Genomic DNA, 72089 nt, shown 5'->3' on the forward strand with positions numbered 1-72089 from the left:
TTACATTTCAAGATAGAGTGAAATAATACTTATGCTATAAGAAGTGATAGACTGAAGGAATCCAACACTCCTCCATCACTTTCCCATTCAACACCTTCAACAGCTGTCAATTACTATGGAATAAAGCTCAACTCCTCACCATGACATTTACCATTCTCCCTGTTTTGTCTCCATCTGAGTATTCTAATATTATCCCAACTAGAATTTTTCACGTACCCAGCACACCACCTAAATGGAAATATTTGACATTTCCCAAAACATCTCTGTATCTTCAGGGCATGTCTTTATAAACAAGCCCAGCTGTGCGCCTGCTTTCATGGAACTAACTTTTCATCTCCCAGATACACAAAGCAGGTCTTGCAAGGCTTTACCAATCTGTGCATATCAAAGGGACCACACTGGTAGTAGTAATAATCATATCACCCATCCCTGAGCTAGCAGACTATTGCCATCCATTCAAAATCTCCCTCAGTTCTATCTGAGGAGTTCCAGAAGGTTCTCACTTGAACTCACAAACTGACATCTTTGCTATCACATGGCATGGACCATATTCTGTTTTGGCATCTGTTGTTGACTCTTCTAAAGTTTTAAATCATTCATATGCCAAAACAGCAATGTATTCCCCCAAATCCTCCATGGCTCAGACAGAAACAAGATAATGTTGCTATTCCTCTGTGTCACACTTTTCCACCTCGGCATGAAAGTACGTGGCTTGCAAACACACATCTCATAGAATCCTTCATAAAATACAGCTTCTTCCTTTCCCCCATAGCTCCTGTCTCCATATAGCTGAAGTGATTATCTTTTAATAGTAAGTGATGAAGATATTTCCACAAGAAACATACATTTCTGATTCTTTTTGGACAAGATTAGACAGAGACATTTTCCTTAAAGTTATCCTATGCTTTGGCTACAAGTGGTCTGTATGTTCATATGTCAGGGAAATTATTTCATTTTTCTTAACTAATTTGAGAACAGTTGTGGGAGAAGGAAAACCACAAAGACTTCCTTAGTATAAAGAGGATTTAGTAGAAAATGGATGAAGTTATGTGAATACAGTAGGCTCTTAATAAAGTAAAATGGTCACTTACTAGATTTTTTTTAAAGTCCGTGGGGCCAACCTTGGAGACTAGCCTTTGGAATGGAGTCCAAGCTGCTCTTCCTGGCCCCATCCTCCTCCATGTCCACCTAATACAGTGTAAGCGCCTGCATCGGCTCCTTCCTGTCCCTTCGGCCCCAACCCCTCACATCAAGTGATGCCAATTAAGTTCTGTTGATTGATTCTGACTGTCCAAGGGAGTCCAAAATGCAGCAGTAGGCAGAGGGTTGACCAGAGCTGGGACCCTTATTTCAGTTTTTTACATACGTAACTTTTCATCCTTTCTTGTTTTAGATTCTTTAGAAGAAAGAGTTAGGTTTTGCTCATCCCTGTAACTCCTAGGATTCCTTACCCATAGTATACACTTGAAAATTGATTGTTGAACTGTTTCCTTTTGGCCATATTATACTCACTAAATCCAATTATCCTAAATTAAACATTACCATATATATTTTATATCTAACCTCAAATCACTTAGAAAGGTATATAAACTCATAAATAATCCCCAAACATAAAACTGATTATTTTTTGTTTTAAAGTGATTTTCCCACTCTTCAGTCAAATGTATGATGTTGTATAGACACTGCCTTGAAAGCAGCTCCTGAAAGCACTAGGATTATGTTACAAGGCCATCTGATAGAAAAACAATTATATTACTGTAACTTGCATGATATCGGACAAGGAATGATTAAACCATCAGTTCCCTGGAGCCACTTCTGAGGCACTGTTGCATGAGGGATACAAAGGAAATAGAACCGTGACTGTGTTTTGTACAATGGGGGTATTCATTTTTGGTGGAAACTCTTCCAAGCAAATTAGGTTTAAAATAGCATTCCCATCAGAAATAATAAACCTAAAATGTAGGCAGCAAAGGAAGCAGACTCAGAATTCTCAGAGAAACAGGCAACTGAAGCCTCACAGGCTTTGCAAGATTTTGCAGAATGTATTGGAAGGGAGCAAAGCTTCCAGCAGAAATCAAAACATACAACTTTTGCACTTAAAGTTGGTGCTTTGAGACTAAGCATAAAAAAGAATTAGGCTAAGGAAGAGATATCCTGAATCAACAAGTAGGCATCCCAAGAAAGATGTAAGTTGGGACCGAGTAAGCTTCTTTTCACAGGAAAATTCTCCCAACTTAAAAGAAAATATTTGTAGCCACTCTGGTCACATTACTTACTAAAGAGGGAATGGAGAATGGTCTCAGAAAATAAAGCATGTATTTTAGAGTATTCCATATTGTAAGCTACGTACATTCCCTATTATAGTGTGCAAGTTTATTTTTCTTAACGAGTGCTTTTATTGCCTGTGTAAAGCTCTAAGTGGATAAACACCTCTGGTTATTATTACAAATTGGATGGAACTATGGAGACTTCTGGAACACTAGCATGGGTGAAGTTAAACAGTGCCCCTTAAAGAATTCTGTCTGAATGAGGCTTCTTTCTTTCTGAACGTGACATATTTTAAATGAATATAGGTCAGGAAACATTGTTTTGCAAAGTCTGAAGAAACAGCAAATGTAGAATTATTCCATACAGCCGAAAGGAAAAGAGTTATATAAGACGTAACCCAGAGGCAGTATGCTGTGGAGGAAGAAAGTCTGAGAAGGAGGCAAAAAATGAGTTCTCATCTTAGCTCTTCTCCAATCAATTCTTTGACCTTGGTTAAATCGCTAAACCCAGACTGAATCTTGATTTTCCCCTTCTAGATCAGAACAGACACTATTGTGAGCCTGTAAAGGCCACTTTTCACCTTAAAAGCCATACTGCAGCTCTTTCTTGCCTGTCATTGGTGCCGGGGGACCAAGTCTTCCCGATTCTCTGCGCTCTGGAGGGGGTGTATATGATCCACACGCTGTTGTAAGAACTGAACTAATTCTCTAAGCAGCTCTTGACTAATACTACCCTACCTGCAGCCCCCACTGAGCGCCACCCCACACGAAGTTAAACCAGGTAAGAGGCACCTTTAAGAATAAAACAAAAAAAAATGTTGTCTTTACACAGCAACTCTGAGCCTTTGGCTGGTCTCCTGTTGCTTGATTTCAACTTGTTCAAAAACGTTTCAGATAGAAACAGTCTAGCGACACTTTGAAAATTTCAATTGTTGAAATGATGATTCATAATTCTAAGAATATGAGATTAGTAGTAGTTCCAAAATGGATAAACAAGTATTATCTAAAAAAGATTTTTTGCTTGCACATTAAAATGTATTCATCTGTGGACTATGTAAAAAAACAATTTTCGTTTCTAAAATAAGGCCTCCCTTTTTTTCCAAAAGTAGACCCTGGATACCAACACATCTGGATATTTTATCTATAAAACTAAAGTTACGCATCTGGATATTTAAAAATATCTGTGAATATTAAAATGTGGGGGATTTCAATAAAAAAATTAAAAGCTTTTGACCTAGAATTATAGAATGAATGGCATATCTGAGGAAGATGGGGCTAAAAGATGATCTGGTCCAGACATTTGATATTATAGATGATGTTATAGATAAGAGAACACAGGTCCAGAAAAAAAAATCCTAATGTCTTCCCTGAAGGATTTTTTTTACCCTAAATACTTCAAAGGTATTGGGCTCTTGACTTACCAAACATTAAAAAAAAAGCCTTTTAACATAATAATAGCATTTATTTCAAAAAACATTTGTTGTGTAACCTCAACTAATTGGTGCAGAATTGAGAATCAGTAATTTAAAAACCTGCAGTCAAAAGGCACAAACTTCCAGTTATAAACAGATAAGTCCCTGGGTGTAATGTAGAGCATAGAGACTATAGTTAACAATACTGTATTGTATATTTGAACGTTGCTAAAAGAGTAGATACTAAAAGTTCTCATCCCCCCAAAAAAATTGTTACTATGTATGGTGATGGATCTTAGCTAGACTTATTGTGGTCATCACTTTGAAATATATAAAAATATCAAATCACTATGTTGTACACCTGAAACTCATATACTTGTATGTCAATTATAACTCATTAAAAAATGTAGCGCAAAGGATCCTTAATGAGCCAAAATTAGCTCATTAAATTTTGCACTAAAGCCTCTTCACTTTATCCATAGTGATCCCTCAGTTCCTCCCTCAAGAAATATTTACAGTTGTTTCAGGTCCAGTTACAATAATCTTACCTCTCATGTTTTGCAAATCATATATATTCAAAACAACAAATACAAGATGATTAATTAAGCGCATACTATGAGACAGGCACGTGGTGAGCATGCAGAGGTGATAAAAACAGAGATTACTCCTGCTTCCGTGGAGCTTACAGCCTGGGAGAGGAATAGAGAGCACTTGAAGGAGCAAGCACACTGACAGGAAGAAGAGTAGCTGCAGAGTGATAGGAAGAAGGAGAACAGAAAGTGTAGAAAAGTAGACACAAGATCTCACACAGCGTCGTTTCCTGGGCTCTTTTAGCTTGAGGTCACACTGCCTTGTACATGTCAGAAGTTCCTGAACGCATCTTTCTAATGCAGTATTTTGTAGTATTTGATATTCTAAATGATGGACCTGGCCATCAAGAAAATACTCAATAAACTCTATCTGAAAAAGAGGGAAAAGGTGGGCACGTTGTAGATATCTCTGCCAGGGATCTCATCTTGAGGCCGGTCCATGTCTAATGATGGAGATTCAAGTTTACTTGGTTACGTCTGGGGAATATTTGAGGGACCTCACAATGTCAACTCACTAGAAGGGATCTCATGGAAGGGAGCTCAAAACAAAGAGAGATGTAGCCAGGTACAACAAATTGACCCAGTAATAAGCCTCATCTGGCAACCCAGCTACCAACTCTCATATCACTTCTGTATATATTCCATTGCTTAAAGCAAGTCACATCACCACGTCTAACTTCAAAGTGGGGGAAAGTACAACACTATCTTATTCCCAGAAAGAGGACAATCAAAATGTTGGTGAACATCAGTGCTTTGCCAGAAAATTGTAAGTGTTAGTATTGTGTGGATATGGATAGAAATCCTTGTGTAGTGGTCGGAATGTAGACAGGTGTTGTTATTCTTCGGGGCATCCTGAACACGCATAGTTAAGAGAGGTGTGTGTATACTCTATCACTCAGCAATTCTTCTAGGTATGTACTTCAAATAAGTCCACACACAGGACCATATAGGGACAGGATCCCTCCTGTAAATTGCAGCATTACTTGAGTTGATGATGAGTTGTCTACAATTTGGGTGTTCATCACTGGAAGTAGATGGGCAAAATGCCATGGTTACACATGCAACAGTCGGAAACAACAGAGTACGGACTGGCCTGGTTGCATAGTGGTTAAGTTCGTGCACTCTGCTTTGGTGGCCCAAGGTTCACCAGTTCAGATCCAGGGCGTGGACATATGCACCACTCATCAAGCCATGTCATAGCAGCATCCCACATAGAAATACTAGGACTTACAACTAGGATATATAACTATGTACTGGGGCTTTGGGGAGAAAGAAAGAAAAGAAACAACAGACTAGGTGTACTTACAGCAAACCTGAAAGCTTAGTGACAAGATGAAAAAATAGTTGTAATATGTGGCACAATATAAAATTCATTCAAAATAACAATATACATTTTAACAGCATAGTTACAAGATCAAAAGGATATGCATTAAGCACATGAGACTTATTGACTATGAAGAAAAAGGGAAATGGAAGTGAGTAATAGAGATAAAGGAGTATATAGAGAAATGAATAAATTCGAGAGGGACTTTGTGCAGATCAGTGATAAAAATCATTAAATCAGTGACCTGGGCCTAAGATCCCACAAAACAAAACAAACAAATAGAACTCGAGGGAGTTGTTTCAACTGAACCGTAAACAGATGTTAACCCAAACGTTATTGTTTTAGGGTTCCAGTCTCTGTGGTAGGCTACCCTGTGGCTTTAGCACAATGAATATGCAGGCAGCCATCAATGAGCCGCCCCCGGAAGAGCAACAGTAAAGATTTTAACACTCAAAAGAGCAGTTTGGGATCCCAATGGGACCCCCAGAACCTAGTGGAGTGGCAGCATCTGGTAGGAGCTGGAGCTAAGGAGAGAGGGGAAGGCAAAGTTCATTTTGTGTGGTAGGAGCAATGGAATAGCAGTGTTGCCATCTGGCAAAAACGTTGGAGCCCAGTGGGGCAGGGTCAGAGGCCATGCACCCTGTGGGGAAGCAGCTCCAGGGTCAGGAGACAACTAGACTTCCCAAAGAAGTCAAGGGAGAATGCAGTGTCCACTGGAGCAGTGTGAATATGATATCCTCCCTGATATCAGTCCCCCTACATTGAACCCAGCATATATGGGGTTAAAACCAAAAACGCTCATCCCCTACCCCTGCTGCTCTAAGTTACACTCACATGAAAATATCAGTTTTTTTTTTAAAAACCTTTGTATTTCTGAACTTCACAAAGGAAATAGAAGTTAAAAATTGTTAGAGTCCAGGTGGCCTCATGCTAATATTTTGGCTAGTTATGGGTCCTTTAAAGTTTTATTACAGGGAAACTAATATCCAGAGAATATTATGAAGCTTCCTAGAGGCCAACTCCTCAACTTCCTGGCACTGGAATCCATCATCCACCCAGAGGCAGACAAGCAGAGATAGCCAACTGCGGATTCCCTTACCTCACCACCCTCCTCCCTGAAAGCAGTGTCACAAGGCCAAACGCAGGCTAGTGGGAAAGTGCCGACCAGCAGGCCACATCTCCCCTGCTGCAATCTAAAACCCCAAATAAAACCCTTTCTTGTAGCTTTTCGAGGAGTTTGGGATTATAGTGTTAGCTGCCTGTTCTCCTTGCTCAGTGCTTTGCAATAGAATTCCTACTTTCTTCCACTACACCTGGTATCAATGATTGGAACACGGTGCAATGAGTGAGAGAACTCACTTCAGGTCCAATATCAAATACTGTGTCAAATCCTTCTGGAGATACTTAGAAATAATTGGCAAAAGCTACAGGAGTGGAGGTAGGACATGAGCAGAGGGGAATAAAGGAGTCTGTAAAACTCAGCTATCTCTAGCCTCACTGGCTTGGAGACATTTGGGTAACAAATTAAAAAAAAAAAATCGATGTATAAAGGAATATACTTCAGGTAACCAGAAAATCCCCTTATGTAAAATTCCTAATCTTATGAGGATGTTCTGAGTATAAATGCAACTGAGTAAATGTTTTAATTAATTCATCCTGATCTTTTCAATGAGATGTGTGGCCCTTACAAGAGAAACCCTAGCAGTCAGTTTGTTGGAGATTACAACAGTGGGAAAGGAAGGGTTGAGTCTTTTCCTGAGAATGTAAATATATGCGAACTGGGTGTCTCTCTCCAGATCAGCACTTCAGAAGGGAAAGAGGGAGAGACACTATCAAGCAGCACTGCAAGAAAAAAATGATTGGATTCATCCATTCTGTATGTCAAAAGGAATTAAGAAGGGATCTCAAATCACAATGAGGCTGAAATCTTCAGTGACAGGAAGAATAGGTCCATCACTAACACTAAGATGGAAACAAAGAAGAGAGGATGCTTAGAGAAAAATATAATTTGAGTTTTTGAAAAAAAGAGCACCATTATCTGAGTCTCAGAACATCCATACGTTGAGGAGATAATTGAAAACACAAGGGAGGGATGTCAAAAGGGAAAAGTATTACTTTGAAATGATGAGCTCCATTCTTGGGATACTCTCTGCTGCCACAGATTCTGATATTAGAAAGTTGCAGAAAAACGTCTCCAATTTGCCAAACCTTTACAAATTCAACAGGCTGTAATTTATATAGAGAGTAGTGATAGTGAAGTAACAAAAGGAGAATGAGACATGGAACAGAAGACATAGATTTTACCATGGGCCAACCATTGAATGTCCTTTGGCAAAGAACTTTGCTTCTGTCCTTCAATTTTCTGGGCTATAAAATGGAAATAACAATACTCACTGTATCTCCCAGAGTTGTTAACTACTCAAAATCATGTATCTTAAAATGCTTTCTCAGTGGAAATGTGCTATAAAACATTACTTATTGATATTATTATAAAATGTTCTTATAGTATTTCTCTTTCTATTAACTGTATTTATTGAGACAGGCAAATCCTCGGAATATCCACTGCATAGCCCAGAGAACACTCAAGAAGCCAAATCTTAGATAATATGCTATAATAGATGTTTCCCATAAACATTACAAAAATTGTTCCTGTTAAAGAGATCAGTGGAAAGAAAAGAAAGGTGAAGTTAGGAAAAATGTTTACACCAGGCATCCACAGACAAATAAAAGATGAAATGTCCTCATTCTTGAGCCAAAATATAATCATAAAAGGGAGCTATAAAAATTGTTTTACAAAATCTGAGAAGTATTTACTTTTGGACTTTTTACACTGAACTTTAAAATCATGTTGACACTTAAAGTTGACATTTACATTTCGATAGATTTTTGTATATTCTTGACATGGAGGAAAGCATCATATTTTAAAAATGCATATGTTTGCTAAAGTTGCACATTTTGTTTTTAACCAAACCATATGTTAGGTAATTGCTATGTCCCAGGATGAAAATCAGTAAAACAAGTGGTTTTGACAACCTCAAATGACAGAATTAACTACATGGCCAATCTGGCAGATTATATGGAAAATAATAATAATAACAGCAATTTAATTAAAGCTAGTCGAATTGGTTAGTATATTAATTACACATTTCAAGGAAAACAAGATGTGTTGAAACACCTTGACCCACTGCATTAACCCATTGCGTTCCACCTACGTAAAATTCTCATTATGACCCACAAGATTCCATTGGGTCTCATCTTTGTACTTTCCCAATTCTCATCATACATCAATATCACATTTTCTCTTTTAACTCCAACAGTAATGGCCTTCACTCAGTCTTCTTTGTACACTGTACTCTTTTTTGCTTTCTAGAGGCTTCCAGCACATTCTGTCTGCCATGTTCTTCCTTTTGTGCCTTCCCTCACTAACTCTAACTTATTCTCCTTATCTTCTCTCAAGATGACATTTTTTTTTGGTGAGGGAGATTAGCCCCAAGCTAACATCTGTGCCGGTCCTCTTCTATCCTGTGTATGGGACTTCTCCATGGCATGGCTGATGAGTGGAGTATGTCGGCACCCAGGATTGGAACACTCAGATCTGGGCTGCGTAAGCGGAGCATGTGCAACTTTAACCGCTTGACCATGGGCCGGCCCCTCAAGGTGACTTCTTCACTGAAGTTATTCCTAGCTCTCCAAATTTGGCTGGATTCTCTTATTCTCTCATGGTGTTCCATATTTCTCTTCCTGGTACTTATTTTTAGGCTTATTAATGTTTGCCTTTCCTTCAAAATAATAAATTCCTTAAGAGTAGAGACCATATATATTTTCCTCATTATTTTATTCCAAATACCTATCAAAGAGCTGGCATATAATAGACAATCTATACATATTTGTTAAATGAAGGACTAACTATTTAACCTCTAAATGGCAGAGATGTCACATGATTCTCAACTCACAAATAAATTCATTCAACCACTCCCTTTAGTAAACCCAAATGCTAAAAAGCATTATGTAATATTTATTTTGTTGGCCATGTTGAACTAGTTAAATGAAATCAATAACAGAAGGGACATGACAAAGTTTACGTTCAAGGTTACATTTTAACTCAATTTGTAGAGCACATAGGGACAGGCTGCTCTGTTCTCTGTTCGTATTCACTCCCGTCTTTGCTACCTGTGGTGGGTGAGTATTCATACATAAGCTGAAGACAAAGTTGTCCAAGTAAGTGTTTAAGCTTTGTGTGTGTGTGTGTGTGTGTGTGTGTGTGAGAGAGAGAGAGAGATATTTGATAAATAAATAACGAACAAATCATCTATATAAAGCTCTTGCAACACTTTCCAAAAACAATTTGTACTTTCATTTGTGTGAAACTCAAAAATTCCCATAGCAGTCAGCACGTAAGAACTAATCGATATCTGGCTTCTCTTCCAAGATCTGCCCCTGAGTTTTATTTCTCTGTGAAGTTGCTGGGATCAGAGTGAAGTAAGATACCCAATTTATGAGTCGGCTCGAGTGTTCAGGCCACACCAGCCACGCTGGTACAAGATCTCCTTCACAGAGAAGAGTGATGATAACACAGCTCCCGCACCATGTTTAAATGTGATTAATCATTAAGAATCTTTGTAGACTTAAGGAGTTTTTTTAAATGTTGTATATGATGCGAACTTGAGAAACACTTCAACTGAGCCCTGTCCCTTATGTTTTGAAAATAAATAAGGGAAGGCAGAATGGAGAAGAAGGATTTACTTAGAGTTGCAAGATCTAATTAAATCCCAATGCCCACTTCATAACATCACCATGACTTGAAGTGCATTTTTGACCTCTCTGAGATTTACTTACCTTTATGAGTTAAATGGGGAATATAGAAATGACCTCACTGGGTTCTACTTTTTGAAAAAATGCTTAATAATACCTACCATTTGTTGAATCCTGTGCCAGATACATTTACTTGTAGATTTCATCTAAACTTTATATGAAGAGGCATTAACAGCCCCAGCTTACAGTGAGGCTCAAAGAGGTCAAAGTCACACAACTAATAACTATCAGAGTGAACGATGTTGAATGACATCTTTAGGGGCCTCTATCGAAACTATGAGACCCTGTTTGGCTGTTGCCACAGCTGTTGAAGCTTCAGACCAAATCCCAGCATCCCTGGACCAAGAAATGATTCTCAATAGTCTCTGACCTTGGGCAACAACGTTGCTTGCTTTAATTTATGCACCACCGTGGTTGTTTGTCATGGAAAGCTCCCCACTGATTCTTTACCCACCAATTCCAAGTTCAGCTTCTCCAAGCACAAAGTAAATTGAGTCGGGAATCTCTCTGAATATGGACATCATAATAGTCTTCATTATTGCCCTTCTACCTATAGGTTGTCACATTGGAGAAATTGCAGAGTTGATTTTTTAAAAACATTTTTACATAAAAGGCATGTATGTCCTTTGATTTTGAGATGGTGAGCTCATCATATCCAAAAGTGCTTGGGGCAGGCCCCATGACCTAGTGAGTAAGGTTCGCATACTACCCTTTGGAGGCCTGGCTTTGGTTCCCAGGGCACAGACCTACACCACTAGTTGGCTGCCATGCTGTGGTGGTTACCCACATATAAAATAGACGAGGATTGGCACAGATGTTAGCTCAGGGCAAATTCTCTTCAACAAAAGAAAAAAACAACAGTGCTTGATGTTCAGTCATGCCCTCTTCATAATGCCTGCTCACTTGCATAATCACTCTGTCTAGCCTAGCAGAGACAACATGTATGACAGGAGTGGCACAAAGTGGGAAACAAGAAGTTAAATTCCCTCTGTGGGAAAACAAAAACTTATTGTAAAAGTCTGAAACCCAAAGCTTTCACGTAGGAAATATTCAGACACACACCAGGCATTTAGGTAATATTTTTAGGGGGAAAGCAGGGCTTTACGGGGAGAAAGATCTGGCCTGGGTATTAAAACACCGGGCTGTAAATCTTGATTCTACCACTTACTGGCTGTGTCATTTCATCCAGAGTCACAAAACATTGGCTTGCTTTCTTGCTGTGAAATGGTCATAACTATACCTTCCTAGCCCCCTTCCAGAGTGTAGTAAAGTTCAAACAAAATAGCACGAGAGAGTGGGGCAAGAGTATGACTCCTATATTATTGTTTTGATTTTACGTAGTAAACTCTTTTATTATAGGTAATATTTCCCAAAACATTTTCTGCAGAATACAAGTTTTGTAAGAAAAGTAATGGAAGCCATTTTTGTAAGAGCTTTTGTGTTGAAATATGTTCAGAAAATTCTGGGTTAAACAAAGTTAACCCCTTACCTTAAGACTTCTCAGAGCCTCCAATGGGCTAAAGCAAATCTTCAGAAAGGGAGAATTTGATTCAATACTTTGCCAAATTTATTTAACCTCATACATTTTATCTTCTAAGATTAGTATTATGCAGAACACGTTATGGGAAACTTACGTCTTTGGCGAATGAATAATCCTGTGTTGAGTTTTGGATTCTCAGATATAACTTATTCTATTCATTACAATAATGGCTGTCACATATTTCGTACGTGCCAAGAACTGAGCTAAATGTTTTAACACTCTGACATGATTTAAATCATTCAAGAATCATTTGGATTGCATGCCTTATTGTCATTTTACAAGTGAGGGAAATGAAGCTTAGAGAGGTTAAGTAACTTAACCAAACTTGAGAATCACAGGGTCAAGATTCAAATCCAAACCAAGGTCACACCCTTGTTCACTGTTGAGCATTGAATGACTCGGTGAATGAGTCGTGTGATCATATGTGAGACGTATTTTTTCCCAGTTTTATTGAGATATAATTGACATACATCACTGTGTAAGTTTAAGGTATACGGCGTGAAGGTTTGGCTTACAAGTATTGTGAAATGATTAGCGCAATAAGTTTAGTTAGCATCTATCATCTCGCATAGATACAATAAAAAAGAAAAAGTAAAAAAAAATAAGAACAAATTTTTTCTTTGTGATGAGAACTCTTAGGATCTACTTTCTTAACAAGTTTCCTATGTATCAAACAGCAGTGTTGGATATAGTCGTCATGATGTCCATTACATCTCTGGTACTTATTCATCTTGTAGCTGGAAGTTTGTACCTTTTGATCACTTTCCTTCATTTCCTGAGATGTATTTTAAACAGTAATTCTGTGAAAATTGACAGATCCTCTCTCTTTCACTGGCAGTCCAGCTCCTCTGAGCTTCTACTAAGAGAAGAGAAGCTGTCCAGCTCATTGATCAGACAGTGATCAATCATGGACAACGCCTGAGCCCATTCAGGACCACTTCTGTCACATTTTCTTCTCTAGACCCAGGATTGGACCAGTCTGGTCCTCAGGCCAGACCTGGCTTTCCTCTTCTCCCTATTGCTTTGCTTGTTAACGAAATAAGCAGGCTGGAGCAGAGCCTGCCTCCTTAAGGTAGGCCTGTCTCGGTCTTTCTCTTTCTGGTCCATCTTTTATACACTTGTAACCAGGGTGGGCAGGTAGGCTGCTGTCTGTACCCACAGAGGGTCCACGCAAAGGACAGGAGAAGCGCAGAGAAACCTCAAGCCTATGCCAAGTGTTCCAATACACTTCTCACCAGAGTTCAGAATTGTAGAACTATGTTTGCTTTTCAATTTCAACATTCGTCTTCAGCACAAAATTCCATGCAAAACAGTCAAAAGTAGGACCCTGTTTGGTGTGTAACTGCGACATCATCAAAGTGCAATGAAAAACAGCAGAACTTCGAAAAGAGAATATTGAGATAAAGATTAATCTTTAAAGAATATATATGTAACTCAACTCAACAGCGGCTTAATACAGAATTTTAGGATTTCAGCATTTTTGGACCTATTTTTTTAATATATATAAAGTGATCTAATTTTATTTCATCCAAACCAATTTGATTATTTCTACAGTAAATTGTTTAAGGAAATTGGTGTGACCTATAAAACAAGATGAGTTAATATTTCAAACTTCCTAAAACATGCCAAACTTACCTATCTTTGATCTAGTCATGAAATCAAAAGTTTATAATTCAGTTATGTAAGAAAGACATTGAGTACAGAATTATTCCAGTACCAGGTTGATCCACTCCTGTCAAATAGCTTTGATCAGCAGTTTTCATATTTTTAAAAATGAAAAATACTTCCTTCAAATAATATTTTACAAAGAGCTCAATATGTTAAGCAGAAAGAACCAGAACTTGCCTGTGAGAAGTCAGAGAAGAAGTCTGGTAAAGCTATCTGCTAAGAACTTTCCTTTACCAACTTGTGTAGATCCCGGGCTTTGAGAAGAATCCCTAAGAATTTATAGAGCACTGCCTATGAAGCGTTGGTCCAGATAATGCTTCAGACAAAAATTGGGGAAAGGTGATTTTTCTGTTATTTAAGTTGACTGGTAATACTAAGCACACGCATAATGCCATGAAATATAGAAGGAAGAAATAAATTTATATCTGGAAGGGACCTTGATAATCATAAGTCCAATGTCCACCAATTTTAAGAATGAGGAAACAGGCCCAGAGAATTTAACCAACTTGGCCAATATCGTGCAGCTAACTGGTGGCAGAGTCAGGAATAAATTTCCTGCCTCCTGACACAGTCTGGTGTTCTCCTAATGCACTCCATGGACCTGCAAAAGTCATTTGGAGGTAGCATATTTTTTCTAAAATGCTTTAGCATGAGAGAGAAAGCATTTTATATGCTAAGAATTTGTCAGACAGTCCCTTCAATTTGAGATATAAGGATAAAGTCTTCCGTGAAGCAACGCAATTGTCAATGTATGTTTGTGTATCTTGAAGTCTTCTTCTGGTGCTCTGCACAGAAAAGCACCCAAAGGTTGTCTACATGTTCACCTTGCCTCTACTCTAGTGGGGAAGCCACTGCCAACCTGAACACTTTTGTCACGAGTCCTTTCACCATCCATAGCCCTGACGCTGAATAACAAATGCCCAGCAGACGATCTTTAAGCAGTTCCAAAAGTTAGCGGTTTTTATAACCAAAGTATTCCAAAAATCAAGGAGCATAACAATTTAGTATTTTGAGCTTATTCTGGAGTGTTCCAAGTAATTAGAAAATGTTTCTGACAATATTGGCCTTTTTAATGAGAATATTTCCCCTTTCGTATACCATATTTTTAAGATATTCAAATTAATATGATCATAAATGTGTCCCTTCACATTGTCTCTACTACTTCTGGTCCAGGAACACTTTGTTACAGCAGTCCCAGGAAACTAAAATGATGACCCTGTCAAGACATGTCTGATTAGGGGGATCCGTGTTAAATTATCAGTTTTAGAATCAAACGTAGTCAAAAAATGGCATGGCAGTTTCATATGGTTAGGCTTTACATGGTAGCTACGTAGTGGCGATTTCAATGGCTTGTATCTGCAAAAGAGGTTTCACAGCTCAGGGAGAGAGAAATTAGCAAACTTTACCTCACGCCACCATAGTTCTTTCTATATGAGGGCAAGCTGAGAATATAAAAACATGCTCTTCTCCATTGCTATCTACTTTATTGGTTTTCTAAGAATCTGACATGTCCAGCACCATAGAAATGCTTCTGTAACTCTGCATTATTTACAGATTTATTTCTAACTACTTGCCTTGACCACTGCCATGCAAAGGAAATGGTCTTTTCCCCTTTTTTCTGGATTTGACCTCATGATTCATCTTTCTGATCAGTGATCTCCTTCCTTCACCCACTGAATCTGAAATTCTTCAGTTTTTTTAAAATCTGAAAAGATCTTCATTTATGGATATCTGGTATTCTGAGTTGACTATTTAGAACTTTGTAGTATACAAAATAATATCATGCAGTACATTGAATGGTAGACATGTAAATTGTTAAGAATTAAGCTCTCAAGATGTAGCTACCATAGAAGAATTTCTATGGAAGAGTATTGGCAATCCAAGATCAATTGTGACTTTCAAAGGTAGAATGAGCAAGATTTATATCGATCATATTGTTACAGTTCTAGACATGTAACTGCTCCCAGTAGTGGCAGTAGTGATGTAGTGACAACTTGTAATATTCAAGTTAGCCAGCTGCAGATGAAACTCGACTTTGAATAAAGGAAAAAGAAATTGGGGCATTTGTTCATTAATATTTATTATTCCCTGATAAAAATGAGAAATGTCTAGGTCATTTGCTTAAGATTTGCTGGAACACTTCTAAAAAAAGTGATACATTCTTTAAAACCTATTACAAAGACTAACCGAACTTAATGTTAAGGATGCTTTCTTTGCCTCATCTAATTCCCCCCAGCTGCAATTTCAGCTTCTTCTAGGCAGTCTGTTCTTTCTCATTTGCTAATTGGTGTTCACAAAAGATGTTCTTAACATGGATTAGCAAGGGGCCAAAGCTCCACTGAAGAAAGTTTGGAGGCCTGTGCGTTAAAGAAGAACCCCAAAGGAAGATTGAAAACAGCAAAATTGTGTTTGTGTAACAAGGTAGTAAGAAAGAACAGATAGCAAATGGTCACAAACATCTGAGGAGAGAATCATAATATTCCTTACGATCTTTGCGTGAAATGGTTTCTATTTTTTACATAGGCTTTCTCCATGATAGCTTAGCAAAGGGAACAATTTTAAATCTTGTGTTTATGGACAACATTTGAAAAATGCTAAGCTTCCAAATACAATCTAAAGAGTTTGTGTTTTAAAGGCTGCTTGAAAGCAGAAGTGAGTGAGATTCCCCAACTTGCCAGGAAGAAGTTACCTTTGTGATGCCTTCAACACTTTCTAAAAATTTTTTTGTATGTCTCATATTTTACTTCCTAAATCTAGGCGGAACCTAGCCAAGTACTAAAATCGTCAGAGACGAAGGAAGTAGTTTAAAAGGACAGAAATTAAGGTTTTTGACCAAAAAACAGGGAAAATTAAGGTTTCTGGAAAAAAGTGGAACTTCTGCTATCTTTAAGATGGGTTCAAGAATTGGAATTTCTGAAGAACAAATACTTCTGTAGTTTTTGGCTGTGGGGTAGTAAACAAATTCTCCCTGAGGAAGTCTTTCTCAACGTTTTATTATGAAAACTGATGCTCTTATTACCTCACAAAGATAGTCTCATATACAAAACACCTATTTTGAATATTTATCATACCCAAGAAACATATACATGGATTTTTAAATTTTGCCATTCTAACAACTCTGAGAAGCAGATATTCTCTTAATCATTTAAAGGATGAGAAATTACATGACCATACAAATTAAGTAATTTGACCGTGGTCACAAAGGCAATAAGTGACCAAACCACAATTCCAATCCCAGTGGCTTTGTCTTATTCTCATTCTCTGAGAGCAAACATACTTGCATTAAATTAGGTCTCCAGAAATAAAGACTCTTCTGATAGTATATAAACATATTTAAAATAATTAGTCTGTGCGTACAAATGCCTCGTCCCTTTAAATCTTTATTATTAAGGGGATCTGTTTTGCAATGAATGAGAGCATTTTCACTGTCAATATTCTAAAACTTTAATTTAATTCTCATTATACTAATTTAAATAGTAATTTTATTCCAGTTCTTATTTTGCTTAATTTCGCAAGAAAATTCTAGTATTAGTGAAATTTACATTAGAACTCACTAAGAATACAGCTCACCATATTGATGGCCTAAGGCATCCGTTGATATGTTAAAGTATAGCTTTAAACAAATATTTGATATAAAGTCTAGGATATGCATTATAATGAAGGATGGTAAGAAGCTTTACTTATTATAGGAAAGTTCAGTTGTGTTGGTGAGACTAAATATTAGGAAGGAAAACAAGAGTGTTGCACTAGCTTGAATAAATAAGCTCTAAAAATGATCCTTACAAGCATGTGTGTATGTGTATATAAAATGATAACAGTTGTCTCTGGTAAGGGAATAGTAAGATGAGCATTTTAAATACTGTCAGTGAGAATATAAATTGCTTCAGTGTCAATGAGAATATAAGTCGCTTTACTATATACACTCAGACACTTAAAATTGGCCAATAGTCAAAATATTTAAATTTTTTACCACAAATTGATTTTCTAGAAATCTCTTAGAATAAAAATAAGAGATGCAGACAGAACAATGTACAATGCTTGATCGTGGTGTTAGTTTATATAGCAAAATGTTGGAAACAATTTTATGTTCCCCAATAGGGTAATGGCTAAAAATTATGCTAGGTTCGTATCACAGATAATTGTACAGCAATTGAAACTTGTATTTTCACAAACGTTTGATGGTTTGATAAAGAGTAGATTATAAAATTATCCATAGTAGGAACTAAGTTATATATGCACATATGCTCATAGAGAAAATATCAACATTTTAATAGTAGTCATCTCAAATAGTTTTTCGTTTTTATTTTTGTAACTATGTGTTGTTGTTTTTTATTTTTTTGGTGAGGAAGACTTGCTCTGAGCTAACATCCATTGCCAATCTTTTTCTTTTTTCTCTTGAGGAAGACTAGCCCTGAGCTAACATCTGTGCCAATCTTCCTCTATTTTGTATGTAGGTTGCCATCTCAGCATGGCTGATGAGTGATGTACATCCATGCCTGGCATCTGAACCTGAGAACCTGGGCCACTGAAGTGGAGCGCATGGAACTTAACCACTGCACACCATGGGGCTGACCCTTATGTGTTATATTTTTAACAAAAATAAATCATCTTTAGAAATAGAGAAGTTTTTGTGAGGTGATGCCCTTAGAAGTTAGAGTGGAGTCCTCATCACCTCACTAGGATTATTCCAAGGAAAGCAGTACCCCCATGAGTGCACATCCCCACGTGGATGTAGCTGCTCACATCCACATTCAATCACATTGCTCTATGCCAGTCAGATAGTGCTTGAGCACTTTCCACAAGCCTCTGTTTGAGGGACTTCTATAGGAAATCATGCTGTCGACGGTGAGATGATTATTTCCTTCCTTATTTATCTCATAACAATTTTAGATGCAAGTATTGTGATCTAAGTACAGCTAATGAACTGGGAAGAGTAGTTCTAAAAGAACTTTTCTGAGTTTCTAGTTTGAGATAAATATCTCACATTATCTCTTTTAACCTGCATAATAACCCATTTTATGGATCAGAACGCTGAAGGTCTTGGCAATTATGTGATTTGCCTACCTAACTATGATGAGTCAGAGGCAGAATTAGAAAGCTATACTCTTTCTACTACATGTACCAGGGTACCACCTTGGCAGAAACTTCCATAGCATTTAAGTTCTATTTGTAGGTGGTGTCAGAAATATTATAATTATCTTGGTGTATAACTTTTGAGAGAAGCTGAACTGATAAAGACCCATCTGTAACGTAAAATTGGGCCAACCTATGCTCTCCTGTGATAGTCCTCATACTCTAGACAGAGTGTAGAATGTGGTGTTGAAGTTAAGTGTACAGTGGAAAGAATTCTGAACTAAATCCTATGCTTGAATGAATGAAGGAAGCCTCAGTCATTGCATCTTCTTTTGTGTTATCCACACAAATAAAAGTAAAATATATTTAGACTTAAATTAGTAGTTACTTAAACCCACTGCATTTAACCTCTATAAATCCAGACAGGCCTTAGTGTAAAAGTATATACAGATATTGCTTACATTTATTTGTTTATGCCCACAAATTTATGATAGAAATACAGATAAATTGTAAACCGCTACATTCAAATAAGAGAAATGAAGCACAAGACTGACAGCAAGGGGGAAGATTATATTCCATTGGTTAGAAAGACACTTGCGAGAAATCTATTTTTCTGTACACAGTAGGGCTCGTCCCAGGTAGCAGTTCAAAGCTGTATTTATCATTTTAGAAAAATCACAAAAAAAATCCCTGCTTGCTGATTTTTTATTGTTGAAAAATCAGTCCTGTATTTTTTTATTTGTACCAAATAAATGAATATAAAGCCCTTTAAAGAGACGCTAGGTCTAAATCCACCATTTTAATCAACCCTGAATAGCAGCGCTGGGCTGAGTCCAAGGAGACTCATTGTTATAGTCAACAACCTTCTCCAACCACTCCAGAATGTTATTTTAAAGGCCTCAGGAATTAAAATTAAAACAAATGCCTTAAGCCTTTTCAAAACTCTGTCCCAGAAAATAAAAGCCAAGTGCCTGCTCTCCAGAGTATTATAGAGAAATGCATTTGGCTGAGTTTGAAAATCTCTCTTTAATGTGAGCAACTGGAAAAACTATGGTTGAACAATGCTAAGTAACCCTCCTCTGAAGATTAAAAAGCAAATTTAGGGTTATTTAATCAGCAATACCCGTTCTAAAACAAAATGATCTTTATACTTTTAAAACCGTTATGCATTGCTTTTAAAAAGAAATTTGGCACAAACAGCATTATGAATAAGTAAAATTAAGTCTCTAGTTCTCCTTTAATACTCTTTTAATAGAACAAAACGAAGCGAAACATGACCCATCTCGACCAACTATGATTTTCATTAGCTTCTTTTCAAGGATGATAGTTTAGAAAAGGAAAGCTGTAGAAAGCCTGTCTTCCTTTGATAGAACCCTCGATATCTGGGTAAGTATAACTGGTGATTTTTTTTTGAATTAAAAGACTAACATAATTGAAATTTAAAATGCTCATGTATGTCAAAGATGAGTTAGGATGCTCAGGTTTTTTTCCCTATCTAGTACTTTAATATGAATTTTTTAAGAATTAGTTTTGAAATATGTACATTTGAGAACTGTCTGTAAAGTCCTGAATAATTGTGCTAAACTTTCCCACATTGGTGGCAATGATTTGGACAAGGAAGTCCAAATGGATTAGCCTAGTCTAACCTGATACTTTAGAGATGGGTAAACTGAGATCTCATTAGTGGCAAACCTGACAATCTAGTACTCTTCCCCGCCCCGCCATGTTGACCTCCACCTCTACAATAAATACTAAGAAGGAATGCTTTAGTTAAATTGAGTTCCATTTTTCCAAGTAAATGCTCTAAAATTTCAAAAGGGTAAGCTTTTTGTTTGTTTCCTTAATACCTCCTGCCTTGACCAATACGTATGACTGAAAAGAAAATTTCATAATGCTTGTTCATTAGAAAGGCATGCTATAGACCAAAGCCAGTACGATATGCAGTTTTCTTCCAGACTTTGAGTTCAAGACAAAAGTCAAAAAGACACCAACCTGCTTTTTATTCTTTATTCATTAAATGGCATACTGAAATAATAGAGGTCAAAACGATAACACTTCCAGAAGGTGCTCCTCAATGGAGTGTATTAAACTGATATTTCAAGACTAGTAAAATATGAAGGTGTTCTTGTTCATATGAGGAACTAGAATATTTCCACAATGTTTTAAAGAAACTGTAAATAGGATATAAATCAAAGTGACCATATCACTAGAGGACCTAGAAAATTACTTAGTGGCCTTGACTATTCAATTGTAATTAGTGAGACTTTTCTATCACAATTAGACATTAGTCAGTGTTTAATGTGCCAGTACAAATATTACCCCATCTCCACTGCTCTAGTCACCAATTCGATCAAGTTACAACGGCTTATCCAGCTCCACATGCAAAGCTTTCAGAAAGAGGGATCTGGCATATTACTCGCTTGCTTTTATATTTCAATTTCAAAGAGTGAAATGGAAAATTAACTTTGTATTTTTGTTTGGAGAGGACTAAGGAGAATGACTGGAGCTCTAAGCACAGGAAGCTCCATTTGGCTCTTTTATTTTCCTTAAATTTTTTCATGAGATGAGGATAATTGTAGGAAGTTGGAAATAATGGCACAGAACTTCAGAGATTTCTGATTTTTAAGTATATTTTAAACCATAGAACTTTTTCTCAAGGAAAATCTTAAACAAAGCTCCAATATATAGCAAAGGTAGGTGTCGAGCTTTTATCTCTGAGGTGGATTTGAAGAGCTCAGAGTCCACGGAAATCCTACCCCTCATCTCTGTCCTGTATTGGCATCTCTACAGAATCCCAGGGCTCTGCAGAATGCAACTTTAAAAATACGGTTGCGAATGATACCAAAGAGTAAGAGAATGAGTGAAGGAGTTGCTCTTCGAAGTGTCATTACTTTGCAAAGTTAATAGAGATTGTTCGTGATAGATAAAGGAGTGTGCAAGAAGTCTGATGCACAGAGATAGAAATTTAAGCTCAAATGGCTAAAAACATTTAACTAAACTTGGAACTGAAAATGAATTCACGAGAAACATTCTAAATGAAGTATATACAGATCATGGTTAAATTAAGGTTAGAAAGAAAGAATAATGAGAATAGGAATCATTAGCTACTTTGTTGGTCAGTAAGTCTCTTCTAGTAATCAAATAATATGTCTTTTTTAAAAAATTAATTATATATTTGGAAATTTCTGTGTTTGGAAATAATTGGACACACAAAAAAAAGCCTAAGGTCTTAATATTTGCAAATACTTTGTAGGCTAATAAAAGACCAAGCTATAAAACTAAAAATAGTATGTGTTGATGAAGAATCAATCTTAATATTCATTTTAAATAAATAGTAATATGAAGTCCTTCCTCATTAAAAAGAGAAAGTCTTTTCCATACTAGAAATGAATTATATTAAGGAAATTATTAATATACTTAGTAGATTTTATCAAGGTATTTGTATATTAGTTTATTTATTTGAATCTTAAGATAACCTTCATTATGGTTTTTGTTCTCTGAAAAAAGTGGCGGAAGAGAAACTGTGTCCCCCAGTATGCATTCTTCTTTTTTCTGAGATGAATTTGGTGGCCAGAGCACTTGGCCATTTAGCTAGAGACTGCATTTCCTATTCTCCCAGGCAGTCAGGGCCTATGTTTCAGCCAGTGAAGCACTGCCGAAATGTGTGCAACTTCTAGATTATTTCTTGAAAGATAAAGTTGCTGTCCCAGTGTAGCCTTGTTTCTCTCATTCTTGGCCAAGAACAGCAGCCCTAGCAGATCTAAGACTCAAAGATGAAAGCCACATGTTGAAGATGATATGGCCAACTGGCCAATCACAGTTCTTGGGGATCACACACTTATCATAAGAGAGAAATATTCTTCTATCTAATTCCAGGCCTTCTATTTTAAAGTTTCATTGTAATAAATCTTTAGCCTATGCTTTAGCTAATAAAGAACTCGGTGTCCTAAGAGGTGTGATGCTATTAAAAATATGTGACATTGTCTTAGTGGTTTAATTGTAGACTACAAGGACACACGTATTGCAGGCTGGAAGGCCAACGACCTTTGTTACGGCTTGGCAAAATATTTAGTAAAACTGTCAACTGTAAAGAAAGGTGGATCATACCTATGACTATTGTTTCTCTAAGGAATATCATTAGGAAAAGACTAAATACGTGTCTATGTTATCTGCTCCTTGACACTTTTAGCCAAGTAAAAGACAGAAAGCTTGAGTAAGGATTGCCCATGTATAACTAGAGATAAAAAGGAATAGACCTTGCTCAGAGAGTCTATCTCTGACAGTAGTCTAAACATTAACTTGATCAAATATTGGTGCCTCTTATGAAAGGGGAAATCCTTTGCTTGTATGTCCCAACTACAGATGATAATACTTCGCTGAATGTTTGTGTCCCCACAAGATTTATATTTTGAAACCTAATCGCCAAAGTGATGGTATTAGGAGGTGGTGCCTTTGGGAAATCTTTAGATCATGAGGGTGGAGCCCTCATGAATGGGGTCGGCACCCTTATAAAAGACCTCGGAGAGCTCCCTTGCCCCTTCCACCATGTGAAGACACAATGAGAAGACAGACGTCTATGAACCAGGAAGTGGGTCCTCACTAGACAACAAATCTGCCAGTGTCTTGATCTTGAACTCTCAACCTCCAGAAATGTGAGAATTAGATGTGTGTTGTTTAAGCCATCCAGTCTATGGTATTTTTGTTATGGTAGCCTGAACAGACTAAGACTTGCTCAGAGCCTTTCTCAAAAGCCTCCCATTTGTGCCTTTCAGTCAGACAATGGGAGCTCGGCCTGGTTACAAAGATCATCTAAAACCATGTTAACTTCTCAGCACAACCTCTGGTCTCAGAGAGATGGCTGTAGAACAGAAACCAGAATCTCCAGATCTGAGAACTGTTAGGAGAGATCATCAAGTATGATAATTTTTACACAGAATCTGATTGGAAAGCAAATAGACAGAAGCTTCACTCAATTCTTAAGGGCATTAATATTGCTAAAAAAAAGAAAAAGAAAAAAGAAAGCCAGCCACAAGTCTGGTCTACAAGCAAGACCTTACGTTCCCAAATGTGTATCAGCAGGCAGTGAAAATTATACAGCCCCCAAGAGAGCATACCCTCCCAAACTCACTTTGGATTTGGCTACAATGTATAAAATCCAAGGGAAAACTTCCAGAGGGCTCCAGACGTCATGAAAAATGGTGACTGAGAGAATGCTCCAAGGGAGCAAAATCAGAGTGAGGTAAGCAGGAATGGGATTTCACAGTTCCTACACATCGAGACCTAAATGCTGTGCACCGCTTAGTTCTCTCTGTTTTCTATTTTTATCTCTATGAATGGATTATTTTTCTACCCCATCGCTGTCTATTGGGTGGTAGGGCTGGATGGGGTGGATAACTTCTCTCGTAGTTTATACGTGAGGGATCCCAAGAAGGGGATGGCACACTAGTAGACTGTGGACTTCCAACTAGATGCAGAAAACGCATGCGCCATGGGTGGCTCCACCGGGATGACAGATATGCTTTGTTTGTGCAGAAAAGGATACGCAAAGGGGCAGACTTCTGTCAACAACCCTCCAATATGTATTCTGCTTTTATCTCTTTTAGTAGTTCATATATGTTTAGGGAACAAGAGTGGGCGCAAGAATACCCAGGAAGAGATCACAATTGCTAGCATTGCTGGCAACTAGGGTGGCCATATGATAAAGCTTGGGCCTGTGGAATGTGAGCGAGCGTTATATGTAAGTGAACGAATGAACATTGAAAACTATCCCTAATTATAGGGTTAAAAATGCTAAAACTAAAAAAGAAAAGTTTACGATTTAAAATTATGATAGAATGGGAAGAATCAGAGTTCCTCAACTGAGTTAAATTCTACTATAAAATTCTCTCCAAAATGTCATTAAATTTCCACAGTAAACTAACGATCAGTTCATAATTTAGACTGGTTCACGAAATTTGAGTTATTCCTTATTTCTAACTTTAATCCAATTAGAAGGAAAAGTATTTGATTCGAAATTAAACACTTGTATTCTTTTTTGTTTCCTCATGCATCACAAATTAGAAAAAAGGCATGCCAACAATTAATAGCTGACTCTAATTAGTTTTTACTAGTTCCAATTTTTGAACACCTACTCTAGATATTAAATTCTTTATTTTTGCTGATTTTCAGAATTTATCAATACTCTTTCTCATTCTATTTGACGTGGCTGATTGAATTATATGTTTCTGCATTTTAAATTGCAAGACTTGCTCAGTATATTCTTTTTAAATTTCATAGAAAACCGCAGGTACAGATGGTCCATTAATAGCAATAAAAAGGCAAATTAAAATTATGCAAAACCCTTTGGAAAGCAATTCGTTCCACAGCTATCTCAAGGAAAGAGTCTGTGCTTAAAATCTAATGTGATAAGACTTCCTGCTGATACGACAAGTCACCCTAAAAGAAGTGCTATATCTTCTGAATTATCTGCTTTTGGCAAGGAGGATAGACTACCTAATTGATTTCATAAACAATAGCTGGGAATAGGATTTCAGTCTGTCATGGTTAGGTTCTAATTCCTTATGTGATTTGACAGACAATGACATTCAAAACCACGATTTTCTGAGTTCTGTATTTATTACCTACTAATGTCTCCCTTGATATGATAGAATTTTTCTATTATCTAGAATTATGATGTGTGTTAGTATTTCTGTAGGGGTAGTGGTTTAAGAGGCTTTTGGTTGAATGGGTCACTGTGATGCAGTGGATGACAACAAACTTTGGAACCAGAATACACAGGTTCAAATCTCTCTTTTACTGTGTTGTTTGTGTCTGTTTTGAAATATCTCTTAATCTTGTTTTTTACCTACAAAAATGATAATAATTAATAACAAATCTTTAAAGAATTGTAAAGATTATCACTATTGATGTGAAAATACTTCATACATTTTAAAGTCCAAGCAAATATTAATTAGTGCTTTATATCTAGATTAGGAAGAGAGGTGAGGTAAACTAAAATACTTTAGTTTAGACGGATGCAACTAATTGCCTTTGAGTTAATTTTCTTAGAGGTATGAGGAGGGATATGAAGAAAAACACCAATGGCAGAAAGGAGGAAAAATAACAAATTTCTGAAGAAGAGTAGAAGAGATGAATGGGGAGCAAATTGAAGACAGACTCAGTGAAGAAAGAAAGGAGAAACACGCTTAAGAAAGATACTGGAACAAATGAATAAAGCTTTCTTCACTGATGCCTTGTCAGAATATTAGCACGGAGGAGGAAAGACCATGGCACACTTAAGAATTCTGATAGATTACTCTCCTGCAGAAATCCACTTGTCCATCCCCCGAACTGTGATCTTATCTATATGAGTGAAAGGATTAGGTTAAAACGATACAAGACAAATCCCATTCTTAAAGTAATTAGGCAGTAGATGTGGAAATGTCATACTTCAATGAGAATTTATTTTTGGAGATTGAAGGACTAGAGATATTTCAAGCAAAGAGCATAATCAGATTATATCTGATCAACAAAGAAGAAAGCCAGGGTTATCTCCAAATTTCTGGAGCAGCTGTGCGGTAATTGCACCATAATTAATTTCCCTCATTGTGTGTGTGTGTGTGTGTATTTTCTTCCCAGATTATTTCTCCATCTTATTCAGCAATTTAAAAGAACCTTAATTTCCTGGAAATCATTTGGAGTCTATTATGCACCAGGATGCTGAGATGCTGAGCTTAAAGCAACTTCCTGTGTTGTTTCTCATAATTCAGCCATTGAACTGCATTCCTTGTACAAAATCTTTTTGAGGTTAAAAAAAAATTTAAGGATAAACCATTCTGTATTCATAACACAAAAGGAACTGAATACTGAGCAATCTTATTGCTGATAAGACTATGGAATGCTGATATGAAGTCAATCGAAAGAAGAGTGTTTTTCCTGGGGCCCATTTTCTCCTAGCTTATCACTTAAAACCCTTTGAACGAATTCACAGGGATTAATGGTCAGCACCCGGGGAGGAATTGGGGCTGCTTCAGCACTTCTGAGCTCGGCTGACACAGACTTATTCTTCAGCGTTCTGGGGCACCAGGAACACATTTTTAGTTTTCGTCTCCATCCTAAAGAGATGAAAGCCCCTTGAAGTCAGTGGGAGATTCATTTTAAAATTAGTTCTATAGGAAGCAGAGTAATTTGAGAAACTGGGCTGCAGATAGTGTTTGAATAAGGCAGACACACACAATGCCAAGTTTGTTATTTGAACTCTAGTCTTGGTGTGGGTGGCTCTGTGTGTGTGTGTGCAGGAGATATTGTGGAAAATGTGCATTTGAGCCATTACTTTGCTGCAGTAACCTCAGTAGTTCAGGAAATCCCTTGACATTTGTTTGTGCAATACTTATGTGCACATAACTTTGCATAAATATCAAAACCAATGCCCATCAAGAACAGACAGAGAGTAAGTTCTCTGTGTGGGTATGTGGATTTCCAGTCTCAAAATACGGCGTGTTCATGTTGGCTAATGGTATGGTCCTCACTGAAAGCAACTAATATATCAAAAAGGAGTTTTTAAGATTGGATTTTAAGAACCTAAAATGAAGCAAAGTAAAGAGTATGATGCATTGGGAAGAAACCAGGACATTTTGCCAATCTCATACCTCAAACTTCCAGCAATGGCTAACTTAAGGGAAGATATGAGGAGTCCACACAGTGCAATTTTCCTTTTGATGCATTGCAGGAAGCAAGCGGAAAAAAGAAGACTCTGAACCTCCCCAGTAATTGACATGCCCTGGGAAAGGTGAGAAACTCATTATTTCAGTCCTGCATCCAGCCATGGATCAGCCTGCTTTCGCAAGAGTATGCAACCTTGCCTCTCTGTTTCTTTCTTTGAGCCAGCTGAGTAATTGCAGGGCAGCATCTCTGAAGGGTGAGTTCTGGGGAGAATTGTAATCGGTAAGAAAGACTCTGGGGAAGGGTTATAGAAGAGATGTCTTTTTGGATGCTAACTATAAAAACAAACCCAGGTGGCTGTGAGGAGGAAAATGTGTAGGTTTTTCACTAACCAGGTTAGTAAGCTTCAGATCATTTAAAACATCTAACCCTACGTCTCCTGGTTGTGACTGACCCACTCTGAAGAGAGGAACAAAAAAAACTCAAGGATTAACTTGACATATCAGTGTATTTCCCCAACTAGGCTTCTTGGAGGATTTGAGTCCAAGAAGAAGTATTACAGGATGGGAGAGAGTTACTCTGAGAAGAATGGATCATCGTGAAGGCTTTGGAGTAGAGTCGATGGTTTGTGCACATCAGAAAGGCAAGAAATAGAGCAACAGGCAGTTGAGTGTTACTGCTTGGATGTGGCAAGAGATTAAGCTAGAGAGTCAGAAGTCTGATTAGCTATCATACTTATAGTTACCGAAGAGTACAGATATGTTTGTTTGCGTATGTGACACAAGTATGTGTGCATACACAAGTAAGCATAGCTCCCATAAATCTTTACTCTTGCTCTCACTTTCTGTTGCATCCAAGTCACTCCAACAGAAGAATTGCAGGATTTACTTACTCTTTGGCATCTTTTTCATAGCTCCTTGCATAATGCTTTGCCTGCAGTGGGCTCTCCATCAAGATATGTTTACTAACACTGTGACCAAAATGTTTCCAAGCAGTTTGGATTTCAACTCTGGGGACAATAATGCAGTTGGCATACATAGGCACACCTAACTGCTAAAGAAAAATCAGAGTTCTTGACCACTCCAATCAGAAACACAATTAGCCAAGAAACCTGACTTGACTCCTACCGTGGGCCAGGGATGTAGCTACGCTCCTTGCATCAATATTGCATTTCCCATCCATTAGTCCATCATTTGGAAGATCACCTGACTTGTTTGTAGAAGCAAATGAATACATTTGGATAATAAGGAAAGAATTTACTCTAAGGGCAAAAAGGAAAAGGTATGAAAGTTTGATACAACGATGGCAATCCATGTTTGGAGGGAGCAGAAGTGTTTGTGAATACAGCGTGAACATATGATGTGTAGATATAAATGGGTGTTACTATTACAGTCAACCTAGTTTTCTCTAATAGAGTGCTGTGCACTGGGACAGCTGAATTACATCTATCAATGTAATCAAAACCTTTAAGAAAATTATATTATGATAATATTTCTGCCATGTCACATATGCCTTTCCATGGAGAAGTTAATTCCCAAAAGGCCTCCACTGATTTATTCTTTAAGTAAAGGTGGCAGGATAAATAAGATTGTAATGTTAACAGCTGGTTCAGAGTTCTCCTTAGGGAGAAAACTATCTTTGTTTAGGAAAACACCTTGATATTCTGCTTTGGATATGTGAACCCTAAGGGCATGTTCTGGAAGGATCCTGGAAGAAAAAAAGATAAATTTCTCTGTTTAAAAATTTAATAGGACTTTAAAAGAAAACAAGAAGTAAGAGAGGACAGAAAACCGGATCTTACCGCCTCTGAAGAAGAGAAAGAGAGAGAAAACAAAGCAACATTAGGTAGGAAGCTAGAGATGTTGGAAGTCTGTGATTACTGAGAAATTCCTGGTGGGAAGAACAGGTCTATCTAATATTCAGTATTAATAGTTTAGGGATAATTGCTGCTATATAACACTCTTCTATTGCCCCAAATCTCGGTAAAGTCTTCTGCACCTACAAATATCTTGTGTGGATGGCATTTTGGAGAAATCCCAGATGGATATTTCACCTTTAGTTTAGCACAGGGCAGGGTCATGAACAAATATAGGATGTGAGAACTCACTGGACCAAGAGTTCAGCAGGAAGAGGAATTCAGCACCAGAAGCAACCATGAGAATGTCAGCCACTGCAATCGTGCCAAGAACCCCAGACTCATCATGTAGGAAGAGGGATTCTTGCAATTTTAAGTAAATCTTGAAAGATGGTGCAACCTTAACTGATATTGAGATGTACTAATATTTGTTATTTAGGGCAAGAGCTGGTACTAGACTGGGTAATTTCTATTTAGCTCTTTAGACAATCACTATTAAAAAAAAGTGAGAAGGAGAAGAAGAGAAATACAAGAACATGCAGAAAAGTAAAAGAACAGTAAAGCTGTTATCACTGAGCCCAAGTGTAAGGGCTGATGAGATAGAGGTTGGAAAAAATAGACTCCAAATAACATGTGCTGGGAACACCCACAGATGTCTACATTCACAGTCTCCTTTCTGGGACTACATTCACGTAATTCAGAGCAATTCAAAGGTCTTTACAAGCTCAGCTTACATTAAATAGTCTTCACTTGTCTGCCAATAGAAGGAACATATCAGGCATAAAGATTTTAAAAGGTAAAAACTGTATTGCTCTGTTGACGTGAATAATCCATAACCAATCTATAAATCAAAATTGAGGTGAGTTTATTATGAGCCAGATCTGAGGACCATATAACCTGGGAGAGTCCTTTCACAAAGGAATGGAGCACTCCAGACAAGCAGGAGGGTACAGAGTGGTTATATACCATCAAAGAGTGTGTATCACATATAATTGGAATGTCCCTTTTACAATAGTCATGTGGTTGCCTAGCACAGTAATTCACACAGCAATTGATGAACACAGCAGGTAGGTGGTCTGTGGCCTCGAGCTGGGTGGTCACAGCAGGTCAGCAATGAAGCCCTAGCCTAGGGAGACATGCTCATCCTTAAGGAAATGCCAATGTGGGGGAAGTTACATCTTTCTTTATCTTAAAGGGCATTGTTCTTGTCTTTGGGACATAGTAAATACTTAAAGCAGATATACAATGCATGCTCAACGGCCACGTCAGCCCCTTTTGGAAAAACAAGATCAGGCCAAATTAGTTTTAACCAAATGGCTTCCTCACATACCCCAATATATCCTCTTGCTTGCCATTTATTTATCAGCTCTGATCCTTGCACGCAGTCAGTCATAAAAAAGGAGGTAAATTCTAAATCATTGCTAAAACAAAGTAAGGGCAAATTAGAAGCGTGAGTCAAGTTCTTCTTGATATGTTTAGTTGTTGACATTAAGTTCTTCCATCAAATCTTTTTAGTCATGGTCACAATCAGATTTTTAATAAAAATGTTGATAATAAAGAGAAAGTGAAAATATAGAATTGACATGGACCATGAACACGTCAAGGAATCGTTCCCATATATAGCATTGTCCATCATGCACTTCTAGCCATTTATGTAAAAAGTAGTTCTACAGAATTGCAGCCTCAGATTAAAAAGAATTAATTCCACTGCACTAAGCATGATTGGAATATACCTGGAATATTACACTCAGACAATATTTTAAGCACATTAAGAAAAACACTAATGTTATTTGACACAACCTCTCATAATAGTAGTTACCATTCACTGGGTATTTTATGCTGCACTAAGCACTTTTCATGTGCTATTACAATTAATTCTTACAAAAAAATCACATGGTAGTTACCATTCTTATTTATATCTTACAAATGAGGAAACTGAGGCTTAGAGCAGTGCAGAGGAGTTTAGCTGCCTATCCAAGATCACACAGCTATCAAGTAGCAGGCAGAAGCTTGGGGTCTTTATATGAATCTGTGAATCACCTGGTTTTACTTAAAAATGGGTGTCAGCTTAATGCGTCTTTTTTGAGGGTTTCTTTCTAGATTCTCTCACTCATTCTGGCTTTATCTAGATCCCTTATTCCTATGTGTAGATTGTCAATGATGCTTTAGGGGAGGACGACTTTTCCTCTACCCACTCTAGGTCCTTCTGGCCAGGCTAAGAATTAAATTGACATCAGAGAATAATAGGAGAAAATCAGACAAAGCTTTATAACGTGTATACATGGGAGACGCTCAGGAAAACTGAGCAACTCACCAAAATGGTGGAAGCTCTCACCTTAAATACCATCTTCAGCTTAAGACAAAGGAAGATGTGGGGGGTGGTGGTTTGGGGCTTCAAAGGGGAAGAAGGCAATTTACATGGAGATGGAAAAGCAAATGTTTGGTAAACAGAATTTTGATAAGAGTGGGTTTAGCAAGGACCCTCACAGCCTAGTGATGCCCAGAGTTATCTACGGTGATAGCCTGTCCTGGGGGCAGGCCTTTATTTTAAATTTCTTTTAGGCACTTAGAGGGAAGGTCAATACTTCTTTCAGAGTCTTTTGTTCTTAAAAAATAATCAAGGCAGGGCAAATAGATACATTTTGGGGTGGCCAATTCTGACTCCCCCACAATGCATTTGACTTTTCCTCCCACCTTAGTTCATTTCTTGAACCTGACAGATTCACCTACATGGTTATGACTCTTTGGGCTATGGCTTGTACTTATCTTTGCTCTCCTCTCTTAGCTTTTCAGAATTCATAAAAAATATACTGAAAATTTATTACGTACAAGATATTACTACTAAAGTAGCAAATAAAGTAATAAGTAAAGTACCAAATAAAGTACTAAAGTAGTAAATAAAGTAAAGATATAACTACTACTAAAAGAAAACAGTAGCTATAATTTAGTTCTATATTCTAGACAGACATTTAGTCTTTCTATTGGGGGGGTTTGTTCTAAAACTTATGAGACAGAAGACAAATTGAGATTTGGATGGTATAATCCACCACGTAGGAGAGATCTAACCACTTGAGTCTCTGCATATGATGTTTATGAGGCAAATCCTAGCCTAGCTAGTCATGGACATGTATGCATTAACGCTGACATTCTGAAAGTCCTAGCATCCTAGAGTTCTACCGTTGTCACCTGTTTGTACTTAGACACGTGACAATTACCTTGGCCTTGTCTGGGCATCCTAGCATAGTTTAAATCCTAGACCTGTGTGAGGATATAGAAAGATCTCATTCTTTCAGCAACAGAAGCAGCTTTATTCCCCCTTGTACTGGATCGTTCTATTGTCAAGTTGGTCAAGTTGAGAAATATGTTTCCAGAATTCCCCTCTCTGTATGGTATTGGATTTTACTTGGCAAGATGAGAGAGACAGAAAAAAAAAAAACTGGGAGAGATTTGAGATTTAATCAGTTGCCATTACTCTTGGAAGGTCTTCATGATTGGATAAAGTGACAGAGAGTTGCCAGTTGCAGATGTTCCTGGTGATTTCCTGTTTGTCCTTGACCTATATCCCTGTAGATCCAGCTCTTCATCTTGACTGCTGGATGTTCTAACCAACAATGTCCCCAGGACCACCAACACATGCTTAATTGAGGACCACCAGAGGTGGTAGCTACACAGAGGCAAGAACGTCCAATATCTCTCTCTACAAATGTCCCTTTCCTAATCCCACTTCTGTGACTGGACTCGTCTGGCTTCTCAGGCTCTCTATTGTATGCTCCAACCTGTCGTCCTGCACCAGTGCTTCAGCAGAACTGCTTAAAGATGCTTTTGCTCGTCCTCCAAGTCACTGTTCCAGACTTGCACTTCCCCAGCTCCTCCAGAAATTAGGTAAGATCTAACTTTTGTAATAATTAATTCTGAACATTCAAAAGGTTCTTAAGATTCAAAAATTCTTATCATTCAGGGTTCTGCTTCTTTGACTGAACCCTGGCTAATTAAGACTCTTAGAAGTGAGGTGTTTTCATCTCAAAAACCTACAACATGCGGCAATGGCTTGGAAATTGGTGGCAGATGGAGGCTGGAAAGGCAGCAAGAAATCTATTAGGAAAGGCTGGGAAAATGGCCAAGGCATTCTGGAGGCTGGAGAAAGGCTGACCCATATTATGTCGCAGAGAAAAAATTATCAAAAGACTTGCCCACAATAATGTGAAAGTCAGAAAACGTACCTCATGAACTTGAAGACCTGCTATCTCCATCTCTACACAGGATGTTGAAAGTGACACTTGGCTTCTTCTAGTTGTATACGACAAGATATGGAAAGGCAGAGATGGGTTAAAGAAGGAATCATCTGTCGGCAAGCAGAATTTAGAGGAAATATAGAAAGGCCAGGACTTATTGGACTGAAAAATAAAACTGTCTTTCATTCTAAGTATTGCCGGCCAGTAAGAAATTCTCAAGGTGAGTCAATGCCTGGGGCCAAAGATCAAATCAAGGGTTTATCTCCAAGACCTCTTGTGAAGACCTCTGAAAGATTTAAGGCCATGTCACCAATGTAGACCTGGACAATTTGTAGAAGGACCAGCCTTCCAGCTCAAAGACTTGTGAGAAATAATATCGTCATATTTTTAAGACACTAACAGTTTTGGGGTGATTTGGTACACAGCTCACAAATTCAAGAGTTATCTCTAATTAATTTCCTTAAAATAGTACATTTTAAATCAAAGTCGACTCAATACATAAATCTAAACGTGAGCAGCATGACTCTCCTTTTCCCTTTACTCCAGATAAGTTAAATAATTAAGTTTTCATTAAGATATTACTCATATTATAATTTGTAATCCAATTTCTGACACCATTACACTTTACACATTACACAATACAAATTCTTCATGACGATATGCTTCTTACAGATAAGACATATTTTCATTGTAACGGAAGCTTTCTAGAGGTAGTGTACCGGGGTTGAATCCATCATCGTTGGACACGATAGTCTGAAAACAACTGCTTGATATTGAACAAGTTTCTGAATTTCTCTGAGCTTCAGTTTCCTCATCTCTATAAACAATGTCTGTTTCTCAGGATGTTGTGAAGAATAAATGAGGTAATTCCTGGCGTATAGTAATGCCTAAGACATGTCAGCTATTATTAGTTCCAAGACAATGATTTACACTCAAGAGTGGGGGTCAAGTGGGAGCAAACTTCAAGCCAGGTTCAGAAGAAGAGCCCAGTTCTGGCCTTGGACAAAAGAAGGGATATTTAGTTGCAAATTCATTGCTGATCTCACAGAAGCAATCCAGAGGGTAGGTCGACTTGCTAATGGGGTATTCTCCCTCCCCCAGGCATCCAGCGAAAGGGATATAATTACTGTTAATATAGAAAATTATCAGATATGTTTACTGTGGTCTGAACTAAAGACGTGAAACATCCAATGATTATTTGTCCTGGCCTTATGTGGGCTGATGTGAGAAACGGGGGGAAAAATCAGGAACAATTTTCATCATTACCTCTCAGCTATTTCTCATTTTTAATAAATATGTATTTTTGTTTTTCAAATTTTCCCAGTTTGCTTTTCTTATGCCTTCACATTTTTTTAGATTGTTTCTTTTTTTAGAAATGTAGCTATTTACCTGAAATCTTAACATTTATTCATTGTTGGATTATTCATTTAACATTTATTAAATGCTTCCTATGTTCCTATCACGATGTTAGATGTGGAAATACAACAGGTAACAAGAAAGACATGGTTCTTGTTCTCTGGGAATTTTCAGTTTAGTTGGAAAAGCAGAGGAATGAACCGGAGATTATACAATGTTGCAAGTATTGCAATAAGGGAATTATATTGCTATTGAAGCGCAAAGAAAAAGCATATGCCCTCTAAAGGGTGAGGAAGAGCCAAGCAAAGAAGATAAGATGCAGTGAAAAGGAAATAGACAAGAAAACACCAGAGGCAAGGAAGCATAGCACATCTGACACGTAGGGGAGGAAGGGGCCTCTGGGTGGCCAAAGAAGCAACTGAAGACATTCCTGAAGACTAAACCACAAAAAGCCTATAAACCTTGTTATGAAGCCCTCTTTTTACCTGGAGGGGAATGTGGACCTCCTAATGGGTTTTGAGCAGAGTAATGCTATAAAACAATGAGAGACTTATATCTTTAAATAATCACCGGTGGGGGGAGGGGGGAGTGGAGAACGGTTTGGAGGAGAAGTAGAAGAAAAACTCTAGGGGCTGGGAGCTCTTCTAAGAATCTGCCTCGGGATCTAAGGGAGGGACCTACACTGGGTGGAGACACAGAAAGGTGGATGGGTAAGTGAGTTATTCATAATGTAGATACCTACTGTGGAGCTCGTTACTTAATTAGATGTGAGGCGTCATAAAGACAGAAACATCAAATTTCAGGCTTGAGCCACTATACAAATAGTGACATCCTTTCATGAGATAGGGAATATAGCAATATTAGAGGAGATACAGGTGTCCAGGATACATATGATGATTAATTTACTTTTGCTGAGGAAGATTCGCCCTGAGCTAACATCTGTTGCCAAACCTCCTCTTTTTTTTTTTTTTGTTTTGCTTGAGGGAGATTAGCCCTGAGCTAACATCTGTGCCAATCTTCCTCTATTTTTTTGTATGTGGGACACCTACACAACACGGCTGGTGAGTGGAGTAGGTCCATGCCCAGGATCCGAACTTGAGAACCTGGGGTACCAAAGTGAAGCATGCAGAACTTGAACCACTCGGCCACAGGGCCAGGCCCATGACGATTAACTTACTTTTGACCCTGAGGACATCTGAGTTTCCATGCCCAGCATGCAATTGATTATAAAGGTCTGGCTTTCAGGGAGAGATATGGCCACTAGAAGTGGAAAACATTTAATCAGTTATCCAGATGTTTTCTTCTGCTGATCAACTATTTTAAAATTGGCATTAGAGAGCCCATGTATCTGGATATAAACTTTTTCTCTTCTTGCACGAGTTATGTAATTCAAAGCCTGTAGCCCTCACATACAAATATAGGCACCACTTCAGATTTCCAGCTGATGAGTCAATAGTTTCATTTATCACCTACTTAACCTGTGCATTTCTCTCAGAAACAGAATATATATGGAGATTTTCAAATTAATCCAAAAAGAAAAAAACCTTTATTGCTTATTTCTTAAACTTGATGTGTTCTAAATAATGGGTGAATGAATTGTTTGAGCAAGTTCCTTCTCAATCGGCAAAACTTTTTGTTCATCATTGTTCATCACCTGGTATTGGACTCAGTTTGGAATACCATTACAGAAAATGCAAATGGAAAGTGATCAGTGCTACCTAAAAGATAGGAGGTGTGTTTTTCTAATAACTGAAGCTTTGCTGCAATCAAGCTGGCAGTTTATTTCTCATGATGCGATTATTATGCAAAGGCAAACTGCAGGTGAAGAAAATTGGCTGACTGTTATATTTCTGCAGCAGAGGTACTTTTCATTAATGAGGAAGGTTCATTATTTGTGTTTAAAATGAATTATTTCCACAAATAAATAGCAAAGAGTACCATCTAAGTGGATGTGAAATGAGAAGCTTTGGGGATGATTTAAAGAGGGGAGAAGAGAATTCACCCATGTTCATGGTTAGGAGTCAAAGTGGCGTAGGAGGGAGCCTTGATCAGCAAAATTCTATAGCTGTTTCAATGCCTCTGTTAGTTTTCAAAATACTTGAAAAGGAAAAAAATAGCATATATTCGATTAGTAGATGTAATTTAGACATATAGCCTTTGATTTGAATTCCTGGGAGTTTGTTCTGCCCCCGCAGCTATCAAATCATTGGATTGGGTCTCTCAGTCAGCCTCTGGAAAAGTCTAAGGGTGGCATTTGGAAACACAAGTGCCTCATGTCAAAACCTAACTTATTTGTCTTAGCAGGCACAGCAAGTGTAGGAGCTTAGAAGTCATTCTCGCAAATGATTAATCACAATTCTCTCCTTGAAAATTCACCTAAAGTAAATTTCCAGAATTCTTTTCGATGAAAGCTGTTTAAATAATGGTTGTTTACAGCTAAAGAAATATTTATGGTCATAGGCTTGAGAAAAGAAGTGGAAAAAAGTGGAGAAGATGAAAGAGGGATTAAGAAAGTGGTGATGTCAGTGAAAGGCAATGAATTTATGAGACACACATTCCTTGAGGCTTGGCTTACCTTTCCACAAATATCAAGGATGTTCCAGATAATGGCAGAACTCTTTTATGAACTGTAGGACAAGTTTAAGCCCTTCAAATACTGTTTGGAGTCCTCGTCTAGGAAGATGGAAGTCATGATCACGGTAAAATGTATAATTGTGCACACTCCAGCTGTGTAATTGTAGGTAAAATACTTAACTTCTCTGAGTCAATTTCCTCATCTTAAAAATTGAAACAGTGGGGCTGGACCCATGGCGTAGTGGTTAAGTTCATGCTCTCTGCTTCAGCGGCCTGGGGTCGGCAGGTTCAGGGCAGACCTACACACCACTCATCAAACCATGCTTTGTTAGCATCCCACATACACAGTAGAGGAAGTTGGGCATGGATGTTAGCTCAGGGCCAATCTTACTCACCAAAAAAAAAAGGAACTAGTAATGCCCACATCACAGGGTTATTGCCTGTATTAAGTTAGACCATTTTGTCCACACTTCTTAAACTGGTGTGGTAGGCTACGTGCTCGACACTACTGAAAGCCACCAAATAACATGGCACATCCCTCAATGGTCAATAATTTGAAACACACGTGAAACATATATAGTTGGAGTAAAATTCAAGATGAAGCCTAAGACTACAGATACTTTAGGCTTGCTGTGACCTTGTCAGACTACACATAAACCCTTCCCAAAACTCTAGGGATGTGCAATAATTATTCTTTTTTATTCTTCTTTATTAGGGTAATTTTAGGTAGAAAAAATGAGGAGCAATGCTCTATGGATATCTGGTACATAGGAGACCTTCCATAAATATTTTAAATAATAATAAAAGCTAAGTTACTGGGAGCTAAATATTCAGTACATGGTAAGTATATATAAGTATACTTACTGTGTATTCCTTATTTCATTGAGCCTTTATAATAACGTATGAGGTGAGTACGATTATCATCACTGCTTGAGAGATGAAGAAATGAGAAAAAAAGGATAAAATAATGTGCTTATGTCCCGGCAACTAATGAAAAAGGATTCCAGGAAAGCCAGGATTCAAACTCCGGCCATCTGACTCCTAAATTTATACACTTAATGACTGTGTTGTACTAAAAAGTAGAATTACGAGTCCACAAACTGCTAGGAATCAGGGATTCATGTAATGGTCTGAACATCTTCAGGAACGAAGTAAGCCTAGGAAACAACACAGCAACATTCACAACCCAGAAATTGTCCTATGAGAATGATACTGCAAGACGAAGGTCACTGCTGGGACTCCTTCCTGCCTCGCTCAAGGCCACTTATGAGAATATTTTAAAGCTTTCTCTACTTTTCTGTCCTTTATGTACTGAATCCTTGGAAGACAGATATGATTATCCGAGCCAGAGTTATACACCTGAATCTTGGCTTTCAGGATGCAGAAAGAGCGGTTTTCATCCTTTGGGATTCAGTCAAAGGAAGCTGAATCCTACCTCCTATTGAATCACATAATTTCTATTATTTCTCTAAAATAGGAAGGAGCATTTGATGTTGAGGACTTAAAAAAATCTGCAAATTTTTCCACCTAACATGATGAAAATATTCTTTGTATAGCTAAATGGAGACCCATTTGTTTCCCAAGGTAGACAATCCAAGTCTTCAAGTCGGTATTATCACATAAGGTACATTCGTTCTCTGGTTCTTTCACACCTCCCTCAAATATTCTGCAACATCTAGACCTACTTTTTGTAGTATGGTAGCCATTAGTCATGTGAGGCTAGCACTTAAACATTTGAAATGAGGCTGGGATGAATCAAAGGGAATTATAAATATAAAATATACAATGGATTTTTGAAGACATGTATGTTAAAATGGTAATATTTTAAATGTATTTAACTTTAATTAAGTAAAGTACATTATTAGTTGTAATTTGACCTATTACTTTTTACTTTTTTAATGTGCATATTGAAATTTTAAAGTTGTGTATGTGAGTCATGTGATAGCTGTATTGGACAGCGCTGCTTCAGACTAAATGGAATAGCTAACACAAGCACTAACACCACCACGTCCTACACGTTATATTTGGAGAGGAAGGCAGGAAAATAGGGAAATTACTTAAAATATATAAGTGTATATGCTACATCTACCAATGATCATGGAGAAGTACCTGGTTTAAACTAACATTCCCACAGAGAATGACTATGTATGTTGGATAACACGCATAGAGGAACAGACTACAAGCATCAGTGAAAAACTCAAGTGGCAGCGTCTTGAAAAGCCAAGATCTTAGAGAGAAGTAAAATGTGTTGAGATGAACTCAATATTCTCCTGGCAATTTTCCCTGAAGGCAATTGCCAGCTCCTAAATTGCAAATGTACAGAGTAAGATACAGAAAAGAACCAGAAAGCAGCTGCTAAGAAGGTAAGATGACAAGCAGAGAATGTAGAGATCTTTAAAAATTGTCTCCTGATGCTAGAGACACTTGAGTCACCATGTACATTAGATCCCCAGAAATTATTCATCTGACAGCTGGAAGTTTGCACCCTTTGATCAATATCTCCCCATTTCTCCCATAATCCAGCCCCTGACAACCACCAATCTTTGTTTCTATAAGTTTGTCTTTATTTAGATTTCACATATAAGATCATACAGAATCTGTCTTTGTCTGTCTGAATTATTTCACTTAGCATAATGTCTCCAAGGTTCATCCATGTTGTCACAAATGATAGGATTTCCCTTTTTTAATGGCTGAATAACATTCCATTGAGTATATGTACCACTTTTCTTTATCCATTCATCTATCAATAGACACAGGTTGTTTCCATGTCTTGGCTGTTGTGATTAATGCTGCAGTGAACATGGGAAGCAGATAGCTCTTCGAGATAGTGAATTCATCTTGAAAGACTTCTTTTTAATATTTTCTTGTAGTTCAGGTTTTCTAGTATTGAATTCTTTCAGCTTTTGCATGTCTAAAAAAGTGGTCATTTCAATTTTATATTTGAAAGTTATTTTTTTCTGGGTTAAGAATTCTAGTTTGATACTTTCTTTCAGTACATTAAATTACATTCATTTGCTCCACTGTATTGTGACTTGCTTATTTCTGAGAAAAATCTTCTGTATTTCCTACCTTTGTTCCTCTACATAATGTCTTTTTCCCTTTGGCTTCTTTTAGAATTTTCTCTTTATTACTCTTATAAGCAATTTGACTATTATATGCTTTGGTGTTTTCTGCATGTTTCTTGTGCTTTTTGTAACTGTGGCTTCACATTTTTCATCATAGTTTGGAAATTTTCAGCCATTATTTTTTCACAATTTTTTTCTCTCAGACTCCCTCACTCCCAACTCCTACACAAAACAAGCCAAAGGTTTGTGTTTATTTTCCAATTTGAATAAAATAAAAATTTAAAGTGAAAATGAAAAATGAAGGGAACATGACTCTTCCCTTCCCACGTCTTTCTTGGAAGCCAGACAACTTCCACTTCCTCCCACCACCCTCACCCTACCCAGGGCACCCAGGCACCGGGGCTGGTGTAGCAACCTGGTAAGAATTTAGAAGACCTGGGTCTTATCCTAGATTTGCACTTAAAAGCAGTCCTTAATTTCCTGGAGCTTCATTCTCTATCTCCAAAAGAGGGAGTTGGGCAGGTTGATGCTTTCCATCTCTAGCTCAAAAGTAGAATCCGATCCTAAAGTTGATTTATTTAAACTGGAAACAGCAACCATTTTTTAAAATCATCAATTAACATGCTTAGGAATCCACTCTGCCCAGCAGATCCAGTGGTTATAATGGATTTTTAGTTATTCTTTCAGTCTAGTGACAACATCTAATAATCCTCTAGGTCTGTGTGCCTCACTTTGACTAGTGTACAGTTTCCCAAATAAGTATTTGCTTGTTCCTTTGCATAAGGCTACTTCCACAGACGTACTTGTGATGTTATTTTAAAGGTCCTTCATGAAGGATGTGCACTTATACCTTAATTTGAGACTCAGGTCTTAGATTTGGAGAAGGGCCATAATTCTCTAAATTGGTAACTCAAAACAAGCCTCTCTTCAAGTTGGGTGGTTGTCCATCGTCCATGTCAATTAGGACCTTAGTAGGTTGCCTACATAATTAGCTCCTGGGAATGCTGTAATCATTAATCATCAAGAAACCTCTCTGAGGACCATATTCAGACTACCACATAGTCTCAGTTGGCTATTTTGGTAACATGCACAATTTGCCCTAGCCAGTTAAATGCCGTGTCATGCTCTCAGCCATCTCAGAATCCTCCTATCTCCAGTAGAAGTAGGGACCCTATTTTAATTGTACTGTCTCCTGCCTCCCACCTGCGCAGGGATGCGTCTCTTACCAACGTAGATCTCAAAATCGTGAGAAAGGGAGGGATCAGGACCTCCTAACAGAACTTAAGTGGTGGGTACATGGTGATTCAAGCATGATAAGTGTATCCCAGCCTTCCTTTCTCTCAAAGTCTTTGTAATTCATCTGGTAGATTATTCCAGGGGAATTTCTATAATTCCAACTTCATTTAGGATGGGCCATCATCAAATCACACTTTCTATCATTTAGAACCACAGCATCAAATTCAGAATCTCTGATAAATTCATCAGCTATCAATAAATTCATCCAGATCCTTGGTTGAGTCCTAGAAATTCATTCCCACATGCATTACAGAAATTTTTACTAATAAAATTTAGCAAACTTTTATATATTTTATATATTTTTGTATATATACCTTTTCCTTTCTGAGCTTAAATTTGTAATTTGTTTTTCAGATCATGTTGACATTTCCCTCCAACTAAAATATAAGCCACAAAAAAATAGGGCCTTTGTCCTATTCATTACTATATGAAGGTGGTATTTAATGAATGAAATAATAAGTGAATATTTTGATTTGCAGGTCTGGAAATAATGGAAACTGGTAGAACAAAAAGAGAATTGAGTCCTCCTACAGGTACAATCCCTTAGGGGAGAGACATTGCAATGTGTTCGCACTTTGTGGAACTTACATGCTAGCTTCTCTTTGTATTGAATCCTAGGTGACAGCCAGGATTGTAAAAGAATAAGTATAATATAGCTTTTCTTATTACTAGAGATTGCTCAGTCATTATATTCATCAGTTTTACTCCCAATAGCTCTTGCTTTCTGTGAGAAATAGATTAAACAATAATTTTTCTAATAAAATATAGCACTATAAGTTTCTAAATAAATGCGATATTGGCATTCAGAGCAATAGATCTAAAAAATTAAAGTGACTTATTCTTAAGCAAGTGCTTTCCTGTTGAGAATTTCCATAAATAAGTTTTCTGATACGTACTCCGAGATAAGTAGTGTACATTGAACAACTTCATGTCATACATTAAGATGATCCTTTTAGCTCTTTCTCTTGCCCTGCAAGATGCTGCAATTTTCCCCAAAGCTAAGATCTGCAGAAAGTAAGCCTTGACCTCATTTAGTCAGTTGCTGTATATTTTAAATTGGAGCTTCTCAGATGAAAGAAATTGCAAAGTTTCTATTTTCCCTCACAGCTCTTTTCCTAAATTAAATTAAAACTGAACTGTAAAGAATAATGCTTTCACTGCCCCCTTTTCTACAAAATAGAAGCATATGCTATTGAACTGGGAGAAGGCTAACCAACAAGCCAGATCTGAGTCAGTCTCTTACACCTTTGCTCTGCACATTGCCTGGGCTTGTCCTAGCTGTTTGGTAGTAAAAGGGAATTAATCTTTAATTTCTCTTCATCTAAAACCAGAAGGTACTCTGGTGCCCTAGTCTACCATTCTTTCCTTACATCAGATAAATAGGAGAACTTGTATTGTAAATTAAGCAGTGTTTGCCCCTGGAGCCCCTCTCTGGAAACTCCTCTGTTTAGAAGAAGATAGATAGTATCTTCAAACGCATCATTCTCCATGAAATTCCTTTTCGAATCTGAGCAATCTTCCCTGTGATTTCTCCTCAGCTAAATTGCTTTTAATTACATTTCTGTTTGCTTTTCATCTCATCCTCTGAGTTAAATTTAGTATTAATACGATGTGTCTCAGCAAGCTATGTAGTTTTATTACTTTTCCAATCTGGATTTTTTTAACAGAGAGAAATTTTAACGGCCCAGATGTCTTCCTACCTTCATCCCCATCAATGAACATTTGAAACCTGGCTTGAATATATAAAATAGTGTAGGAACATTCAGAAAAGTTTCCCACATTAGCTAAAAGTTAACACATTTAAAGCTGGTATTAAAATAAAAAGTGCTTCCCAAAATAGATGATACCTGAAAAAAAAAAAAAAAGGTGACTTTTAACATCCAAAACAAGCAGTTAATTTGGAATGTTTAGTGCGAATTAACTCAAGCTTTTTGGGGAGGAAAAAGGGAGTGTTAGTTTTTCTTGCTGTGTAACAAAGTATGTCCTGCAAATGTATCAACATAAAATGACCCTTCACAGTTCTGTAGGTCAGAAGTAGGACTTGATATAGCTAGTTGTCTTTTCAGTGCATCACAAAGCTAAACTCACCATGTTATAGGACTGGTTTCCTTTCTAGAGGCTTTGGGGGGAAGTCTGGCTCCAAGTTCATTCTCGTTGTCGGTAGAATTCAGTTCCTTCCGTCTGTAAGACTGAGGTCCCTGTTTCCTTGCTGGCTGTCATCGAGGGCTGTTTTCGGCTCGTAGTGGCCTCCCACATTCGTTCTTTGCTATGTGGTCTCCTCTATCTTCAAGTCAGCAAGTGCGCATTGAATCCTTCCTGTGCTTTGAATCTCTCACTTCCTCTGTCTTTGTTTGTTTAAAAAGCTAACATAATCAGATAAGGTCCACTTGGACAACCTCCCTATCTTAAAACTAACTGATTCGGGAACTTCATTACCTCTGCAGAAATCCCTTTTGACATATAATATAACACAACTATGGAAATGATATCTGCTAATCTATACGGTTTCCACCCACACTCAAGAAGAGATTATTCAAGATCGAGGGTCATTGGAAGTCATCTTAGAATTCTGCCTACCACAGGGGACAATGAATAAATTTGACAAAACCTACTGAAAATTACCCCTTTTGAATAATTGTTTTTTAGGTAATGCCGCAGTGATTATTTAATATAAAGCATTATTGGATGATATGGAAATTTACACAACTATTGAATACCAAAGTGAAGTTTTAGTTTTAAAGGTAGTAGGAATAAAAATCAAAGTCATGAAAATGTTTATAGGTGTGTTGCCACAATGGTTCTCAAGAATCAGCTTCTTCTTAATTTTTTTCTTATAAAATGTTGCAGTCTGTTTAAATCACACTAGTTTCAGCAGTCGCATATAGAAATAAAGACCTTGACAGCTAAGTAGTTAATGAATGCAATAGAATTTTCAGCACCTTGTCATTTACTGCCATCTCTGCCACCACCTCCTCACTCCAGGGGATTAGCTATTTGAAGAAGGGTCAAAGGGCCTGGAATGGTGTTGGAGCTTGCATGTGAAATGACACCATCTTGACTCATTGCTAACTGTGCCAGAAAAGAATAAATAGGCAGAAGTAGCCAGCAGTTCAAAATAATAAATTTGAAAAAGAAAGCAATATGTGATAAGTGTAATCATGTCAATAAAGATGCAAAAACACTTTGCTCTAGCACTATAAAATTCATTGGAAAGAGTGAGAAAATAATTTACAGGCAAATTAGAAATGCCCCTACATAAATTTCTAATTTTATTTAAAAAATTTATCCTCCCAATTGCACTTTTTTTGTTTTTTCATTTTGACACTTTAGTGACAAGGTGTTTCAGTCTTTTCCAATGCCATTTTGTATGAGAATATTTTGAATTCTTCCTCCTATTTCTCAATACATTTGAATTACTATGTCATGAGAATCTGATATCAATCTGAAATTCCTCATTTGAATAAAATAACACAGACATCACCACAGGCAGTTGCCACTACAGAAATGAAACTGAAATCAATGATATTCCTTATACAGCCTCTTATATTTCTTAGGATGTGTTCGTAAACAGTTGCTAATGCAAGGATTTTTATCTTATGAATTATTAGTCATTTACCAAGTAGCAAAAAATATTTATAAATAGTCTCCTGGATTTAAAAACATTTTCTCTTTTGCATCAGGAATTGGTTTCTTTCCTCCTTGGACTCCTGGGAAACGGCTCAACAGCCTGAGGTTGTTGGTAGTTAGTTCTTAGTCAGGCACTATACTACTAGCTGCCACTGAGTATTATTATGTACCAGGAAATGCGTGCAAAGCTTTCCTCCCAAAGGCCATAAAAGTGTTATTCTGATCGAACAGGTGAAAAACAGATTTTGCCCAAAGTAGTAAGTAGCAGAGTAGAAATTACCTAATTTTAGGACCCTTTAAATCCTTAACACTAACCAATTAGGTAGAGAACACGAAGGCCCAAAACAGAAGAAAAAAATAAGATCAACTCGTCTATGTCAATATGGCAGTCATCATTCTTTTTTAGTGAAAACGTTTTAAGCTTTTCAATCACCACTCATTGTCCACTTGTGCCACATTTCTTTTTCTTCTTCAAAAATATTTTGGGTTTGTTTTAAAACTCCTGACTCACTAAATACAGTATATTTCAGATCTTAGAACAGAAAAGTCCTTCTAAAGTAATCAACATATGAAAATTGTTCCTTAAAATAGGATTAGAGCATTCTACAACCAAGGGACACAACAATTAATCTCTGTGGCAGCTGGATATCATGCAAAGAGAACAGTGACCATGAAATAAGATTTGAAAAGAGGTGGGAATGACCTGCGTGCATTGTGAAGAGTCCTACAAGCCAACAGATTGCACTTGGGGTCTCTTTAGGGTCAAGGAAAGATTAATGAAGATGCAGATAAGGAGGATGCCTTTTAGCAGGTAAAATGTTTATAAAAGTAATATCAGGGGCTGGCCCTGTGGCCGAGTGGTTAAGTTTGTGCTCTCCGCTTTGTTGGCCTAGGGTTTCACTGGTTCGGATCCTGGGCACAGACGTGGCACCGCTCATCGGGCCATGCTGAGGTAGTGTCCCATATGCCACAACTAGAGGGACCCACAAGTAAAAGTATACAGCTATCTACTGGGGGCATTTGGGGAGAAAAAGCAAAAAAAAAAAGATTGGCAAATTGTTAGCTCAGGTGCCAATCCTTAAAAAAAAAAAAAAAAAGGAATATCATGATGGAAAGGCTGCAAAAAACAGCTATGAAAGCCAGGAAGGTAGTTGAAGGGAAATTTGAGATTTGGAAATTTTTAACAGTTTGATCCTAGAGTAAATTGTCTAAAATAACTTTCAATATACTGAAAAGAATCAATAAGGGGGCCAACCTGGTAGCGCAGTGGTTGGGTGTGCATGTTCCTCTTCTGCGGCCGGGGGTTTGCCTGTTCAGATCCCAGGTGCGGACATGGCACTGCTTGGCAAGCCATGCTGTGGTAGGCGTCCCACATATAGAGTGGAGGAAGATGGGCATGGATGTTGGCTCAGGGCCAGTCTGCCTCAGCAAGAAGAGGAGGATTGGCGGTGGATATTAGCTCAGGGAAAATCTTCCTCAAAAAAAAAAAAAAAAAAAAGAGTCAATAAGTTTCTCAAATGGGTATTGAATAAATGTGTGAATGAATGGTATATGTTTCCTATTCCTAAAATGAGTTAGTAATTTGACCATGGCTATTTGGATAGCACTGAAGAGCAGAATACTACAACTGTCAAGAACAAGTGTTCCATGGATACAGAAAACAGATTGGTGGTTACCAGAGGGGAACGTGGTTGGGGGAGAGTGAAAGGGGTAAAGAGGCACGTATGTGTGGTGATGGATGGAAACTAGACTTTTGGTGGTGAATAAGATGCTGTCTATACAGAAGTCAAAATATAATGATGTACACCTGAAATTCACACAATGTTATAAACCAGTATGACCTCAATAAAATAATTTTAAAAAGTAAAACAAGAAGAAAAAAAGAACAAGAGTTTGGCTTCTTGAGTTAGGATACCATTACTAGTATAAACCATCTTTTGTGTTGTAAAAGAAATAGTCTCTTTCCATTAAGAATATTTGCATCGTTCATAAAAACCTTGCGTATGAATTTTCATACGTATATTTGATTTTCAAATTCTTGTCTTTTAAGTGTAGCTTTTGCTAAATTAGCTTGCTCATGTACAACCAAGTAATAAAAACACATGAGAACCTTAAGAAATAGGAAAAAACAATCATAAACATTAAAATTCATTTATACATGTCTAGATTTTCTTTGTAGTTTGTCTTTTAGAAATTTAGAATCCAAATTTTCCTGGCCTCGAGTATCAGTTAGAGTTTGGCCTCTGCTTCAATCATGGGCTGATGATGGTCATGATTATTATTATTTTACCATTTTATTCCAAGAAAGATTTAGGTAACTCCTTTAGGATAACAAAATACTGTATTTTATGGCAGAAACCTCTACACGACTTTGCTTGTCTAGCTCTCTGTGGACCTTAGCCTACAGTCATACAGAATGTGATAGATTTAATGAGGAGAAATCCTGGAGTCTCAGTGATCTCCCTTTTTACATTGACTTGTTTTCAAATAAAATAAAATATTACCAAGGTTGTTTTTTTTTTAAAATAAGAACCCACTTGTGGAATAAAGTACAATGTTTCATATTACTCATTAGCACATGTAGAAATTCACAATAACAATTCTTTCCAAAGAAGGCAAATCCATTCTATTTCTACTCCTGTTTCTCTTTGAATCAGCAACCTTCTTGTAAGACTTATTAATCAAGCAGCTGTCCATGAGTTCACAGTATGATGATGATTTTCTATGCAATACAAAAGATAAGGACTTTTATTAACTCTAAAAGACTCCTTTTCAAGTTAAATTGTAGTACAAAACTGAAATACCTGATATGTAGTTATATAACTATTTTTCAGCATATGTTGTGCGTTATAATTTGGAAGAAGGCCTGGATCTCTATGTAATAATAGAGTCTTTTGTATGTAACTATATACAACTTTAGAGGAAGAAGTTTTAGCAAAATATTTTCAATTGCCACTTGTCTTGCCTTTACTCACTTAATTTCAATGAATAACAGAAATGTTAACTAGAAAGTTAAGAAAGTAGCATATAGACAATTCTTTCAAGGCAATTCCATATTTAGTCAATAAAATTAAATAAAATTTTAAAGATTTTTTGAAACTCAGTATTGGCAACGATGTAGGGAAATGAATAGTGACATCATGTATCACACATTGTTGGTAGAAATATTTTTTCAGCTTAACAACATTTAAAACAGTAAAAGGATGTATGGATTTTACCCTACAATTTCATCCTAGAGAAATATTTGCACCTGTGAATTTAAATATAATACATATAAGGCAGATCATTGTAGCACTGTTTGCAACTTATAAAAAGCTATAAGAATTTATCAAAAGAGCAAATATTTTAAAAAGTATCCTGTGTCTATACAAGTAAATACCTTGTATTCATAAAGAAATATGTAAATACTGTGCAATCATTGTAAGGGAAAAGGTATACCTATTAGCATTGATGTGAAAAGTTTTTCAAGTGAATGTTGAGTGAATACAAGCAAGACACAGAAAAGAATGCATAGCATGATCTCATTGGCTTAAAATATTGCACCTGCACTTGTTTGTAAATATGGAGAATGAAGACAGTAAGAATCATACTAAGCAGGACCCAATGGCCATCTCTGATGTGGGATTTGGACAGGAGAAAAAGGAAGATGAGGAATTTCACTTGTCGTCTTACACACTTCTATATTGTTTGACTTTTTATAACTAGAATGAATGCCTTTTGTAGTTTTAAAAAGGATGTATGGTAACTATATATATAGTTTCTATATGTAGTTTCTAATTGTGAATGGTGAAGTTTATGGATTTAATAGGGCCCTGAGACTGATTTCATTTGGCTTTGTGATTAAGTACTGATGGTTTTACATTAGTAGTGTCACTGAGCTGTTTTACTCTCCTCTCTCAGCCACAGTTTATGTGAAGAACTAACTTGACTGGTCAATTATATGATTTTTTTTTCAAATGATGTGGTGTTTGTACTGAATGATATTCATCAAAAATCAGGAGATTCAAATAAGCAATACATATAGTTTGTTTTCAGATTGCTGTAAGTGTTTCAAAATTTAAAATTATTAGAACAAACAATAGTTTTGAATATTATCAAAATTACAATTGCTTGGGTAGGATTTGTAAAAAAAAACATTACAGAATTGTCCCTTAATGTAAGATCAAGCAATTATTTAGTGAAATAATCAAACCACATGGGTTCAGGCTTTAGTTTTATCTTATACAATATTTGCATTAAGTTCTTTAAAACTAGTTTTCAGATATATTCACTTCCGTTTACTCATAGGAAAGCACAGTACTGGGCACATTGTAGACCCTGAATAAATATTTCTTGATTTATTCATTGTTATTGACCGTCAATAGGAAACTGCCTTCTTGACATGCTTTGTATTAATGAAAAACCTATTTCATTAGAGAAAGAAAAGACATTATGTTCAAAATAATAAAATAAAAGCCTCTGTCTGTGTTAAGACATACGATCATGAAAATAATGACTTAGATGATTTATTCTGTCCTCTCCTAACCATGTCTCTCCTAACTATGACTTAGAGCTCAATAAGCATTAAATAAGCAGTAGGCCAGGACTTTATATCATCAAGGTCTCATGTCTCTTTTCTGCTTATAATTCGTAAATTTTTATTGACTTCCTGTTGTCAGCCATAAAGGTCAAAATCTTTGGCATATCAATCAGAGTGGATTCATGATGTGGACCTGCCAAACACTTCAGCTCACTTCACATCCACACCATGCTAGCAGCCTTCTACCCTGGTGCATTGCTAGATTATTCCCCTAAGTAATAGGGTACCAGAAAATTGAAATCCACATCCACGCCCATCCAACTCTACATCCCCCAAATGATAAAAGATTCATTTGGACGAATATATCCAGAATTTTGCCTTCAGAAAATCTAGAAAGAAGTTATTTTAATTTCAGCATGGATGTATATCTTGTATCATTTAAAAAAAATAACATGTTATTTTGCATTTCCTTCTAGGAGTCTTCATCTAGCCCTGCCACACTGATTTCATATGTGTTTTTCTCTCTTCTTGAAATCATTCTTCCTGATTCATTTCACCGCATCTCACCTTACCCAGGCTGTTCTTCGTCCTACAATTTGCCTGGCTGACTGTGATTCATTCACCAAGACACAGCTGCTGGCATCATACTTTCTGCCAGGAAGACTTTCCTGATATCATCCTCAGGTTAGTTGTCCTTTCTTTGTGCTCTCATATGTGCATCATGAACATGACAACTCTTATTACATATACTCACTCTATTGTAACCATTTATTTATATGCCTCTCTCTTCATTAAACATGAGCTGGTTTATTGAATAAATGAATGAATGATTGCATGAACAACTGAGTGGGAGAATATTTATTTCGATTTTTTGCTTCAAATTCTTAAAAGGAATCATTTTTCAAATTTTTACGTGTATATAATATGTACTGTTCATACAATAAAGTGCTAGCTGATGAACTAAAGAACCAAATAGAATAAATTATGTTCACCCATCTAGTAGAAGGCTATTAATTTATCTTTTTGAAAGTGCCATTGAAGAGAACAAAATTGCCAAAAGGAAGAGTGGCATTGAACAATGCTCACCACTAAGCAGCCTTTATTTAATTGGCATTTAAGGCATTTTCAAAGGATGCTTGGTCAAAGAGATATATAGTAGCCTTATGCTGAGCACTATTTAATTATTTCAGTCCTCATCTGTCACATTAGCACTCTCCTGTCTCATTTTCAGTGCCCCCAAAGCAATGCAGTTGATAGATTATGGAAAATAAATCTAGTGTGGAAATACTGATAATTTGCTCAAGGTCAAAAAAAAAAAACAGGCAAGAGTAATTTGCAACAACTAAATTGCTAGATGTAGTGCTCTGGCTTGCTGCTCTGCAAAACGTGGGGGGGGGGACTTGACAAGAGTCAAGACTCTTTAGAAAAATATGCAAATCAAAAATTTACCACCTTTCTAAATCCTTTTAATCCATCAGTTAATCTCAACAATGACCTACTTTTCAGAACATTGAATATGCTTGGCTACCTAATCACATTATCTCACTTCTCTCCTGCAAACTTTGAAGTGGGAAAGATATATGTACAAATGAAAACATTGATAAAGCACAGCTGCCTGTCATATTTCCAATCTTCTTAGGAAAACAAGTGATTTATAGCATGATGAGATCAAATCTTCCTCCATAGCATGCTAATGGCTATATTTTAAAACTCAGTTAGCATAACTCATGCAATAGCCCAGGCTGATGATATTAATGCCAGATCTTTGGACAAATTTGGTTAATGTGAAAGCAGAGGAGAAAGATGATCTCATTTTGGAAACAACAATAAAAATGATGCTGTTCACTAAGGAATTGAGACCATGAGGCTTTAGTGTGATATCTTTGTGCTTGTCTTCTATCAGCCAACTTTCAACTGTAAAATACATTAAAAATTCACTTATGGAGACTATAGGTCAGAATTGTTATGAAGGGGTGCTTTGCAGAGAAAAGTTCATCACACGGTTGGCTTGTTCTTGCCTTTACATCCGGAAGTGTTTATTGAAGGCCTACTATGTTGATAGTATTATACATGAGGCTATAAAAAGACTGAAAATAAGAAAGAACATATCTTGCCTTCAAGGATTAGTAAGTGGGAAATACAAGATCTATAAACATATTTTTTTTAACACATATTTATGTGTGTGTATGTTAAATATAAACATATGCATACTGTTAAATAAATGATCTGGTGGTGATTATCTTAGTTCAAGTTCCCTAGATTCAGAAGCTAGTATATAGATTTTTATTCAAGTAATTTATTGGGGAGCACTATTAGAAGAAAGGAGGTGGTGGAAGCACGATAGAACGGGGAAAAGAAAGTCTCAGATGGAGACTAGTTTCAGTCTGATCACCTGGGCAAGGTTTGGAACAAAGATTGCGCTGCAGAATTGTTCCCACTTTGAGACAACAGAGGCAAGCTTTTGTATTCCATGCCAGTCAGTCACGGGCCAAGCTCAGCCTTCAGGGATGTGGGAGTGGTCTACAGTGCCTCTTGGGCCAAACTCCCATTTGGCTGAAGGCAAATCTCTAACAAAGTAGTATTTGCTGGATACTCATCGGTCAACACAACAGTAGAGAATGGGTACACTGGCTGTTAAGGGGGATCAGAGTGGGGTACCAACAGTGTCAATTATGGTTCACCACTTCTGCCACTCAGATTTACTTGCTTTTCACATTAAGTTCACTCCATCAAGGCACAGCTTCTTTGAACTATTTGTGGGTCACAATTTCTGGGAAAACTTTCACGAGGAAATTTACTTGGACAAACTACAAACTCTGCTGCTGCAATTGGTCCTTAGGCCATAACTGATACTATTCATTACGTTGGTCATCCATCATGCATTCTGATGGCCCTTTCCCTCATCTAGAACTTCTGTTGGTCTGGATACCTTGGTCTGTTGGGTTTTGTTAGATCTTCATCCCTGAGAAAGTTGAGCTCGTATTTACTGTGCCCCAAAACACCATGGGTGATGTGCTCATACACTGAGAATTATAACTGGGCCTGGGAATACCATGAGCCCACCAGTGGATCACCTAAGTGCGGTAGGCAATTATCTTTGCCACTTCCATTCCCTCATAACGATCTTGGTCAATTACCCATGCCAATATGACAACGCCTTTCTTTGCTTCCTGATGTAATGGCATAGAGAAACTCCTTTCTTTGCTTCCTGATGTAACAGCACAGAGATCCCAAAGTAATCAGATAATGGCCAAAACTTTTGATTTACTGTGATTCTTACTGCATGCCCTGGTGAAACCCTCTCATCGTTGGGAGCTAGAAATTCTAGACCCATAGAGCTTAAAATAACAGAGAGAAGAAGTGATAGTGAGTGCTGGCACTCCTACTTCCCAGACCCACATATTCCATCTGTTGGTGATATAGTACAATATAACAGCTGCTGGTTGAGATGTGTACTGCTCCATGAAGCAGAGAGCCCCATTTTTGCACTGCGCTATCTCCAAATTGGAGCTTCAGTTGCTTCTTCAGGAATTCATTTCATCACTCTGTCAGGCCAGCAGCTTCTGCTTCTGAATAGTGCAATATGTGGCAGGATGAATGAATTCCATGTCTGTGTGCCCCCGGCCACACTTCTTTTGCTGTATGGTGGGTGCCTTGATCTGAAATAACGTTATGCAGAATTCCATGTTGATGAATAAGCTACTCTGAGCTGTTGGATAGTGGTCCTGTCTGAAGTAGTGCAATCAAGAAAAGCAAAGCCAAATACAGACGAAGTGTCAACCTCATTGCAGAAGGCAAAATAATGACTCCCAAAGATGTCTATATCTTAATCCTCAGAACCTGTTGTAATGATTAATTTTATGTGTCCGTTTGACTGGCCATGGGGTACCCAGATTAAACATTATTTCTGGGTGCGTCTGTGAGAGTATTTCTGGATATGATTAGCATTTGAATGAGTGGAAGAAAGAGGAATTCTTCCCCTTTTTTCCTGCCTCACTGCTTGAGCTGGGACATCTCATATCTTCTATTCTCAGCCTGAGCTTGTACCATCGGCTCTCCTAGTTCTTAGGTCTTTGGACTCAGACTGAATTATACCACTGGTTTTCCTGGGTCTCCAGCTTGCAGACAGCCCATTGGGGACTTCTTCACCTCCACAATCATGTGAGTCAATTATTCCCAGAAAATCTCTCACTCTCTCTAGATACAGATATAGACATAGACACATCTCCTACTGGTTCTATTTCTCTGGAGAACCCTGACTAATACAGATTTTGATACCTAGGGTGATTCTAGAGGAACATAATTTTAAGGATGAGTTTTCTAAATTGGTTCTGGGTTTCTAGAATGGGCCCTCTAATGTAATTAGATTCAAAGATATCAATGACTCTATTTCCAGTAGTAAAGAGAGCACTGATAGTCCGTGGTGTGAACTGTTACAGAGAAATGCAAACTATCTGCATTGAATACCCCTAATCAACCACTTATAACAAAAGTAAGGAGGTAGATGATTCCATATATGATGCTTTCAAATATTTTTAGAAAATTAAGAAATATAATAATGTTGGTTAGTTCTTCCTAATGTCACTGAAAAAAGAGCAGATTTGTCATTGGTCTGGCTGGGAGGGCCCAGAAGACATACCTGTCACTAATACTGTTAGGAATAAATTTGTGAGGGGAGCCTCAGCATCCTTGAAAGCTCTGTGATTGTTCTTCTCTGAAGGCCAGACCTCACAGTGGGAACTGCAGTCACTGATTTCAGAAACCTAAATGCAATGTGAGCCATTGCATCCTGGGGTGGCAGGGGCTAAGTGGAGGCACTTAACCACTGAAGGCCAGGTGGGAGTGGGTACCACAATGGACAGCGGGGTCAAAGCAACAATCAGACTAGTCTGACTTGTGCAGACCACTGGCATTGGCTATTGATCATGGTGTTCCTGGAAATGAAATAGATAGAAAGCCTGCTGTATTCTTACTTGAACAGAAAATGTTCTAGATCAAGTGAACAAAAGTTTAACTTGAATTATAAAACCAGAATCACAACCCCTTAATCAATTCCCAGACTTGAGCCAGTTTACAAACCCAGAACACCTGAATGTACGGATGATTGGATAACTTTGAGGAAGGGCCCTGGTACACTACTCAAAATTTATATTGTTAATTCTTCTCCTAGTCTTCCCCAAAGGGACCGGTGGCAATTTATGAGGTAACTTTGGATTGAGGAAAAGGAAATAATCATATCTTTCAGGACTACTGGACACTGGATCTGAACTGACTCTAATTCCAGAGACTCGAAACGTCACTGTGGCCAAGATTAGGGGCTTATGGAGGTCAGGTGACCAACGGAACTTCAGCTCACGTCCATCTCAGAGTGGGCCCAGTGGGTCCCCAAAACTATCCTGTGGTTATTTCTCCAGTTCCAAAATGCATAATTGGAATAGGCATACTCGGCAGCTGACAGAAGCCCCACATTGGTTCCTTGACATGTGGAGTCAGGGCTGTTATGGTAGGAAAGACCAAATGGAAGCCAGTAGAACTACCTCTACCTAGGGAAATAGTAAACAAAAAGCAGTACTGCATTCCCGGAGGGATTGCATAGATTAGTCCCACCCTCAAGAATCTGAAAGATGCAAGGGTTGTGATTCTCAATACATCCTCATTCAATTCCCCTATTTGACTTGTAGAAGAGTGATGGGCCTTGGAGAACTACAGCGGATTATCAAAAGCTCAGTCAGTTGGTGACTCCAACTGCAGCTGCTGTACCAGCTGTGGTTTTATTGCTTGAACAAATTAACACATTCCATGGTAACTGGTGTGCAGCTATTGATTTGACAAACGTCTTTTTCTTCATCCCTGTCCCTAAAGCCCACCAGAAGCAGTTTGTTTTCAGCTGGCAAGGCCAGCAATGCGCATTCACTGTTCTACCTCAGGAGTATATCAACTCTCCATCCCCATGTCATAGTTTAGTAAGCAGGAATTTTGATGACCTTTCCCCTCCACAAGACATCACACTGGTCCATCACATTGATAACATTAAGCTAATCAGACCCAGTGAGCAAGAAGTAGCAACTACCCTAGATTTATTGGTAAGATGTATGCATGTGAGAGAGGGAAAATAAATCCCGCTCAAATTCAGAAGTCTTCTACCTTAGTGAAATTTCTAGGGGCCCAGTGGTGTGGCCATGTTGAGATATCCCTTCTAAGGTGAAGGATAAGTTGTTGCATCTGGCCTCTCTTACAACCAAGAAATAAGCATAACATCTCATGGGAATCTTTGGGATTTAGAGGCAACATATTTCTCATTTGGGTGTATTAATCTGGCCCATTTACTGAATGATACAAAAAACTGCTAGTTTTGGGTGGGATCCAGAATAAGAGAAGATTCCACCACAAATCCATATCGCTGTGCAAGCTGCTCTGCCACTTGGCCCATGTGACCCATCACAGTGGTGCTTGAAATGTCAGTGGCAGATAAAGATGCTGTTTGGAGCCCTTGGCAGGCCCTTATAGGTAAATTGCAGTGCAGGTTTTGGGAATTTTGGAGCAAAGCCCTGCCATGATTTGCAGATAACTACTTTCCTTTCAAGAAACAGCTCTTGGCCTGCATTTGGATCTTAAAAGAGATCGAATGCTTGACCATGAGGCAACAAGCTACCAGGTAATCTGGGCTACCCATCATGAACTGGGGGTTGTCTGAGCCACCAAGCCATAAGTTGGATGTGCAGAGCAACATTCCATCATCAAACAGATATACATTATACATACATATATATATATATATGTGTGTGTGTGTGTGTATGTGTGTGTGTGAGTGATTGCACCCAAGCAGGTCCTGAAGGCACAAGTAGGTTATGTGAAGAAGTAGTCCAAATGTCCATGGTCCCCACTCTTGCTACATTGTCTTCTCTCTCCCAGCCTGCACCTATGGCCTCACAGAAAGTTCCCTATTGTTCCCTATCACAGAAAGTTGACAGAGGAAGGGAAGACCTGGGCCTGGTGTACAAATGGTTCTGCATGATATTGAGACATCACTCGAAAGTGGACAGCTACAGCACTACAGCCCCTCTCTGGAACATTCTTGAAAGGACAGTGGTAAAAGGAAATCCTCCCAGTGGGCAGAACTTTGGGCAGTGCACTTGGTTGTTCACTTTACTTGGAAGGAGAAATGGCTAGATGTGTGATTACATAACCATTCATGGGCTATGGCCAATGGTTTGGTTGCATGGTCAGGGACTTGGAAGAGCCATGATTGGAAAATTGGTGACAAAGAAATTTGGGGAAGATGTATATGGATAGACCTCTCTGAATGGGCAAAAAATGTGCAGATATTTGTATCCCATGTGAATGTTCATCAAATGGTGACTTCAGCACAAGAGGATTTTAATAATCAAGTGGAAATAATGATCTGTTCTGTAGATACCAATCTGTCTTTTTCCCCAGCCACCCCTGTCATCACCCAAGGGGCTCATAAACCAAGTGGCCATGGTGGCAGGGATGGAGGGTATGCGTGGGCTCAGCAACATGCACTTCCACTCACTGCAGCTGGTCTGGCTACTGCCACTGATCAGTGCTCAATCTGCCAGCAACAGAGACCAGCACTTAGTCCTTGATATAGCAACGTTCCCTGGGTGATGAACCAGCCACTGATGGCAGGTTGATTACTTTGGATGACTTCCCTCGTGGAAGGGGCAGAATTTTGTTCTTACTGGAATAGACACTCTTGGATATGGATTTGCCTTCCCTGCACGTAATGCTTCAGCTAAAATTACCATCCATGGACTTACAGAATGCCTTATCCACCATCATGGTGTTCCATACAGCACTGTTCTGATCAAAGAACTCACTTTACAGCAGAAGAAGTGCAGCAGTGGGCTCATGCTCGTGGAATTCACTGGTGTTCCACGTTCCCCACGGTCCTGAAGCAGCTGGCTTGATAGAATGGTGAAACAACCTTTTGAAGACTCGGTTATGGAGCTATCTAGGTGACAGTACCTTGCAGGGCTGGGAGAAGCTTCTCCAGAATGCTGTATATGCTCTCAATCAGGGTCTAATATAGGATGTTATTTCTCCGATAGCCAGGAATCACAGGTCCAGGAACCAAGGGGTGAATTTGAGAGTGTCACCACTTATTATTCCCTCTAGTGATCCACTAACAAAATTTTTACTTTCTGTTCCCAGGACTTTATGGTGTGCTGATCAAGAGGTTTTGGCTCCAGAGGGAGGAATGCTTCCACCAGGAAATACAATAATGACTGCACCAAACTGGAAGTTAAGACTGCCACCCAATCACTTTGGGCTCCTCGTGCCTCTGACTCAACAGGGAAAAAGCAGAGTTGCTGTCCTGGTGGAGATGGCTGATCCTGACTACTAAGGGGAAATTAGGCTACTACTCCACAGTGGAGGTAAGAAAGAACATGTCTGGAATACAGGCCCTTAGGGAATCTCTTCATATTACTATGCCCTATGATTAAGGTTAATGGAGAACTACAACTCAATCCAAGCAGAAATACTAATGTCCTACACCCTTCAGGAATGAAGTTTAGGGCCACCCCACCAGGTAAGAACCATGATCAGCTAAGGTACTTGTTGAAGGCAAAGGGAATACGAAATAGGTAGTAGAAGAAGGTAATTAATAAATATGACCATGTGATCAATTACAGAAAGGACTCTAATTGTTATGAATATTTCCTGCTTATTTTGTTACGAATACAGTTGTGAGTGAACTCTTTTTTTTTCCTTACTCCCTTATCATGTAACATGAGACGTATGTATTGCTTTTATGTCATACTATTTAAATATTGTTAATTTTGCATCATGGAATCATAGTTTTTAAGTTATGGGATATCAAGGAGAAGAGTAAACATCACTCAAGGGTTTTATCTCCTCTTCTGGGGAAGAGATTACTGTGATTTCAGTGTTACACAGGATAGTTGTATCATGTTAGGTGGAATTAGGACTTTATTACTGTCTTTTCTTGGAGATTGTTTGGTTTAGGTAGATGTATGTGGGTGCCATATTGACAAAGGATGGACTTGTAATGGTTAATTTTATGTGTCACTTTGACTGGCCATGGGGTACCCAGATTAAACATTGTTTTTGGACGTGTCCATGACGGTGTTTCTAGATGAGATTAGCATTTGAATTGGTCGACTAGGTAAAATAGATTGCCCTCTCCAATGTCGGTGGGCATCATCCAACCCATCAAAGGCCTGAATAGAACAAAAAGCAGAGAAAAGAGGAGTTCACCCTTTTTTTTTTCCTGCCTCACTGTTGAGCTGGGCCATCTCATGTCATCTTCTCCTTTCAAACTGAGATTAGACCATTGGCTCCCCTGGGTCTTAGGCCTTTGTTCTCAGACTGAATTGCATCACTGGCTTTCCTGGGTCTCCAGCTTACAGATGGCAGATCATAGGACTTCTCAGTCTCCAAGATCCTGTGAGTTAATTTCTCATATATGTATATATATATGTAAATTTTTATATATTCTACTGGTTTCGTTTCTCTGGAAAACTCTGACTAATACAACTATGAATATATTACTTTACATAGCAAAAGAGAATTTGCACGTAAAATTAAATCAATGATCTTAAAATAGGGAGATTATCCAGATAGGCACAATGCAATGCAAGGATTCTTAGAAGATGAAAGAAGAAAGCAGCAAAGTAAGAGTCAGAGAAAGAGATGTGATGTTGCAAACAGAAGTCAGAGTGATTGCTCACTTTAAAGATGAAGAGACCATGAGACAAGGAATGTAGGTAGTCTCTAGAAGTGAAAAAAGATAAGAAAATTGGTTTTCCCTTAAAGCCTCGGGAAGGAACACAGCCGTAAATCATCATGCATGATTTTTAGCCCAAGGAGATCCATTTGCGCTTCTGACCTCTAGACTGTAAGAAAATAAATGTGTGCTGTGTTAAGGCCCTAGAATTTTGGTAATTTGGTACAGAAATAGGAATACTGTGATTTCTAAGATAGAAGGGGTCTGGTGTAATTCACTTGCCAACATGTAGCTGGCTGATTTCCTTAAATGAGTTACCCTAGTTGAGACCCTGCTCTGGTCTCTGTTCTCATCAGAACAGACATTCATCAGCAACAATAGTTAGAACAGTCTTGATGAGACGGAGCCGAGGTTGTTGAGTCAATGCGTAGCTTCTGTCTCTCCCACCATGGTTCTAACATTCATGAACCCGTTTTGCTAGCAATGAGATGTCTGAGGACAGAAGCTGGCTGACATAAACTGGTGGAGTCATCCTCTCCACTTGGTTGTTTAGTGCCTCTTCTACAATGATAATAACAGGTAATATAATGATGTTCACACTTTGTGTCCATTCCCATAAATCCATGCACATGTCTCATCCCCAAACCTCCTTCTCCCTGAACTTCTAATCTCACTCATTATAGATCCTTGATCAACCAGCTAAGCCATTCATTACTGCCTATGAGTCTATGAATACTTTTACATAGAGCCACTTCTCCCTCCACATAAAATGGATGGCCAGAGGGCACTTCACAACACTCTACCAATTGGTAGGATTTCCCTTTACCACTCTTTTCCAGGACCATCCCTGACTGGAACTTTGTTGCAAGAACAGCTAATTTCCATCTTGCACTCATTTTCAAGGTGGCCCATTCACAAACTCAATCTGGGTTTTTTTGCTCCTTTATAAGCTGATCATAGTTCATGAAGCCATAGATGTGAGCTGAGGGAGTGGTGTCATGCAACAACTGGTGACATAAATTAAATATCTGGGCAACCTCTTCGTGTAGATTACTGCAATTTCTGGCCTGCTCAATTCCAATCCGAGATATACCATATCCATCTTATGATAAATTGCTGATCAGCCTGCCTTACCTGACAATTTGGTGGGTCTCAAAGTAACCAGCACATGAAAGTTACTTGATTTTTCCATAGTCAAGCACTCAGCTTCTACCATGGCCCTGTAGCATGTCATGAGCTGTTTTTCAAATAATATACAAGTTCTCTGCTGCAGATGGCACGGCCTAGTTCTATAACTGTAGTGATTCTCCCATTGGTCCTCCGGGGGCTCCATTTGGTATCTTTCTCTGCCATAGATACCTCTTTTACCCTGTTACTGCCAGGTCATCTACCTCAAGCGGCATGGCTGCTTATACCTGTCACAGTGGCCTTTCTTGTTCTGACCTCCCTTGAAATTAGCATAATTACATATTACCCAATAATGTGTCAGAGCAGTACTTACAAGTTTGAAATATGCTATCTACCAATGGATGTCTATATTAATGGGCAAAAGTTTGAGGAGAAACAGGACATTAGCATAACTTCAAAGTATCTCCCCCAGGATATTTATCGATTACAAAGAGAAATATAACAGCCTTATAGTGCAGAAACTCAGCAGACACCCCTTTTACCAAGTGATCAAGATTAATACACCTGCAATAAGACAGATCAAAGTCTTGTATCCCCTGACATCATGCACTCAGAAGGACACATCACTTCTGTGGTATTCTTGCCCCAAAAATGCATAATCTCAATCTGATCATGAGAAAACATCAGACAAATCCAAATATTTTGCAAAGTGACTAGTGCTCATCAAAAATGTCAAGGTCATGAAAGATAAGGAAAGATTTAGGAATGATCACAGATTGGAAGAGACAAAGAGATGTGATAATTAAATGCAGTATGAGATCTTGAGTTAGCTTCTGGAAGAGGAGAGGAAACATCATGGGAAAAACTGGTGAAATTCAAGTAAAGTTTATAGTTGAATAGATAATATGCTACTGATTTTGATTTTCTGGTTTTGATAATTGTACTGCATTTATGTAAGTTAACAGAGGAATAAGACTAAAGGGTATATGTGAACCCTCTGTAGCATTGTAACTTTTATATATATCCAAAAGTATTTTAAAATAAAAAGTAAAAATAAATTAAACATAAAAATTTTAACTGGATTAAATACTTCATTTTTTATCCACATTGGATAAAAGAACTAAACTCAACTATATACTGCTTACCAGAAACATATTTCAAACATAACATACAGATAGGTTGAAATTAAAATGATGCAACAATAAGTGCAAGAAAGCTGGTGTATCTAAATTAATATCAGACAAAAAAATAGACTTCATGACAAGAAATATTACCTGAGATAAAAAACAATATTTCATAGTGATAGAAGGGTAAAATTAGTAAAGAAGTCACAAAAACTCTAAATGTGTGTGCACCTAATCAAAGAGCTTCAAAATATATGGAACAAAAATTGACAGAAGTAATAGGAGAATAGAAAAATCCACAGTCATAGTTGGAGATTTTAATAATCCTTTATAAGAAATTTTTAGAAAAAGTAGACCAAAATATCAGTAAGAGTATAAATCTATTAAACAATCGACCTAATTGATATTTTAGAATACAACACTCAACAACTGAAGAATAATTACTCACAGGTAGTGAATTAGGAAGAGAATCCTAAAATGGGGAAAGCCTTAAGAGAGTGACCATGTAGATCTTTTACATCAGATAAACAGTTTGTATTTAATCCACAGGGCAATGAGAAGATATTGAAGAATTTTAGCAGGGATGCGAGTAATATACAGCTGACAATGAATTTTACATTGTCTATTTCCTAACATCCACCCCAAATATCATCAGGAATGCTAAGCAAAACATTGAAATGGGTTTGGTCCATGAAGAAGAAGCTTCTAAAAACAAAACAAAAAATAAACACCAAATCAAACATGTAAAAATGAAATTTACAGAATGAAGGAAGGAGATTTTTGATAAAGCTTAGGTAGGTGTTAGGCCCATCGATGAATGAGCAATAAGGGAGTGATGTCAGCACCATGGCAGAGTGAGGTCCCTCAGAAAACGTTCCCCTCCAATATACAATATAAAAAACATCCATAATCCAACAGAGGACATCCAAACACAACACAAAAATGTTGGAGAGTCTCACACAGCCATGCAACAGAGGGCAGAGAGCCTGGAGCACCCCTCAGAGGAGGTGGAAGGGGGTAAGAGAAATCTTCACTCCCTGTCCTTAAAGACTGCAATCTGGGACTGCGGGAAGCCTCTGAGGGGAAGGGACGTTTGTTTGGAGGAACATCAAGGACTCCCAAGGGCCCTTGAAGACTAGAGGGAAGCCATCTACTGGGGTGAATGCTTTCGTGGGGGAGGTGATCTTATCAAGCCAACACCCCAGGAGAGTGGATAGTGAGGGAAGAGGGAGAAAACACCAAGCGCATGCAGGAGAAAGCACCCCTCTCCCCACCCCCACCACAGTGGCTCCAGCCCCTGGGATTTTGGTTAAAGGCTGAGTGCTCAGAATATGTGGCTCTTGACCCCCACCCAGTGGCACTAGGTGGTAACTGCAACAAAATAACACCAGGATGCTAAAGAACAGAGCCACTACCACTAGCAATATCAAACATTATATTAGATTTCCAGACCAGAGACAAAATGACAAATACCCGGAAATCAGTCCTGAGGACACAGAAATATGTAATCTAAATGACAAAGAATTCAAAACAGCTATCATCAAAAAACTCAACAAGGTAGACGAGAATGTAGAGAAATAAGCCAATGAGTTCAGGAGCTACTTCACAAAAGAGATTGAAACTGTAAAGAAGAATCAATCAGAAATATTAGAGATGAAAGACACAATGGAAGAAATAAAACAAAATATGGATTCCCTGAATGCTTGAGCAGACATCATAGAGGAGGGTATGAGCATAATGGAAGATAGACATGGTGAAATGCTCCAGATAGAGGAGGAGAGAGAACTAAGACTAAAAAGAAATGAAGAAAGTCTCTGTGAAATATCCGACTCAATGAGAAAATGCACATAAGAATTAGAGGTATTCCAGTAGGAAAGGAGAATGAAGTAGAAAGCTTGTTCAAAGAAATAATAGCTGAGAACTTCCCAAACCTAGGGAAGGATATCTATGTGGAAGAGGCTGTAAGATTTCCCAAATATGTCAATGTAAAAAGACCTACTGCAAGGCATAGAGTAGTGAAACTGGAAAAATTGAATGACAAAGAAAGAATACTACAAGCAGCAAGCCAGAAGATGATAACCTACAAAGGAACCCCCATCAGGGTTTCAGCAGATTTCTCTGCAGAAACCTCACAGGCTAAGAGAGACTGGAATGACACAATCAAATCATTGAAGAACAAAAACTTTCAGCCGAGAATACTCTATCCAGCAAAAATATCCTTCAGATATCATGAGAAATAAAAACTTTCCCAGACAACATAAGCTAAGGGAGTTCATAGCCACGAGACCGCCCCCCCCCAATAAAAAAATCCTCAAGAAGGCCATCATACTGGAAAAAAAACAAAGAGAGAAAGGGGTTACAAAGCATGGAGTAAAGAGATAAATAGGCAGACAGAATCAGAGCAGGATAGCAAATACTCAAGTATAGCATTAAAGACAAAGGGAAGGAAAACACCAAAAACAAGGATAATCTCATCATTTTAACCACAAATTCATAAGACAAGATGGGATAAGATGTGAGAAAAACAACTTAGGAGGGGAAGAGGAAAGGGATTGAATTGGTTTAGTCTAAGGAAATTAGAAGCAATCAGAAAGGGGACTATCTTATACACGAGATCTTGAATGCAAACCTCAGGGTAACCACTAAACAAAAAAGCAGAACAAAGACACAAATAATAAATAAGGAGAAAACGAAGAAACACAGTATAAAAAACTACATAACTCTATTCGTAGACTAAAATACGCAAGACCAGAAACAAAGGAAATGCAGGGGAACTGGAAAGCGAGTGCTAAAATGGCAACATTAAGCCCTCATATATCGATAATCACCCTAAACATAAATGGATTGACTTTTCCAATAAAAAGACACAGAGTGGTGAGGTGGATTAAAGAACAGGACCAAACAATATGCTATCTCCAGGAAATACATCTCAGCTCTAATGACAAACACAGGCTCAGAGTGAAGGGATGGAATATGATACTCCAAGCTAATGGCAAACAAAAGCAAGCTGTTGTTGCAATACTTATATTAGACAAAGTAGACTTCAAGATAAGACAGGTAAAGAGAGACAAAGAGGGGCAGTATATAATAATCAAAGGGACATTCCATCAAGAATAAATAATACTTATAAATATATATGCACCCAACACAGGAACACCAAAGTACTTAAAGTGACTATTAACAAACCTAAAAGAAGACATTAATAATAACGCAATAATAGTAAAGGACCTCAACACTCCACTCACATCAAAGGATAGATCATCCAGACAGAAAATCAATGAGGAAACAGTGGAAGTAAATGAAAAGCTAGACCAGATGGGCTTCATAGACATATATAGAACACTCCATCTAGAAATAGCAGAATACACATTCTTCTTAAGTGTGCACAAATCATTCTTAAGAATAGACCATATGTTAGAAGACAAGGCAAGCCTCAATAGATTTAAGAAGATTGAAATTATAACAAGCATTTTTTCCAATCGCATACCAACTCATATGGGGTGCAGCAAAAGCCGTGTTAAGAGGGAAATTCATTGCAATACAGGCTCTCGTTAACAAACAAGAAAACCAAATAAGCAATCTAAAAACTGCACCTAATTAAATTAGAAAAATAACAAACAAAACCCAAGGTCAGCAGAAGGAGAGAAATAATAAAAATCAGCGCAGAAATAAATGCTATTGAAACAAAAAAGTCAGGAGAAAGGATCAATGAAACAAAGAGATGGTTCTTTGAGAAGATAAATAAAATCGACAAACCTCTAGCCAGACTTACAAAGAAAAAAAGAAAGAAAGCTAGATAAATAAAATTAGAAATGAAAGAGGAGAAATAACAACAGATACCACAGAAATACAACGGATTATGAATGAACAATAAGGAAAAAGGTTCTATCTTAGTGCCACCCCCAAAACGCACACACACACAGAGCTGAGTTAGCATGAAGAACTCGTCCTGGCACAGAATCTTCCAAGATATTCTTGTAGGATGAAGGAAGTTTCCTAATTCTATTGTTCTTCCTTGACCACAAACTCCACAATTCAGTCTTCTGATTTTGCAAAATTTTAGCCTTGCTGTGGAAAGAAATGTAGAGAGAGAATATTTTAGGCATTACATGTGCTTTGGGACTTATCTTTTTAAGTACGAAATATTTCTAGGCCACCAGTCAGATGGATAACCTTGCAGGCTACTATGTAACCTAGAGGCATGCATTTTGACCAAGTACACTTAGAAAATAAGGGCTGAACACAGAGATTCAACAATAAGTTAAAGTGAGTTTTCTATTGCTTTTGGTCTCATAAATTTAAGGGCACATTTAGATCACACAAAACATTACTTCTTTGCTGTAATTTTTCTTGCCTCTATTTGAGTCTCACAGTTTCATGGGGCTACCCAGAAGGATCCATTTCCTGGTTTACTTACCCCAAGTCTGAAATAATCTTTTAACCTCTAGATTCCCAGTCCAAAGAAACTGACAAAGCAAAATCTAACCTTACTTGAAATGTAAATGTTGACCTAGTTTTCTCTTTCATGTTGCTCCCTTAGTGCTGATTTGTGTGAAATAGGAACAGATGGCAATGTGTCACTTGTGGGGGAAAAAAATCTTTACTTCTAAAATGCTTGCCTTCACTCAATAACATATTGCCGTCAATAAATGTTTCGTTTGCTTCATTTAATTACTCTGGCCCAGAATCCTTTGGCCAAGCAAGTCTAATAAAAACTCAGATAGATGATATTGTTATGGATGGCAAGTGGAAAAATAATGATAATATAAACCATTTTGATAAAGAAATATTCAAGACGAAAAGCTTTGCGTCTCAGACTGAAGGGCCATGGAAGAGATGGTCCCAGGGGCAAGTTTCAAAATAAGCTGTGGAATTAATAACATACAATTCTGTATGTTCAGCAGCCAACACAAAGCAGGCTGGAAGCCAACTGAGGAAAGAAATACACAAGAGAGCTTCTGTAGGCCGAAGGTGTGCCAGTGTAACTCCCCAACACAGACCCCAGAGTGGGTTATTATGCGTATAAGAGAGTTTACTGAAAAACAATCTTAACATTTCAAATTATCAAATAGAAGTGAAAAAATTATGTTGAACTGAAAAGTAAAGAGTGCTTTTGGAATAAGAAAGACGTTCCCATAGGGACAGAATAAAGGGGATAGTCAGCTGCTTCTATTAAAAATCTGCCTTGTGTGTACACTTTCTCATCCAGAGGAAGGGCATGGAGAAATGGCTTATAACCTCCAGTTCCCCAGTGGTCCCACCAGGGTAGGAAATTGATTCTCTTCCTTTTATCTTTTCTTCCTTCCTTCCTCCCTCCCTATCTCCCTTCCCGCCTCCCTCCCTCTTTCCCACCTTCCTTCCTCTGCACTTTTGAGGCTTATACAAAGCTCCCTTGGCTAGAAGTATTGTGCTAAAAAGTAGTGTCTCTGTACCATCGGACGTAATGGGCATACACTGTAGGTGACTGATACATTGGTGTCCGTTTGAATCATGTGGAAACTGAATTCTCCCCAGATGGTTCAAATGAAAGGAGTTTACAGAAAGGACTACTCTTAGAGTTTCCAAAGATGAATTTCTTAATCATGATCCCAAGACTGAATTTCTGAAACTGTTTTGTGGTTTTATAATGAGCTGAAATTGTGGCAGGGCAATTGTACCAATCAGATCATTGCCAACTCTCCTGGCATCAATTCAAATACTCTTTCTAACATAGTCTGCTGATCTTACTTAGGCTGCCTAGGGAAGCTCCTGGTGAATTATGACAAAAGACATTGGGGGCATAAAGGATGGGGTGATATTTGAGATATCAGAAGATGTAGGCTTGATTTGTCTACCCTCACTAGATGCTGAACCTTAGGAAAGTCATTTAAACTTGTCTGGGTTTCAATTTCCTTATTCATAAAATAGCGACAGCAATAGTTCCTCCAAAAAAAAAAAAAAATGGTCTAAGTATTAAATGAGGTGAAATATGTGGAAGTGCTATGAAAGCCACAAGATCCCGCCTATGTTGAGTATTGTTACTATTTGTCAAATAGAGCTGGAACAAAGGTCCTGATCTTAATCTGGTGTTCAGAAGGCAGACTTAGAGTCTCACTATGTGGTCTCTTTGAAATCCTCACTCTACCACTTTAACTATCATTCTTGACACATTATTTAACCTTCCTACTCTCAGCTTCCTCATTCATAAACGGAGGGTTTTGTGAGAATTTAATGAGATAGTACATTAAAAGCTTTTAGAACAGTCACTGGAACATATTTCATCCATAGAAATTTTATATACGGAAATCTACATAAAAATGATTCCTGCAAATACACAGACCTGAATTATATGCATGTTTAGAGTCCCATTTTAAACTCTGTCCATAACTTTGAATTCCTTTGCTGCAAAATAGATATTTACTAAGAAATCTTTTTGCAAAGTGCTCAAAGGATCTCAAAAATTTTATACTCGAAAATTGAAATTACACTGGGTTGTATACATCCTGTTCAGTTTGTCTGGAGGAAAAGGTCACGTATTTCTGTGTTCCGTCTGCATTCTCCATTCTCCAGCTTTTATAGGTAACAAATTCTCTCTTACGGTTTTCATCTTTTCTTTTATTTGCATACTCAGAGAGAAATTTTTTCCTTTTAAGTTTTGTTTTTCCTGTCTACCACTGATTTGATATTTCTGAGAATTCCCCTCTATTGTTTATTGGTTCTGAGGCTGATTTTAATTCTGCTGCTTTAAAACGCCCTTATAACATTTTGTAACCACATAAAACGTCAAGTTCTTTGTTAGAGCCTGCCCATTTTTCAACTAACTCTTTTTCCAGGTAGTTCCTTTTATATTATCTCATTTTAATTCTTTTGTTATAATCCATCATCTTAGAGTTTTATTGAGAGCATTTGGCATATTTTTTTCTACTCTCTAAGGGCTCAGACTCTGGAGTCAGACTACCTGAGTTTGAAGCCCGGCTTTGCCATTTGCAAAGCCATATGGCTGTGAGCATGTTACTACGTCTTGTCTCGGTCTTCTCATCTGTAAGATGGGAATAATCTCATCCTTTTTCATGTGTGTTATAAAAGGTAATGTACATTAAATGTTTAGAACTCTATTGAACAATATCTCTCAATAAGTAACTACCATTTTTTAAACTTATTCTTTTCCCCTTAGTGAATATCTATATCCATATAGACACACGTATACACGTATTTATGTATCTATGTAAATATGTGCATACGCATCTATAGTTCCTCTTCTGCATTATTCAGTCTTATGTTTTTAGTCTTCTTTATGTTGCGGAGTTTTTCATTTTTTCTGCGTACTCCTCCCAAAAGAAGTTTATCCAGTTCTGATGTTTGCGCCCAAACACGGTCGGTGGATTCTCCTAGGTTGCCCTCATGAGCCACCTGTCACTGTGGGAATGCGCCTCCTTATCGCAACTTGGAGCTGTTTGATGTCTCCAGGCACCAGACACTTTCTGCTATTTCAGTTTTTGATGTGGGGTAGATTTGTTAGCCTGAAAAGAGTTCTTCTGGTCTCACTGTTTGATTGTCTTACTGGGAAGAAAAGTATTTATCCCTGGTTAATATATACGACCTCCCACCCCAAAAGGAATAAGTTAAAAGTTTAAACCTGTCCCCTGGAAGAGTGAGGGCCCTCATTGCCATGAGCATCTCCATTTAGCTCATTTCCACTGCTGCCTCCCCACCACCACCTTTTCTGATTTAGGCTTTAATTTGGCTTTTGATACAGAAGATGTCTATTGGTGTCTTGAAGATTGTTGACTACTGATTTCTAGTGATGCTTCTCAAGATACTACATGGTTTTAGACATTTTTCTAGGTCTATGGATACAAAGCTTAAAAAGAAAGACAGTTCCTGGCTCCCAGGTGTCGACAATCAAATTAAAATTTTTTATGCTGGTAAAATACAAATAAAATAAAATTCACCATTTTAACCATTTTTAAGTGTATAGTTCAGTGGTATTAAATACATTCACATTGTTGTGCAACCACCACCACCATCCATCCCCAGAACTCTTTTCATTTTGTAAAACTAACATTCCATGCCCATTAAACAATGACTTCCCATTCTCCCCTCTCCTTGGCCCCAGGTCATTACACTTTTGACTACTCTAAGGACCTCATATAAGTGGAATCATACTGTATTTGTCTTTTTTTGTGACTGGCTCATTTTACTCAGCGTAATGTCCTCAAGGTTCATCCACGTTGTAGCATATGTCAGGATTTCCTTTCTTTTTAAGGCTGACTATATTCTGTTGTATGTATACACCATACTTTGCTTATTCATGTGTTTGTCGATAGACACATAGGTTGCCTCCATGATTCAGCTGTTATGAATAATGCTGCTATGAATATGGATATACAAAAATCTCTTCAAGACCCTACTTTCAGTTCTTTTGGGTATATTCTCAGAAATGGAATTGCTGGATTATATGATAATTCTACTGTTAACTTTTTGAGGACCACAATCAAATTTTACACGGGATATCAGGCTATCCAAAAATATAAAGAACAATTTTATGCTAACACATTCAACACCTAAGAAAAATGGCCAAAGCTTTTAAAACAAACAAGCTACCAAAACTCATTCAAGAAAAAAATAGATAACCTGATTAGCCCTATATTTATTAAAGAAGTTGAATTTGTAGTTAAAAACTTTCCTGAAGACATTACAAAAAAACTACAGATAGATATTCCTTATGAAAATATATGTTGCATTTTTGTAAAATATGCAAATAAAATTCTTATATATGTTTGTATAGCTTCGTATGAGGGATAGAGAAAAGAGTAGGACCATTTTACTAACTTGGTTAATGTGGAGAAATTAGGGGTGATGTGGAAATCATTGAGCTTTTCATCTCTGTATTGCTTAAATTTTACAAGCATACATCAGTTTTTTAAATTAAAAAATGTAACTTTTAAAAAAGAAATCCTCAAGTGACTCCACTTTATCATTGATAGCAAGAGGAAAATTTGATATCAGCACATCTGTTTAATGCCTACTAGGTTCCTGGCCCCATGTGTGGTGCTGGAGACGCAACAATGAGTAAATAAGACATAGCGTCAGGCTCAATGATCCTTAATATAATAGAGTGAGAAAGACAGGAAGGAATTAAGTTCACATCTAAACTGCAGTTATAATTAGTACTCATGGTCACTGAGAACATGAATCTCCTCCCTTAGAATGACAGCACATAGCACAGTGCCTGGCATGTAGCAGATATCATTTAATAAGTGTTTGGTAAATGAATAAATGAATGATGCATGTGCTACAGTAGGGCACACAGAGAAAGTGGACAGTTCTACCTGCAGAGTGAGAGAGGGGAGAGTAAGGGATGCCTTTCTGAGTTGTAGGTGTTCCTCATGACTGCCAAGGAATACATGGAGGGAGCTTCACAAGTGTGAATCTCAGTCCATAAGTATAATTGTCTAAGTAACAAACTAGCTTATTATTATTTTTATTTTGGTGAGGAAGATTGGCCCTGAGCTAATATCTGTTGCCAATCTTCCTTTTTTTTGCTCCCCAAAGCACTATTAATAATCATATATCATATATCCCAGTTGGAGGTCTTTCTAGTACTTCTATGTGGGATGCTGCCACAGTATGGCTTAAGGAGCAGTGTGTAGGTTCATGCCCATCTGAACCAGTGAACCCCGGGCTGTCAAAGCAGAGCACACAAACTTAGCCACTCGGCCACAGGACCAGGCCTGGCTTATTTTTTACAATTCAATTTAATTTCTTACACAGAACCCCCATTACACCACTGGTGGGAAGCTTAATCTCCTAAACTTTTAGGATTTCTTCCCTGTGGTCAGACTACAGTTTGAGTGCCAGGACATTACAGGAAGTGTAGTTGGAAGGGTGGAGAATGCAGGTGGGGGAGGGGAAATCAATCTGCTTTTCAGTCGTTTGTCCACACTGATTTTCTCTGGAACATTCATTATCCCATCTGCCTGGTTCCCTTCAGATCCAGGGATTCTCTGCGGTTCTGAGCCATGATGCCAGCGTGGAATTTTTTTACCAGACTGCATATGGGGCCATCTGCCTTATGCGCCTCACAGCTATTTCTTTCTTGAGTCTTGTGGCTTTCCCAGCAGCTCTGTACTGTAGTTTTCCTCTGCTTCTGGGACACATAGACCTCTCTCTTTAGCTTGCTATTTCTCCCCCACCCCAACTCAGAGATCTCTTTATAAGGATATTCGGTGGGAGGTTATTTTTTGTGTGCTAGTTTATTTCAAGATAATCTGTCTATCCCTTCAAATTCCTTCT

General features: G+C 37.8%; 1 long non-coding RNA gene across 1 annotated transcript; it reads left to right on the top strand.

Moving 5' to 3' along the window:
* The first annotated feature begins 27408 nt into the window (after positions 1–27408).
* On the top strand, positions 27409–58589 carry LOC103562414 (uncharacterized). Its single transcript, XR_011534776.1, has 3 exons — positions 27409–33063; positions 50427–50534; positions 58026–58589. It is a non-coding gene; the product is annotated as an uncharacterized lncRNA (long non-coding RNA).
* The last annotated feature ends 13500 nt before the right edge of the window (positions 58590–72089 follow it).

Source organism: Equus przewalskii, chromosome 29, assembly GCF_037783145.1.
Source record: "Equus przewalskii isolate Varuska chromosome 29, EquPr2, whole genome shotgun sequence".
Classification (NCBI taxonomy): domain Eukaryota; kingdom Metazoa; phylum Chordata; class Mammalia; order Perissodactyla; family Equidae; genus Equus; species Equus przewalskii.